Genomic DNA, 72089 nt, shown 5'->3' with positions numbered 1-72089 from the left:
TATAGTTGGGCACTATTCATGGTCTTACTAGCATAGTAGACTGGGTGGAAAATTTTGTTGATGTGTTGCCCCAAAATAACCCCAACCACTACATCACTTGCATCACACATGAGCTCAAACGGGCAATCTCCAATTTAGAAATGTAATAATAGGAGTAGTTATCAACTTGAGATTCAATTGTTCAAAAGCTCTCATACAATAATCATTGAAATGGAACTTGGCATCTTTTTTTGCATAAAGGGTTTACCACTTTAGAAAAGTCTTAGATGAATCTTCGGTAAAATCCCGCATGGCCCAAGAAGCTCCTCACACCTTTTACCGAGGTGGGAGGTGGAAGCTTAGAAATAACTTCAAACTTCACGTTATCCACTTCAATACCATTCTTTGAAATCCTATGGCCAAGGAAAATGCCTTCCTCAACCATGGAATGACATTTCTCCCAATTGAGTACCAACTTTATTTCCTAACATCTTTCCAACACCTTATCCAAATTAGAAAGACAATCATCAAAGGAATCCCCAACTACCAAAAAGTCATCCATGAAGACCTCAAGGTATTCTTCTACCATGTTCGTGAAGATAGCCATCATACACCATTGAAAAGTCACTAGTGCATTGCACAATCCAAAGGGAATCCGCTTGAAAGCAAATATACCGAATGGGCATGTAAAGGAAGTTTTCTCTTGGTCTTCCGGTGCAATAAGAATTGGGTTGCATCCCAAGTAACCATCAAGAAAGCAAGAGAAAGCACGACCGCCAAACCTATCAAGTATTTGATCCATGAAAGGGAGAAGAAAATGTTCCTTCATTGTGACTTTGTTGAGCTTTCAATAATCTATACAAACTCTCCAACCGGTGACCGTTGTCGTAGGTATCAACTCATTCTTATCATTGGTAATAACCGTCATGCTCCCCTTCTTTGAGACACATTGAATTGGAGAAGTCTATGAACTATCGAAAATGGGGTAGACAACCCCGTCATCCAACCATTTGATAATCTCCTTTTTTACCACCTCTTGAATAGGCTCATTGTCTCTTCTTTGATGTTCAATATATGGTTTAGCACCATCCTCTAACTTGATCTTGTGCATGCAAATGTGTGCTTATACACCGAATGTTTGCCAAAGTCCATCCAGTAGTTTTCTTCCTCCTTTATAAGACCGCTAATGTGGAATCTACCTGCACGTTAGTCAAAAAGAGGAAAGCATAACTGGTAAAGTAGATCAAGGGACAAGAAATTCATTCCGAAGATGGGGTGGCAACGGCTTCAACTCCAAGTTAGGTGGTTCTTCAATTGAAGGCTTTATAGGAGGAGTATTTCAATTCTCAATATCCATTGATAACTTTCAGGGTGCATAGTTGTAAGACCCATTCCTTGCAAAGATTTCATACATTCCATGAAGCCATCCATCTCATCATCATCGTCAAAGTTAAGCAAAATGACTTCCAACATATCACCAACATTGATTGTGGCACTAGTATCATCAACAATGACATCAGTCACCAAATCCAAAAAAGAGCACACCTCATTGCTATTTGGTTGACGCCTAGATTTGCATACATGAAATACCACTTGTTCGTCACCAACCCGAAAAGTGAGTTCTCCGGCAACATCACAAAAGGGCCTTACTCGTAGCAAGGAAAGGCCTTCCAAGAATGATAAATTTCATAATCAACCTCAAAATCAAAAATTACAAAGTCTGCCGGGAGAATAAATTTCATCAACTCGGACCAATACATCTTTAATCACACCCAACAATTTTTTTATTGTTCATCGTCCATTTGTAACCTCATAGATGTAGGTCTTGATTTCCCAATCCCCAAAGTTTTGAACACTGAATAGGTCATCAAATTGATACTCGCCCCAAGATCACATAGAGGTTTAGCAAAATCAGCACTTCCAATTGTACAAGGAGTTTTGAAAGCGTCGTGATCCTCCAACTTAGGAGCCGTGGAATGAACAACAACAATAACTTGATGAGTGACCCTGATCGTTTCAAAGTTCATCGACTTCTTCTTGGTCACGAGATCTTTCATAAACTTGGCATAACCGGGCATTTATTCCAAAGTTTCCACCAATGGCACAATAATAGAGAGAACTTTCATCATTTGAATAAATGTCTTGAATTGATTCTCACTATTTTGTTTATAGAGTCTTTAAGGGAAAGGAGGTGGAGGCTTTGGCAAAGGTGCCTTAGCCTTTTGCACCACCGTATCCAACATATCAATGATGTGTTCCCTAGTCGGGTTTACCTCTTCTCGGGTCTCTTCCACATTATCATCAATATTAAATCGAACATCATCATGTACTTGAACATAATTTTGTGGGACTTCCTCCTCTTGGATCATTTGATAATCATCTACAAGTTGCTTTCCATTTGAGGTGGGTGCATTCTCGCCTTTTCCATTTCTTGTGATGACCGCCATGGCATTCCCCATATTATTACCACCCTTTGGGTTCACTACCATATCACTTAGTAATGCACCCTTAGGACGAGTATTAAGAGCTTGAGATATTTGCCCCATTTAAAATTCAAGATTTTGAATTGATGTGGTATGTGTGGCAAGTTGAGCATCCGAATCCACATTCTTTTCCATCATTTGTTTGAACATGTTCTCAATACGACCCATTTTACTGCTTGAAGAACTTGAATCGTAGGAAGGATAGGGAGGTGGGATGCTTTGTTGTTGATACATTGGTGGTCTTTGGAACCCCGAACTCCAATTTGCATGATTGTTATTGGTCCCCCAATTTCCTTGGTTATTACCTCCCCAATTACCTTGGTTGTTGTAGTTATACCAGTACTCTTGATTGTTAGAACCTCAATTGCCTTGGTTGTTTTGTGATCGCCATTGATTTTAATTGGAGCCTTGAAAATTACTCTGTTGCCCTTGATACTTCTTCTTGCTCTTGATAGGAGTCATCTTGATCATAACCACCAATGTCTTGTGCATAAGTCTCCACCTGGGGTTGAAATTGGGGACCTTTAGTCTACTTTTTGTTGGACAAAACACTCACCCTCTCTATGAAATGAACTTTCTTAGGATCTTGAGTTTGATGAAGTTGAGCCTTAGCGAGTTGAGTCATGGTGGTGGTCAACTCGAAAATAGCTTTCACATGGTCTTGCAATTCTTTATGAAGGTGAATCATCTTGGGATCACCTTGGGAAAAATAGGCTCGGAATTGCCAAGCCGAAGAGGTTTTCTCCATCTCATCAAGAATCTCACATGCCTCCGCATAAGGTATTGTCATAAAATTTCCTCCGGCTAATTGATTGACCACACTTTGATTCATGATAATAATACCACGATAGAAAATTTGTTGGATCATATTGTCGGTCATATTACTGTTCGAGCACTCTTTCACCATAGTCTGACACCGCTCCTAATTCTCATGCAAAGGTTCATTGGGATGTTTCTTGAAAACCTATATTTCATTCCGTGGAGTTGCCATATTCCCGGGAGAGAAGAACTTTGAAATAAATTTTGTCGCAAGTTCATCCATGTATGAATAAAATATTTAGGAAAGCATTCTAACCAAACCAAAGCCTTACCCCTTAGTGAGACGGAAAAAAGCATTTACCGCAATATATCTTCGGAAACATTTATTTTTTTTGCTTCCCCAACACGTATCTACAAAACCTGTCAAATGTTTGTAAGCATTTTGATACGGCGCCCTGGTGAAATAACCTCGTTGCTCGAACAAAATGAGCATCGCATTGGTGATTTGAAAGTTACCCGCCTTAATACGAGGAGGAACTATGGCAATTGCATACCCTTCATTGGGCAAAATTCGGTGTTGAGCCGCTTGTGGTTGTATTGGCAGTGGAGGTGAGGGAGGTGGAGGCATATTGTCTTGTTTCCCACGGCCTTTGCGATTTTATTGTGGAACTTGTGACATTTCATCAAGTTGTTCCTCTTCGCCATCTACCTCTTCCAATAGTATGTTTTCAAGTTCGTTGTTCGCCATTTGAAACCTAAAATTACTTCAACAAGTTAGAATCACGAAAGTAAAAAAAACACTCAAGAAACAAATTCAAGTACATAGCTAACATTGTAAACTCCCCGGTAACAATGCAAAATATTGATTTTATCTATACCACCCCAAATAAGGGTATATGAAACGGTCGTTACAATAATAAAATCCACCACAAGTCGGTGTCGAACCACAAGGAGTTTAGATCGGGTGTTAAGGTAAACACTTAAGAGAGCAACTTGAAATAACTAAATTTAACTTCCAAATAAATGTGTGTGTCAATTTTGCTATTTAACTACTTAGGATTGTGGCTAAGCTAGCAAAAAAGTAATAATTGAAATGTTTTTGAAGTTTTATCAAATAGAGAAGATCCTAGGGTTGTAACCTTAACGTGTGGGTAAAGTAAATTTATACTTTCTTGGTAGATCGGGGTTATTATGACTCTCAATACTCAAGTACTCACTCAATACCTCTCGGTTAAGGAGTGATTATGCCCAATTTAGCTCTCTCAAGTCCAAATGGTAGCTATAAGTGCAATTGAATATGAGTCCAGCTTAGATTATTCATATCTCTAGTTCAAATTCGTTAATTAAATTAATTAATAACTCAACTAGTTCAATCTCTTGTTAGTTACGTTTTCCTAGACTAAATTCCTCTTTCTCAAATCTCCAATCAATAATTTGCAACCATCAATTCTAACATTAAAGCATAAACAAGGCTAAATAATACTAACCCAATCATTAGCAAACATATTGTTAATAACCCATAAGATTTACACACTAGGGTTGGATCACAACCCTGGATAAAAATATAGGTACTCATGTTAATAGACATAAAAGATGAAAATAAGAAGAAATTAAAGACATAAAACTAAAATAAAATAAAAGAGTAGATGATTCTCTCCGGTTGTAGCTGAAAGGATGACCTATAATGTCATAAAGTCCTATTTATAGGGCTCCCGAATTCTCTGATAAAAATGCCTTTCAGAGGGTTATGCGGCCGCACTTCAGCTTCTGCAGTCCGCACTTTGCTGGATTAATGTTTGTATGTGCTTTCAGTCGGAGGAGTTCTGCGGTCGCACTTCAGCTGCTGTGACCGCACATTAATTTTTGCGGACCTCATTTGAGAAGGCTTCAAACTTGTTCGATTGCTTATTCTCTGATATTTCAAGCTTGTCAGTGTAAACCTATTTTGCGGACCAAGTGCAACCGCACATTTTAATCTGCAAGCCGCACTTTTGCCAAAATTTCCTAAAGCTCCAGTTCTTCTTCTACGGCCGCATTCCTTCTTTTGCGGATCGCACTTGCTTTTGCAGCTGCAGATTTAATTCTGCGGACCGCACTTTTCTTAGCACTTCTTTTATGATCCAAAATCCAACTAGCCGTGATGGACCTAACCCAATCCGTAGGTTAGCCAATTAACAATAAACCAGTTCAAATGATATTTATTAAGAGAAGAAACGATAATACAACTGAACTATTATACCAAGAATTCCCAAGAACTGGTAGTACAAATCATGAGCTTCTAAGATTAGATTTTTAAGGCTCAATTGAAATAATTACAACATCTGTTAGAAATGTAAATGAACAGAACTCAAGTCTAATGCTACCAAGGAGAAGTGATAGCCATAACCGGAATGCAAGTACATCTTCAGATCCAGCTCCCGCCGTACGCAGCAACATCATCATCCAACATCTGCACACAAGGTGCAGAAGTGTAGCATGAGTACAACCGACCCCATGTACTCAATAAGTAACAAACCTACCCTTAGATTAAAAGTAGTGACGAGCTGGGGCAAGGGTCAGAGTCCAACTGCAATAACCAGCCATTGTTCATAACAATATAATAAAAATGGAACAAGAAGATAACTCCGAGATAAGATGCTGAACTCATTCACAATTACGGAAAATAGGCAGGCTTTTCAAGTATAACAATATATCCTAAATCTTTATCGAAAATACCTAAAACATATGAGTAAGTTTGAAAACTGTGATTTTCCCAAAAATCTTTCAACAATCAATAAGATGTTTCATTTTCAGATAACCTGAGAAAAGTACATCTCTATGCCTACATGTCAATATGCAGGTGAAATAATGAATGTCACCTAAATCGGGTAGCATGAGGAAACACATCTCTATGCCTGTATCTCAAGTACGCATGTCATATATAATGCATCTCAGTTATGAACTCATGTGCTTACACTCTCAGAGAAGTCAATATCTCTATCTCGTATTCTCACTCACCATGCTCGACACTCAGCACACTCAGTCACTCAGTACTGTACAGGGTAGATCAAGCCCAAACATAATGAGTCCAGGGCAGATCCAGCCCAATCCAAATGAACCGTGGCAGATACATCCCTAAATGCAAATAAACCAGGGTTGATCCAACCCAAATGTAAATAATTTCTAGCAACTGCACCCACTGTGGATGTGCAGACTTCGGAGGGGCTGATCTAGCCTAAACGCTATAATAAGCCGAATCTTGGCTTGAATCAATAAAGCCTGCTGCAGCGTGCAACTCGATCCCATCAATATCTCTCACAACAGGCCCTCAGCCTCACTCAGTTCTCAATCTCTCCATTCTCTCGGGCTCACAACTCTCATTCTAAGTAGCCCTAATTAGTGATACAAGATGTGAAAAAATACGATAACAGAGATTGAGATACGTAAAGATGAATATGACTGAGTACATAACTGCAATTAAGCAAACAACTCAATAGCAAAGAATGACCATTGTAGGTTCCAATAATACCAGCATATAGCCTAAACATGATTTCTAGCATAAGTTACCATTCAAGTTCTCTAACACATAAAGTATAGTAAAAATATTCAGATAAGGTAGCTACACAGTGCCATGGAATCGACTAAATCACAATTCACACGGTGCACGCCAACACGCCTGTAACCTGGCATGCACATCACCTCAACATCAATCATATAACACATAATTCGGGGTTTCATACCCTCAGCACCAAGTTTAGAAGTGTTACTTACCTCGAATAAGTCAAATCCAATACCGAGTAAGCCAAATGATGCTCAAATGTCGTCCCCCCCCCCCCCCGGTACCGACCTCTGAACGACTAATGCCAACGGAAACAAACCCAATCAATGAAGGTCGAATCTTTAATCAAAGGCCCAAAATCGACCAAAAAGTCAAACCCGGGCCCGCACCTCGGAACCCGATGAAAATTATAAAATACGATAACTCATTCAATTAAGAGTTTAACCATACTATTTTCACTCAAATCCAACTCCAAATCGATGTTCAAAACTCAAAAATTCACTTTATGAAATTTTAGACAAAATCTCCAAATTTCACTTTGAAATTATTAATCAAATGCCATAAATGAAGATGGATTCATGAAATAAAACTAGAACTAAGTAAATAAAACTTACCCCAATCCATGTGGTGAAAAATTGCCTCCAAAATTGCCTAGATCCGAGCTCCCCAACTCAAAATATGACCAAATGAACAAATCCTCGATATTAAATATTTCTGCACAGCTGTTCTATCTTGTTTCGTGTACCAAACGATCCCAAAACTCACTTTCGATGCTCCAATAGAATACTTGTGAAATTCTAGTCAAGTTAGGATCTTGAATCACTCCGTTTGACCTTATAATGAAGGAGATATGTTGGTTTCATATTTAAATACGAAGTCAATAGCAATTTCGTAATTAAATTGGAAAAAAATCTGGCAACCCAATTCTTAATAAAATGACCATAAATTCCTCATGCGATGCCAAAACTTGATGATTCCAAAATTACGGTACGGATCTAATGTTGCAATCAAAATAAAAATTGGAGCTCATTTGCTTAATATGGTAACATTTATGCTTGAAGAAACGGCGTCGAAACATAAAAAACGAGCGCAACACAACCTAAACCTATCCGAAACTCACCCGAGCCTCTCGAGACCCTGTCCGAATATACCAACAAGTCTCATAACATAACATAGGCTTACTCGAGGCCTCAAATCATCAGTAACAACATCAAAACCACGAATCACACCTCAAATCGAACTTAATGACCTTTGACTCTTTCAACTTTGAAAACTCGTGCCGAACCTTATCAAATCAACTCGAAATAAACTCAAATTTTGCAAACAAGTCCAAAATGACTTAACAATGCTATTCAAATTCCTGGAACCACAATCCGAACCCGATATCATCAAAGTCAACTCCCGATCAAACTTATGAACATTCTAAACCTTCAAATTGCCAACTTTCGCCAATTAGTGCCAAAACCTTCTAGAAATGTCCAAATGCAAATTTGGGCACACACTCAAGTCCCAAAATTACCATCCGGACATAACGGAACCATCAAATCTCCAATCCGAGGTCAAATACAAAAAAGTCAAACTTGGTCAACTCTTCCAACTTAAAGCTTCCTAGTTGAGAATCATTCTTCCAAATCAATTTCGAATAACCTGAAAACCAAAACCAACGATTCACACAAGTCATAATACATCATACGATGCTACTCAAGACTTAAATTAGCTGAACGAAATGTAAATGCTCAAAACGACCGACTGGGTTGTTACAACTTGTCCTTTTTGCTGAACTTAGCTAGAATATCTCCTTTTTGAGTCATTTTTCTTCATTGAGCTTACATTCTTTAGTACACATGCAACTCAACTATTTTCATTAGACTCAGAGTAAAAATGAGTACTTTCGTACTAAAAACTATAGCAAGAAGGTACTAATAAGTGGTTAAAATTTGTACTTATCAATCCTACGCTTAATTTTTTGATTATTGTCATTAATTGAATACTATCTACGAATCTAGGGTTGAACTCAGAAATAAAAATTCTAGATTACAAATAAGATTAAGTAGAGCTATTTCTCGAACATGGACATCGAAAACAGATTTGCGGTTAGGATAGACATTCCTAATCATCTTGTTTAGTTATGAAACAGGAATTATAAATGCATTCTTGTTAAATCTAGCCCCATAGATATACATGCAATAGGTTAGCTTGAATAGACGCGTAAGAATTCGACAGATTCTTGTTAGCAGTATTAACCCTGTCAACCAATAAACTAGATAAATTAATTAGTCAATTTAAGTGAAGAATACAATATGATTGTTATATAGCCCATAATTCTAGATCATTTTCATCAGATTGATAACATAAAAATCAGCTCTTCCTTTGTTTAAAGTTTATTATTTATTTTCTTTTCGTTTTAATTAGTTTAGATTCAAATACTTTTGGGTTAATTTCTTGTTTAGATAATTAGGATCGTTTAATCTAGTTAATAGTTGATAACAAGTTCTCGTGGAAGATACCCTATTTATTACTTTATTACATAAACAACCATTCTTAGGGACGCTATTTAGAGATTAGACAATACTTATTTTATCCTGAAATTGTAATATAAAAATCTTAACTTCAGGGTAATTCGGGACATTTTGTTCTAAAAATTGAATTGAAAAACTGAAATTTAGGAAGCAGTGGCTAATTCCTAAATAGCAGCCCTTTAGAATGACTACCTGTTGTCATTTTTACGTATAATTGCGTGTGCGTTTGACCCCAATAACATGAAATTCATTTATAAAGAGAAGTCGTTAAGGATAACGTGAAGAAAACTAAGGGGTCATTACAGCTTCCATATAATCCTAGCACAAATTAAGCTCCACATTACTAATAATATAATATTTGTTTTGAGCCTATAAAATTATGTATTACTAATACCAGATTTAGTTGTTTTGATAAAGCTTGGTGTTACCAATACCATCATGCATAAGCTTTCCTAGGCCCTTCTCACACACTTATAGGAGGGGCAAGACCCCAAGTTCGAGGTCGAAATTGGGATCCTACGTATATTTAAGATGGACGTGAGTGGAATATTCAGGCTTCGTGATTGAATTCGTCCCACGTGATTTTGTGTAATACAAACTCAAGTGCTCTTACATGCTGCTCTAGAGAGGATATAAATAATTCTGATGAATGTAATATACAAAATCAAATGCTCTTATTAGATGCTTCTCTAAAGAGGCTATAAGCAAATAATTCCCATTATTGTTGTGGTTTTTTTTAGAGGGGGGAGGGGTCGTCATCCCTATGTCTTTGTATCAATGTCTCGTTCCTCAGCTATTTCAGTCCCTATGGTTTTGTCACAATATTTTAAAGCCTTCTTCACTTTTTCCTTGTCTCTTTCGCACTGTCGCTTCCCTCTTTCACTTCCCCACCATTCTTCTATTTTTGTTTTAGGCGTCCTCTCCGTTATGTTTTTACCTTCCACCCTTTCATTTTTTAGTGTTCCTCTTTGTTCATGCTCATTTGATTATTAAGGTTTCTCAATGTGATATAAGTAACAACAATCTTCCTTTGCAAGTAATGATAGCGATTAAATTATTTGTTCTTCTACATTATAGTTTTGACCTAGAATTTGAAGGTGAGAGTTTTCCATTGCCTTTAATTGATATCTAACAATGCTCATAGAATCTGAATAAGGGTTATATATTGGGTAAACTTTACAAATTGTGGGTTAGTTTTATTTGGTTTTGATTGGATTTGGATTGATTCGATTCGATTGATATAATTTCTATCTGTAAATAGATAAATCAATCTTGCGCTAAATTTAATATGATTTCTTTGATGGAATTTCCTCTTAAAATTAGAAGGATACTTGTTTACCCGTAAAACGGTACACTTAAATTTACACGTTGTTTCTAGACAAGTGAATTAATGCAATCCTAATATAATAAAAGAATTGAAGAAATATGCAATACTTAGCCTTGAAATAAAAATGAAATAGCAGAAACAGTAGTTCCAGAAGCAAGGCTTCCTGGCACAACAGTAATGAAATCAAAAAGTAAGCAGGTAAAATTGTATAAAGCTTTAATTTGATTATAGCATAAGTTTTCTAGAAAAATCTCCCTTACAATGATAATAAAGCTCACTATTTATAGCTACACCTAGGGAATAAGATCCTAGGATCAAGCCCCTCTTCAATGCCAATTATGGGGGCCATTGAAGAATTTGTAACGGCAGGCACGAATGCCATATTGTTTTGTAACGGGCAGTGTATTAAGTGCTATAAAATATTCTCCATTAAATGCTACCGGGTAGCAGGCATTTACTGCATATTTATGAACATCATTCTTTCTGGTAGCAAGTGGAACAGTTATTTTGAGTTTTGGCTATCTTTTACCTCCATCTCCACGTGTCACTTTCTTATGCAATGACTTGGCATAGCATATTTTACCCTATACAGATAGTCCCCTGCTTTCCGGTGACATAAGTTTGTGTCACCGCTAAGTTTGTAAAAACATCCTTTTTGGCGGGAATTTCTTTGACCCCTTCTGAAAAACTTCTGACGATTGATTAGACGCACGTCTCTCCATATTTAATGCTCCTAACACGAGTCATCCCGTGAGTTAATATTAATTTAACCGAATATCGAGGCAATTATGGCCACAAATTTAGCCGCCTATACCTTCACTTATATGCATAAACTTCCTTCATTATACTTCATAACACTCCATATTTTCTAAGGCTTTCTTTACACAACTCATCTTCCGACTTTAACCTTTCTATAGCTTCCTTCTTTGAGAAAAAGAAAACCCTTCCTCTGATAAGAAATGGCCTCCTCTTCAAGAAAACCTAGTTCTTCAAAGAACAAAGGCAAAGCTGATGATGCCGCTCCTCCTACGGTGAGTACCATTGTTCCAAAGAGCCTGGTTACCGCTAAGGATTTCGAATAGAAGTTTCCTTCTGCTAACCCTCGCACGTGGGCCACTGGCAGATACCCTTATTCCATCTGTCCTTCCAGTATTTCTGTTGTGAAGGAAGATTTCCACTGTCAAGATTTGGACATTATTGCTCCTAATCTAATAGAGCGAGTAACCCTACCCAAGGAGGGTTTTACATACTTTTACACGTACTTTGGGAGCTTTTTATTTGAGTGGAGAGCTTGACGGAGTTCAGCTTCCGCTACCAGGTGTATTTGGCACAAGTAAGTCCTTCTGTGTGGAGGAAGATTGCTTGTCTTCGGCGTTTATGCCAAGACACAGGAGAGGAGCTATCCTTATCTCATGTGATGAATCTCTATTCCCCCAAAATCTTCCGTGGGGGAATGATAAACTTCAGCAAACGCGTCCACCATGCTCTATTATCTAGTATGGATGATGACAATGACTGTGGGTGGATGGAACGGTTCGTTTCAGTTGCCACCAATGATCTCATTTCGGCAACGGCTACATCCTTTATGGAATCATAGAACCGCACTCGTAAGCTTCTTGTTTAATCTTTCTTTCATTAGAAATTTTTTCATATCCGTATTGATCCTCCTTCCTTCGCCTATTTTGGTAACTCGATGGGTTCCACCTAGGTTTGAAGGCTTGGACTAGTTGGTTTAGAAAATTTTGGACGTCACTACGCCCGAAACGCGCACGTGGAAAAAACTGGCCCTTAAATACGGGTGGAAGGCCAAAAATCATGGTAACTTAGAATCATCTCGTTTATGCTTTTTACGTGAGGAAATTGATTGATCCTTTCTCCCTTTTCACTAAATTCAGGTCTACCCCCGGGCTCGGTTGTCATCCCCGAGAAGGATGTTTTGGCTGATCCTACTGATGCGCGAGGCTACTTCAGGAGGCGCTTATTCAAACAGGTGTCTTCGGGCCTGCTTCGGGTACAATTATTTCTTCACGGAGTCCCCGGCCAAATAACAAGGAACCAAAAAGAAAGCGATCCTCCACGACTGGGGGAAAGAATAAGAGGACAAAGAATGCCACCCTCGGGTCATCTCCGGAAGTCGTGGTGATGAGCCTTCTACCAGGACAAGCCATAGACACCGTGATGATTGATAATGATAGAGAAGCTAGTGATGAGGGAGCTTCTCTACATAGAAGACGATGATCCTTGTCATCTCAACAGAATGATCAACCAGTTAAGTTAGTTACACCAACCGAGGACGATGTCTCGGTGCTTTGGGGGGAGATAGAAATGGTAGGAAATGCCAACTCTTATTGCCCGATCCCTGTTGCTGCATCTAGTACCGTGAGACTGAGTATCGGGCCCCTACCGTCTTCGATTGATGAGCAACCAACAACCATCACTGCATTCCGTAGCTGCTTCTCACCCTTCAACGCCACCAGCTTCATCACCTTCTTTACTCACTCTTCCATCAACAACCGCTGCATCATCTCCACTAGCCGCATATGTTCGAGAAGAGGATCCTCCCCTTCCTAGTGACCAATTAATGGATATTTGGGGTAGAGTTATGCCGCCCCCTCAGAAGATCCGCAAAGGAGGAGGAGTGTTACTCTCTTGGTTTCCACCGGGTGATATGAAGCCTTTGGCTTCATAAAAAGATTGGGAAAAGATACAGGCTCTTTAAGGAGAGCGATTGTTGAATAATGCCATGCACAATGCCGCGGCGGTATATTCTTCATTTCCTTTATCATTTCTTCTATCATTGATTTGGTATTATTTTTGAATTTGCCTTTCCCGTTTCGCAGGCCAATTTCCTTGCTTCCAAGGGCCTTCAGAGGTTGATTTGGGAAAAGAAGGAACTTACCTCCGAACGGGATCAACTTTTGGTCGAGCGGGACCAAATTATTGCTCGCCTTTGAGAACTAGAAATAAAAGCTGCTGAGGCCATTGTGTTGGAGGCTCGTTTGCAGCAAAGCGAGCAAGAAAGACCCTTAGCCAAGAGATCGCCCGGCTGAGGGTTTAGTTTGAGAGGCTAGGGCCAGATGGGCTAAAGTCCACAATGCCATTCAACTGTATCCTATCACGACGATGCCTCCGCTATTGACCAATTTGGAGGCATCCTTGAACTCCAAAGCTGAAGAGCTTACTGGTGATGGCTAGTTGGAGGAGAAGTGTAAGAGGACCATCGAGCATAACAAACTTTTTAGCTCTACTATTTGTGATCTCGATGTTATCCTCTGGTCCGTAACGTCCGCACGGGAGAATCTCTCTGCCAAGGTTGACCAACTTAAAGAAGAACTTCAGCACCGAGCGGCTTCCCTCATTATTGAGAAAACACATTCTATGTATAGCATGAGGAGAAAAACTTTGGAAGAGGCCAAAACGGGTGTCATTGACTTTGATGCCGAAATCTCTAAGGCCCCCCTCAGGAGAGTCTCCCCGAACTTCTGCAGTGGGGATCTAAATCGTTACCCATTACTGCCATTGTATATGTGACAATATGCTCCTGAGGGTCTGAAGTTCCATCATATTCGGCACGTCGGGCATTTTAAACCGCTTTGGGATTAATTCTGGTGTCGCGCTTGGTTTGTACGGAAGTTGAGTGTACTTCTTTGAGTATGGAAATTTTGTCCATGCGGCCATTCACTTCCTTCATAAACTGTAAGAGTTCGCTTTTGAAGGGATCGTTCTCATTGTTGTGACCGGACCCTCCACCCCCCGCCCTATCAATGCCGACCTTGCTGCTCGTGGTGTTGTTTGTCGACCCTCTACGTTGTTTGATTTTTGGGAGAACCGGGAGGAACTGGACCTCGTCCATTCGCGTTATTAGAAGCACACGACAATGCCTGTATTAGTTCTATCATAACCTTATCCTACCGTGTGAGATGGCCTAGAATGGCCTCTTGTTATTCCTGCAGGACCCTTGCCGCTTCAATAACATGCTCCTCTTCAACGTCATCAGGGGTCGCCTCCCAAACATGACGCAGGTACCGTCTGTCATGGAACGGCGTGGCATCACTTTCCTCGTTGCGGGTATCGCTAATTGAATCCTCGCCCTGAGGTTGGTCTTCTTGAACCTCAAGATTGTGTGCGTTGTTAATACCATTATCTGCCATTTTCTATGATTTTTGCTAAGAACAGATAATTAAAACATGTTAGTAAAATAGGGAAGGATCAACTTAATTACACGACTATCTAGGCCCACGATGGGCACCAAATTGTTTGCTTGTAAAACGATACAGTTGAATTTCTACGTAGTTTCTAGACAAGTGAATTAATTCGATCCTGAAATAATAAAAGAATTGAAGAAATATGCAATACTTAGCCTTGAGATGAAGATGAAATAGTAGAAACAGTAGTTCCGGGAGCAAGGCTTCTGGGCACAGCAGTAACAAAATCAAAAAGTAAGCAGGTAAAATTGTATAAAGCTTTGAATAGATTATAGCATAAGTTTGCCAGAAAAATCCCCCTTACAATGATAGTAGAGCTCACTATTTATAGCTACACCTAGGGAATAAGGTACTAGGATCAAGCCCCTCTTCAATGCCAATTATGAGGGCCATTGAAGAATGTGTAACGGCAGGCACTAATGCCATATTGTTATGTAACGGGCAGTGTATTAATTACTGTAAATTATTCTCATTTAAATGCTATCGGGTGGCAGGCATTTATTGAATCTTTATGAACATCATTCTTTCCGTTAACAAATGAAACAGTTATTTTCAATTTTGGCTATCTTCTGCCTCCGGCTCCATGGGTCACTTTCTTATGCAACTACTTAGCATTGCATATTTTACCCTATACAAATAGTCTCCCTACTTTCCGATGACATAAGTTTGTGTCACCGGTAAGTTGGTAGAAACATCCTTTTTGGCAGGAATTTCTTTGACTCCTTCTGAAAAACTTCTGACGGTTGATTAGACGCATGTCTCTCCGCATTAATGCTCCGAACACGCGTTATCCCGTGATTTAACATAATTTTTACTGAATATCGAGGCAATTATGGCCACGAATTTAGCCTCCTATACCTTCACTTATACGTATCAACATCCTTCATTATACTTCATAACATTCCAAATTTTCTAAGGATTTCTGTACTCAACTCATCTTCTGACTTTACCCTTTCTTTAGCTACCTTCTTTGAGAAAAAGAAACCCTTTCTCTGATAAAATATGGCCTCCTCTTCAAGAAAACCTAGTTCTTCAAAGAACAAAGGCAAAGCTGATGGCGCTGCTCCTCCTACGGTGAGTACCATTGTTCTAAAGATCCTAGTTACCGCTAAGGATTTCAAAGAGAAGTTTCCTTCTGCTAACCCTCGCACGTTGGCCGTTGGTAGATAACCTTCTTTCATCTGTCCTTACAGTATTTCTATTGTGAAGAAAGATTGCCGTTGTCAAGATTTGGACATTATTTCGCCTGATCTAACAGAGCGAGTAACCCTACCCAAGGCGGGTTTTATATACTTTTACACGTTTCCCTTTACTTTGGGAGCGTTTTCTTTGAGTGTAGAGCTTGACTTAGTTATTGCGGAGTTCTACTTCTGCTACCAGGTGTGTTTGGCACAAGTAAGTCCTTCTGTGTGGATGACGATTGCTTGTCTTCGGCGTTTATGCCAAGAGACGGGAGAAGAGCTATCCTTATCTCATGTGATGAATCTCTATTCCCCCAAAATCTTCCACGGGGGAATGATAAACTTCAGCAAATGCGGCTACCATGCTTTATTATCTATCATGGATGATGACAACGACCCTGGGTGGATGGAACAGATTGTTGCAGTTGCCACCAATGATATCATTCCGGCAATGACTTCATCCTTCCCGGAATCATGGAACTGCACTCGTAAGCTTCTTGTTTAATATATCTTTCATTAGAAATTTTTTCATATCTATATTGATCCTCCTTCCTTCTCATGCTTCAGCAACTCGATAGGTTCCACCTAGGGTTGAAAGCTTGGACCAATGGATTCAGAAAATTTTGGATGCCACTACGCTCGAAACCCATACATGGAAACAACTGACCCTTAAATACGGGTGGAAGGCCAAAAATCATGGTAACTTAGACTCATCTCATTTCTGTTTTTTACGTGAGGAAATTAATTGATCCTTTCTCCCTTTTACTAAATTTTGGTCTACCCCCGGGATCGGTTGTCTTCCCCGAGGAGGATGTTTTGGCTGATCGTACTAATGCGGCGAGGCTGCTTCAGGAGGTGCTTACTCAAATAGGTGTCTCCACGGTTGCTTCAGGTACAAGTATTTCTTCACGGAGTCCCGGGTCAAAGAATAAGCAACTAAAAATAAAGCGTTCCTCCGCGGCCAGGGGAAAGAATAAAAGCGCAAAGAATGCCGCCCCTAAGTCATCTCCGGAAGTCGTGGTGACGAGCCCTCCACCGTGGCCAGCCATAGACACTGTGATGATTGACGATGATGGAGAAGCTAGTTATGAGGGAGTTTCTCTACATAGAAGCCGGCGATCCTTATCATCTCAACAGAATGCTCAACCGATTGAGTTAGTTACACCAACCGAGGACGATGTGTCGGTGTTTTGGGGGGAGTTCGAAATGGTAGAAAATACCAACTCTCATTGCTCGATCCCTGTCGCTGCCTCCGGCACCGTGAGGCTAAGTACCGGGCCCCTACCGTCTTCGGTTGATGAGCAACCAACAAGTAGAAATGCATTTGTCGCATCTGCTTCTTACCCTTCATTACCATCAGCTTCATCACCTTCTTCACCCACTCTTCCATCAGCAACCGCTGCATCATCTCCTTCGTCCGCATCTGTTCGAGAAGAGGATGCTTCCATTCCCCAGTCCCCAATTTATGGAAATTTAGGGCAGAGTTATGCCGCCCCCTTAGAAGATTCACAAAGGAGGATGAACGTTACTCTCTCGGTTTCCACCGGGTGTAATTTTTTGTCCCGGTCGGTGGAACACTATCTGAAGCCTTTGGCTTCAGAAAAAGATTTGGAAGAGATACTAGCTCTCTCGGTAGAGTGCTTGTTGAATTATTCCATGCACAATGCCGCAACGGTATGTTCTTCATTTCCTTTGTCATTTCTTCTATCTTTGATTTAGTATTATTTTTGAATTTTCCTTTCTTGTTTTGCAAGCCAATTTCCTTGCTTCCAAGGGCCTTTAGAGGTGGATTCGGGAAAAGGAGGAACTTACCTCTGAACGGGATCAACTTCTGGACGAGCTGGACCAAATTGTTGCTCGCCTTTTAGAACTAGAAACAAAAGATATTGAGGCCGTTGTGTTGGAGGCTTGTTTGCAGCAAAGCGAGCAAGAAGTGGAGACCCTTAGCCAAGAGATCATCCCACTGAAGGTTCAGTTTGAAGAGGCTAGGGCCAGATGGGCTAAAGTCCATAATGCCATTCTTGCTGCATCCGATCGCGAGGCTGCCTCCGCTGAAAGATTGACCAATTTGGAGGCAGCCTTGAACTCCAAAGCTGAAGAACTTGCTGCTAATGGCCAGTTGGAGGAGAAGTGTAAGAGGACCATCGAGCATAACAGACTTTTCAGCTCTATTGTTCATGATCTCGATGTGAGCCTCAGGTCCATGAGGTCCGCAAGGGAGAATCTTTCTGTCGAGGTTGATCAACTTAAAGAAGAACTTCGGCGTCGAGCGGCTTCCTTCATTGTTGAGAAAACACATTCTCTGTATAGCATGAGGAGAAAAAACTTTGGAAAAGGCCAAAGCGGGTGTCATTGACTTTGATGGCGAAATCTCTAAGGCCTTGAGTTGGAGTTAGCTTCAAAAAGAGGTCTTCCGGCCAAGCCTGATGCTACCGATTCTTCTTATTTCGGTTCTGAGTTCTCGGGAACTGAAGAGGAACCGGAAGGTGATGATGCTGAGGGCCAAAATGAGGAAGGCCAGGATATCGAACCGGCGACAGATTTACCCACTTCTTCTGGGGGCGCGGACGCTTCTCTTCCTCCGGGTTCCGGAGATGCAATAGTTTATCTTTTCCTTTATTTTCACAAATTTTGTACATGTACCGTTTTGGCACATTTATTCTGAATAAAAACATCTTTTTCTCAAGTATTGCATGAGTCTTTCTGCGTTCTTTCATTTGAACATTTATGCAAGTTTTAATCTTTGCATTCTTTTTTGCTTAAGTTTTACTGTTTGCGTATGATTTTGTAAGGCCTTGGGTGTATTTTTTCCCGAAGGAAATTTGTATTCCGGGCATAAGTTCTTCCGAAATCAACGTGAGGGTTTTCATAATTATTTGTGCAAGTGTTTTTTGCGTCTTTTTTTGCAAGGCTTCGGGTGTATTTTCCCCCGAAAGCATTTGGATTCCGGGCATAATTTCTTCTGAAGTCAACCATTTAACGTGAGGGTTTTCATAAGAGGGGGCCCTCTTATATTTACGGTGCTCTTGAAGAGGACATCTCATGTTCATTACGGCACTAGCATTTAAAGTACTTGTTTAACTTTCAAATGGCAAAATCAATTCATCGTTCAGACAAGAAACAAGGTAGAAATAAAATGATCTTACTTTATTCCTTCCATTTTCAAAAAGTACATAAGCATTCGTTATGCTAAAAGGAATTTCCATTTCTTGTAGCTAACATGTACAACTTGTTTCTACGGGGATGGCCGCGTAGTCCCCGGTCCCGATGATACAACTATATTTTTGGTTTTCGTTTTCCAGTCAGCGTGGCAGTCATTGTTGTCGTATCCTCATATCATTTCCCCTAGTGTTCGAATACGAAGGAAGCGAATTGGAACACAGGAAGTTTTGCATCTTCGAGGATTCCACTAATGAATTGCCAGATAATCCTCAGTTCCATAACAATCTTCAGTTTCCCGTAGAAATTTATGCTATCGAGCCAAAGACTATCTAACAATCATTTAATGGTTTGCACTTATGAACGGTCGGGTAACCTTTGTTCAATAGCAAACTTAACTTCCCAGTAGGAATTTTGCTATCGAGCGAAAGATTAACTAACCGTCCATGTGGTTCTTCGCTTATATGCCTTGTTATTAGAAGGTCTTATTGTTGCTGTCAAAACTCTTCTTCATAGTATGCTTTCCGTTGCTGCCTCGTTAAAGCCCTTGCCAGAAAATCCCAATTTGGACAAAAACTGAACGAAGGGAAAAAGAGTGCAGCACATACTTTCAGTACATATGACATTCATCAGCAATAATTTCTCTTGAGGTGTGTTACATTCTAGTTGTTTGGCAACTTTTCTCCATTCTGATTCTCCAACTGGTACGAACTTTTCCTGGTGAACAGGTAAAACCCAGTAGGGACCTTCCCAGGTTGGACCTAGCTTCCCTTCATTGAGTTCCCGGGTGTTTTGAGTTACTTTCCTTAGAACCAAGTCTCCTACTTTGAAATAACGGAGGTTGGATCTTCGATTCTAATATCTTTCCATTCTCTGCTTTTGGGCTGCCATTCTTATATGCGCTAAGTCCCTGCGCTCATCGAGTAGCTCCAAGTTGATTAACATTGCTTCGTTGTTTGTCTCTTCATTTGCTTGGAAATATCTTAAGGTAGGATCTCCTACTTCCACCGGGATTAAGGCTTATGCTCCGTACACGAGAGAAAAGGAGTTTTTCTTGTGCTTGATTTGGCCATTGTTCAATACACCCATAACACTCCAGGCATTTCCTCAGGCGTTTGCCTTTGGCCGCTTCCAACCTCTTCTTGAGATTTTGTATGAACACTTTGTTCGTTGATTCCGCTTGACCATTTGTGCTCGGATGGTAGGGTGAAGATGTGATTCTTTTAATATTCAAGTCTTCAAGAAACTTTGTGATCTTTGCGCCTATAAATTGTGGCTCGTTATAGTAGGCTATCTCTTTTGGTATTCCAAATCTGCAAATTATGTTCTCCCATAAGAAATTCACCACCTCTCGTTCGCCGATCTTCTGATAGGGACCTGCTTCAACCCACTTAGAAAAATAATCAGTTAAAATTAAAAGAAATCTTACCTTACCAGGGGCTGGTTGCAGTGGTCTGACAATATCCATTCCCCACTTCATGAGCGGCCATGGAGATAGAACTGAGTATAATAGTTCTGTTGACTGATGTACCAGTGGTGCGTAGCGTTGACACTTATCGCATTTTTGCACGAAAGCTTTGGCGTCTTGCTTCATTCGGGGCCAATAATATCCTGCCCTTATCAGTTTTAGTACTAAGGAGTATGCGCCCGAATGATTTCCACATATCCCTTCGTGGACTTCCCGCATAACATAGTTAGCTTCGGAGGCTTCTAAGTATCGGGCCAGCGGGCCTTTAAAGGATTTCCTATACAGTTGGCCTCTTTGAAACTATACCGCACCGCTTTGGCGTGCAACGCCCGAGATGCCTTGGAGTCTTCGGGCAACCTCTTTCATTCGATATAATAAATGATCTCATTTCTCCAGTCCCCGACCAAATTAGTCGTATTTACCTCATAGCAGCTATCTGCGTCAGAACCGAGTGCATGAGCTATACTACCATCACGGAATCTGATCCCTTCATTTTTATTAATGAACCGGGGTTGGCTAGTGCATCCGTTTTTGTATTTTCTTCCCTTGGGATATGCGTAATCGACCACTCCCGAAATCGAGCAAGCAAAGCCTGAACCTTCACAAGCATATCGTCGATATAAACTTCCATGGTTTTCCCTATCTGTTTTTCAAACATCTTGTTTACGAGCCGTTGATAAGTGGCTCCGGCGTTCTTTAGGCCGAAGGGCATCACATTATAGCAATATGTGCCGAAATTCATTATGAGCAAAGATTTTTCCTGATCCTCCGTGTTCATCTTAATTTGGTTGTACCCGGAATAAGCATCAAGGAAATTCATTAACTCATGCCCAGCCGTTGCATCAATCATTTGATCGATGTTTGGCAGTGGGAACGAGTCCTTTGGGCACACCTTATTTAAGTCCTTATAGTCTACGCACATACAAAATTTATTGTTCGTCTTAGGAACTACAACTACACTAGCTAGCCAGTCTGGATACTTTACCTCTCAGATCAAACCGATATCAAGTAGGCGAGTTACCTCTTCTTTGACGAATTTATTACTGGCCTCCGCAATAGGGCATTTCTTTTGTCGTATCGGAGGGATGCTAGGATCCAAGCTTAACTTGTGAACGGCCACTTCTTTTGGGATACAAGTCATATCCGTGTGCGACCATGCAAAACAATCGGCATTATACTTAAGAAATTTGATAAATCCAGAGCTGAGCTCGGGGTGCAGTCCTATCCCCAACTGGAATTTCCTCTCCAAGAACTTTTGGAACAATGTAACTTGCTCGAGCTCTTCCGCTGTGGACATCGTTGCATTTGTCTCTTCTAGTACCTGGAAATATCTTGGCACCTGATAAGATTCCGACCCTTCTTCCCCTGGTTAACTTCATTTGATTCGGGAGCAGACGCCGGTTCTTGTAATTGCTATGCCGCGCATTTCTTCCCTTTGCTACTGGAGACCGAAATCGCATTCATCTCCCTTGTCGTTGGTTGGTCGCCTTTTATCTGTTTGATCCTTTTGGGAGTTGGGAATTTCAGCAACTAATGATTTGTTGATGATACGACTCTCATCAAATGCAACCACGGTCTTCCCAGAATAATGTTATAACCCATATCACCGTCCACAACCTCGAAAAGGGTTGTCTTCATCACCCCCTCGGCATTTATGGGCAGCAGGATCTCTCCTCGGGTCGTTACGCTTGCGAGGTTGAACCCGGCGAGGAGTTTTGTGGTCGGAATGATGCTTCCGGTAAGTTTGACTTGCTCCAGTACCCTCCATTGTATGATATTGGCCGAACTCCCTGGGTCCACCAGAACACGTTTAATTTTAAAATCTAATACATTTAAGCAAATTACCAATGTGTCGTCGTGTGGTTGCAACAGTCCGTCTGCATCCTCCTCCGTGAAAGTGATGTCGTCTTCAGCGACTTCTCAGGGTTTCTTGTTGTGGGTTACTGATACCTTTGTCTTTTTTGCTACCGAGGAGGTAACCCTGTTAATCTCGTTCCCCCAGAAAATCATGTTGATCATTTGGCGCGGGGGATCTTCCCCTGTTTTCGAGGGCTCCGCGTTATCACGATTGCAAACATAATCGTTCTTGGCCCGGTCACTTAAGAATTCCCTGAGATGGCCATTTTTTCCACCTCTTCATGCAGATGACGGCAGTCCCCAGTCCGGTGGCCATTCGTCTCGTGGTATTCGCACCACAAATTAGGGTCTCTCTGGCTGGGATCGGACCTCATCGACTTTGGGAACCGTGCTTCTTTAATGTTCCTCATAGTCGATACCAACTCTACCACACTAATGTTGAAGTTTTATTCTGATAGCCTGGTATAGGAAGGATCCCGAGAACCTGACGTTTCTTTGTCCTGCAATGATCTGTTGTTCTGACCGCGATCAATTCTTCTGTCGGTAACGAACCTGTCTACTGACCCGAAACCTCTGCCGCGTCCTTCGGCTTACTTGTAAGGCAAAAACCGGCCCCTCGAAGACCGTCTATCTGTGTCGAAATCATCTTTTGATTTTTCTTTATTCTTCTCCCGACCTTTTGCCGACGCCGGGTAGCCAATCTGATCATCTTCGATTCTTATCTTGGACTCGTATCGGTTGTGAACATCCACCCAAGTTGTCGCTTGGAACTCGAGCAAGCTTTCCTTCAATTTCCGGAAGCATCAGAACTTCTCGGATTCAGACCCTTGGTGAATGCTTTAGCCGCCCATTCATCTGGAACAACGGAGAGCAACATTCTTTCCTTTTGGAACCGAGTGACGAATTCCTGCAACAACTCTCACTCTCCTTTTAGAATTATGAATATGTCGGTCTTTTGGGCCTGCACCTTTCTTGTTCCGGCATGGGCCTTAATAAAAGAATCCACGAGCATCTCAAAGGAATCTATAGAATGTTCGGGCAACAGCGAATACCACGTCAAGGCACCCTCGTGAGAGTCTCCCCAAATTTCTTCAGCAAAACAGATTCGATCTCGTGTGGGGCTGAATCATTCCCCCTGGCCACCGTTGTATATGTGACAATATGCTCCTGAGGGTCTGAAGTCCCATCATATTTCGGCACATTGGGCATTTTAAATCGCTTTGGGATTAATTCTGGTGCCGCGATTGGTTTGTACAGAAACTAAGTGTACTTCTTTGAGTCCGACTCGTTCAGCACCGGTGGTGGACTCGGAATTTAGTCCATGCGGGCGTTCGCTTCCCTCATAAACCGTAAGAGTTCGCTTTTGAAGGGATGTTCTCGCTGTTGTGATCGGACCCGCTCCCCCGGCCCCATCGCAGCCAACCTCGCCCCTCGGGATTTTGTTGTCGACCCTCTGCGTTGTTTGATTTGTGGGAGCACCGGGAGGATATGAACCTCGTCCATTCGCGTTAATGGAAGCACCCGACAACGCCTGCTTTAGTTCTGTCATAACCTTATCCTGCCATGTGAGATGGCCTAGAATGGCCTCTTGTTGTTCCTGCAGGACCCTAACCGCTTCAACAACATGCTCCTCTTCAGCGTCATCAGGGTTCGCCTCTCGAACATGACGCGGGTACCGTCTGCCGTGGATCGGCGTGACAACACTTTCCTCGTTGCAAGTATCGCTGATTGAATCCTCACGCTGAGGCCGGTCTCCTCGAACCTCAATATTGTGTGCGTTGTTAATACCATTATCTGCCATTTTCTGTGATTTTTGCTAAGAACGGATAATAAAAACATGTTAGTAAAATAGGTAAGGATCAACTTAATTACACGACAGTCTAGGCCCCACGGTTGGCGCCAAACTGTTTACCCGTAAACGGTACGGTTGAATTTATACGTGGTTTCTAGACAAGTGAATTAATTCGATCGTGAAATAATAAAAGAATTGAAGAAATATGCAGTAGTTAGCCTTGAGATGAAGATGAAATAGCAGAAATAGTAGTTCCAGGAGCAAGGCTTCCGGGCACAACAGTAACAAAATCAAAAAGTAAGCAGGTAAAATTGTATAAAGCTTTGAGTAGATTATAGCATAAGTTTGCCAAAAAAATCCCCCTTACAATGATAATATAGCTCACTATTTATAGCTACACCTAGGGAATAAGGTACTAGGATCAAGCCCCTCTTCAATGCCAATTATGAAGGTCATTGAAGAATGTGTAACGGCAGGCACGAATGCCATATCTTTTGTAACGGACAATGTATTAAGTGTTGTAGAATATTCTCCATTATATGCTACCGGGTGGCAGGCATTTATTGCATCTTTATGAGCATCATTCTTTCCGGTAACAAACGGAATAGTTATTTTCGGTTTTGGCTATCTTCTGCCTCCGGCTCCACGTGTCACTTTCTTATGCAATTACTTAGCATAGCATATTTTACCCTATACAATACTATATTCACACAAAAAAATCAATCATGAGGGGAATTAACATTTTCTATTGATAACAAAAGAGTAAACATTATGAAGAAAGAAGAATAGAGCAATGGAATTGGGAAAAGAAGGAAAAAGGAAAAGAAAGAACGGTAGCGATCCTCATAGTTTATGACCAAAGGACCTTTAGCGGTCGTTTGTCTGGTGAAGAAGTATACTGGAGTTATTATGTTAAGATTATAATATGGGGATAGATAATGACAGGATTATTTGTAGAATATATTTTTGTTGGTAGATATTTGATTTATTTAACTAAAATTAAAATATAGGAGATATAATATAACATGTGTTTGATTTTACACTAGCTAAATTGAGAAATTCTTATATTTTCGATTATAACCTTTACTTTTTTAAAAGGAGTATACGAGAAGAGCTTTAGAGATAGTAATTCCAAAATGTTTATTCCACTTTGAGTTGTGGTATAAATAACATCACAATTGTGGTATAATATAATTTCAGAATTATCTCAAAATAAAAGTTCAATTAAACGGGAGTAAAATATTTAATATTTTATTCTTAAATTATTTCACCTTATCCCACAACCAAATCCCAAAACCATTGCGCGATCACACTAATTTCGAATTTTCTGTTTTTGAAAGCTAATACCAGTCCACATATAGGGTGTGGTTGGTACGAGGAAAATATTTTTTGAAAAATATTTTTCATTTTTTACTGTTTGGTTGTACAAAATAGTTTGAAAAATATTTTTCTAGATATCGCATTTTTCTAAAATTGGAGGAAAATGACTTCCCTATAAAAAGTTAGGAAAACATTTTCCAAAAACTCCACCTACCCTCACATCTAACCTCAACCCATGCCCCCTTCTCTCCCCTACCCCACCTCTCCCACCCCCTCTCCAAAAAGGCTTTTATTCAGATTTCAGTATTTTTCTCCGTCACCACTCACCCTGCTACCCGCCACCCCACCCCGGCCGTGCAAAAAAATTACTATTATTTTTTTACTTTTTTTTTTTTGTATTTTCAAATTTTTATTTTTTCGTTTTTCTACATTACCCGCCCCGCCAACCCAAACCCCCCCCCCTCCCGAAAAAAAAAAGTTTTTTTTAAAATATATTTTCAGTTCTAGTTTTTTCATTTTTCAGTTTTCATGTCCGAAATTTTATAAATTCCAAAGTTATGAGTTCTGAGGTTTATGTGTTTGGAAATTTACGGGTTTAGAAATTATAAAGTTTACATGTTCGATGCTAGTGGGCAATGCAGAGAAGCTAAAAAGCACTATCCAACAATCTACAAAGGAATACTTGCAGTCAACAATAACATCAACAAGTTCGAGCTTCAGCTTTTTGCACTGATAAAAGAAGTCATCCTTCCCAGGGATTATTGAGTTTGAAATAAAGCAAAAATTTAAGACTCACTTATCTGTTTCCTAAATCACTTATAGACTCCATACCAAGAGGTTCCTCAACAACAAGTCTTTTTTTCCTTCTATAGATCCAAAAGGGTTCAAAGCTTTTCCTTCTCGCAAAAACCATTTGAGGACCTTAGCAATATCCAATAATTTGTTAATAGTCCCTTTTATTAATTCTCCTGGCAGGAAAAAATCATGGTAGCCATAGGTGAAGAGAAGACCTAAACAAACAACATAGTACATCTCTCCCATAACAACCCCATTGCTAGAAGATGATCAATGGTTATAGATAAAAGCAACAATATAGTACATTCACAATTGTTTCCAAACAACGTAGTACATTCATAATTGTTTTCAATTTCCCAGTAAGTATCATGGTTATAGGAGAAAAAAAAAGAATGCAAGGACAAGAAAAGGTACATAAGCATACCATTATAGAGAAGTCGTGCCGGAAATTTTGCAAGATTTCACACATGTACTGGTATTCACCAGCATGTAATGGGCAGAGTCGACTGTTTACTCATGATGTTCTAATAAAATCACAACTGAAAGAAAAACTTGATCCAGGACAAATCTGCATAAAGCAAAATAATATCTTCGGGAAAAGGGAAAAGACCCAAATACAACAACGACGACAACATGCCCAGTATATTCCCACATGTGGGATCTGGGGAGGGTAATGTGTACGCAGACCTTACCCGTATCTTATGCAGGTAGAGAGACTGTTTCCAAGAGACCCTCGGCTCAGGCAAGCTTGGGAAATATAAAATGCTTGCTGGTAGAGACCCAAATACACTCTAATGAAAAATAAAATGCTACAAACAGCAAGAGACATTAGTTAATGATATTGTTTCTTCAAATAATTAAGCATAACGTTTTGCTTCACAGGAAATTTGGATAAATACGGCAAGCTATAAGAAAGCAAGATAACTCAGTCTCACAAAATATAATTTGGTTAGCTGATAGGTACCTCAGCCTGGAGAGAAGCGCTAGCAGCAAGAATACAAAATCAGTTCTGAAGGTGACATGAAACAGATTGAGACTTCTGATGTAATCTATAGAATCATATTGCGACTGTTATAAATCAAACAAACATTTAATCTGTGTACAAGATAATCATATGACCACGTGTATGTTTTTGCTACCATTCAAAGTGCTACGGCCACCCCTATCTATGTTTTGTAGCTACTCTGATTTTTCCCTGTAAAAGTTGGTTTCCCTTCATGAAACTTAGAAATCAATTGATAAACTACTCAAGAAAGCTAAGGTAAGAGGAGATGTGGACTTTCCAAACAAAGAACACCACTGAGGAAGCTTCTTAAGTACTGTTTCAGTTGGGGAAGTAATTCTATCAACATCTGTCCTCAGTTTTAGCAAGGGTTGCTCAGTGTTGCTATCCTTCTTCTGAGACTTACGAGTATGATTGTTGGCCCAGAAAAGCATCAGACTGAATTTCCTTGGTGCCTTCTTCCCTCCTGAAAACTGAATTATGTGCCATCCGTCTGCATTGCTCTTGTCGCCAATTGGGACCAACTCCTCCGGACCGCCTGCACCGACATCAATCCCACAAAATTGGGGAAGAAAAGATCAGAAGAACAGTGGAAAGAACAAGAACAAAATCCATTCTTAGCACAGGTTTTAATAATACAACTATGATCTATCATTACGTGCACCTATCTCAACTATAGAAAGAGCACAACCATTAATTACTACCGAGTCATTACTAGGAAGCTTTATAGATTAGGTCAGAATTCTCTCCACTAATTGTCCTAGTTCCTTATCTTTTTCTCTCCATTTTACTTATAAACAAGTCAAAAATAGCATTGCAGACAAACACTCTGCTTACTAGTATCCAAATGGCAGTTGGAGGCTTGGAGCTTTACTACCAAATGATAAAGAAACAACATAAGATTTACAAAGGTTAATATATGTAGGAAGACAATCAATCTATTAGGTTTTTTTTTTCTTTTGGTTTTTACTGTTTATGGAGTATCCTATGTATAATACATGAGGCCTAGAGAACAACCTGATGCTGTTAAGCCCCTTTGAACCACACGAAATATGGGAGAGTGTCAAAGCATGCTCGGGAGATAAGGCACCTGGCCCTGATGGCTTTTCTATGGCCTTCTTCATTCAGTATTGGGAGATTATAGGAGCTGATGTTATTGCTGCTGTCCAGAACTTCTTGGAACAAGGTCTTTTTGAGAAGAGCTTCAATGCTACTCTTGTGGCATTAATTCCTAAAAGGGTAGGTGCTAAAGAGTAAAAGGTTTTCAGACCCATCAGCCTGATAGGCAGTGTCTATAAAATCATCTCAAAACTCTTAGCAGATAGACTTAAAAAGGTGGTTCACAAACGGGTGGATGGCCAACAGATGGCTTTCATTAAAGGAAGACATTTAATGAAAGCCAGATAATGGATGCAGCATTAATAGCTAATGAGTCTGTTGACACTAGACTGAAAAGCAAATTCCAGGGATATTATGTAAATTGGATATTGAGAAAGCTTATGATCACTTGAATTGGAACTTCTTGCTGGGAATCCTAGCTCAAATGGGTTTCGACAACAGATGGATCAGTTGGATCAAGTACTGTATCAGCACAGTGAAATTCTCAGGAATCATAAATGGCTCTCCAACTGATTTCTTTTCTTCCCAGAGATGCTTGAGACAGAGAGATCCTTTATCCCCCTTCCTCTTCATCTTAGCAATGGAAGATCTAAATAATATGTTGAAGACTGCAGAAATGCATGAATAGATCAGAGGCTCCAGGGTGAATGCAATATGGAGATCTCTCATCTGCAATATGCAAATGACACCCTGAATTTTTGTGATGCTGACAAGGATCAACTAACTATGTTTAGGGTGATCTTTATACTGTTTGAAGCCACTTCTGGTCTGAACATTAACTGGAATAAAATTGATATCTTTCCGGTCAATGAGGTGACAGACATTCATAATCTAGCTGGAGTTTTGGGTGGAAGGATAGGAGAGCTACCCACAATATACCTGGGGATGCCTCCGGGGGCAAAGAACAAATCAAACGGGCTATGGAATTAGAGAAATGTGAGAAGAAATTGATCAACAGGAAGAGTCAATATCTATCACCGGGAGGGAGACCAACTTTGATCAATAGTGTGTTGGATGCCTTACCCACCTACATGATGTCCTTATTTCCAGAGCTTGCAAATGTGCTAAAAAGACTTGATGTGCTTAGAAGAAACTTCAGTGGGAAGGTAAGAGTGAAAGAAAGAAGTATCATCTAACCAGTTTCATTTGGTTAGATGGAAGAGTTTGACAGTTAGCAAAAAGGAAGGGGGTCTAGGAATTAGAAACTTGAAGGTGTAGAACCAAAGCTTGATGATGAAGTGGTTTGTGGAGGTTTGCTTCAGATGAGAACTCACTACGGAAAGAGGTCATCAAACCAAAATATAGGATGGGAGGTAATTGGACATCAAAGCCTGTAAGCACTCCCTATGGGGGCAGTGTGTGGAGATCTATTAAGAAATTACTGGCCAGCTTTCAGAAGAAAGTCTAGTTGCAAAGCAGGTAATGGCATGAAGATTTCTTTTTGGGAGGATAACTGGTTAACTCAGGAACCTTTAAAGAAACTATTCCCAGATATATATAACTTATGTCAACAACAAGAGACTGGCTGGGGTATGGTCAGAACAAGGGTGGAACCTCAACTTCAGAGAGTTATTAAATGACTGGGAGATGATCAGATTTTCAGAATTGTACAATGTTTTGGCACAATTCAGAGGCATTGTTGCAGCTGAGGATAACATGGTGTGGAAGGGAGATAGTAAAGGTATCTTCTCAGTTAAGTCAGCTTATAAGGAATACAACCTATCAAACAATCAGGTTGGGTGCTGGCCATGGAAGATGATTTGGAAAGCTAAAATACCCCATAAGGTGGCATGTTTCACTTGGCTTTTGGCTAAAGAAGCAGTCTTGACTTATGACAATCTGGTAAAGAGAGGCTATCAACTGTGCTCTAGACGTTACTTACGTGGAGAAGACGCAGAGACAATAAACCATCTGTTTTTCCACTTGTTAGTTTCATTGTGTAAATAGTAGTAGATAACCCTAATCCCTTATGTATTAGGAGTAGGACATGTATTGTGTATATATAGGGCTCAGTGTATCATTGTCTTAATTAATCAATAATATTTTCTCCCGTGCTTTCTCACATGGTATCAGAGCATCAGTGAGAAATTGTCGCTGTGCATCATTCCAGCGGCCTCCGGGAAGAAAGACCTCGTTACCGTGCAATTTTCCGGCGACTAAAGAGGCTGTCCGTAACAAACATCACTTTTCGTCAGTGTTGTGCAAAAACCAACACCACCACGAAGTAGATCGGCCTCCGGCGACCAATCCATTAAAATATCTCCGTCAGAAGACCCCCCACGCGCAGCCACGCGCCGCCGGAAGAAATTTTCCGGCGAAGCTCCGATCCCACGCGCCGGCGCGTGGCCCCTTTTCCGGCCACTTTTTCGCGAAACTTCTTCAGGACAGATTTCTCTACTCACAATTCCGAGCCTACCCATCTAGTTCAAATCAAATTCCGACCACTTTGAGTTTTTTCCGGCGAGCTACAGTGATTTTTCCGGCGTGAACAGTGATCCCAGTAATTTTCTGCTTTTTTCGGCACGATATTATAATGGAATTCGTACCTGAAGCCTTTAACGCACAATCGGTTGGATTAAATGCAATGAATCCAACTCAGATGGTTTCTTTACCGGATTATATTGAGTTCCTTCAGTACAAAGCACGTAAACACACATCTTCAGGACTAACCTCCGTTGTTCCAACAAATAGTAGCATGACCGGTGTCTCCCAATCTACACCTTCTGAGTCTTGGGTCATTGATTCAGGTGCATCTGATCATATTTCTGGTAACAAATCTCTTTTCACTAGTATCTCATATTCTGAATCTCTTCCAACAGTCACAATGGCCAATGGGTCTCAAGCCATGGCAACTGCAATAGGTCAAGCAAGTCCACTTCCTTCCTTACCTTTAGACTCAGTTCTTTATGTTCCTGGTAGTCCTTTTAATCTCATAGCCGTTAGTCGCTTAGCCAAATCACTTAAATCTGTTGTTCTATTTCTTGATGACCTTGTTTTTATACAGGAACGCAGTACAGGGCGGATCATTGGTACCGGACGTGAATCAGATGGACTTTATTACCTTATCCTTGCAAAATCACATGGACTCGCATCTTGTCTTCCTCCAATAACTTCTCTCGTTACTGATTCACCAGATTTATTACATAAACGGTTAGGACATCCCAGTTTGTCAAAACTTCAGAAAATGGTACCTGGCTTATCTCACTTGTCCACTCTAGAGTGTGAGTCGTGTCAGCTCGGTAAGCATACCCGCTCCCATTTCCCCCGACGTCTTGACAATCGAGCAGAGTCACCTTTTACTTTAGTCCATTCAGATGTTTGGGGTCCTAGTCGGGTTAGCTCTACCTTAGGATTCCGCTACTTTGTCAGTTTCATTGATGATTATTCCAGGTGCACTTGTATATTTTTGATGAAAAACCGATCTGAGTTGTTTTCTATTTCCAGACCTTCCATGCTGAAATTCAAAATCAATTTGGGGTTTCTATCCGTACATTTCGAAGTGATAATGCCCTAGAGTATTTGTCTTCCCCGTTTCAGCAATTTATGAACTCCCATGGGATTATTCATCAAACATCTTGTCCGTACACATCCCAACAAAATGGGGTAGCTAAAAGAAAGAATAGACATCTTATTGAAACTGCTCGTACCCTACTCATACAATTTCATGTTCCGCTGCGTTTTTGGGGGGATGCAGTTCTTACATCTTGTTATCTTATTAATCGTATGCCATCTACAGCTGTCCAAAATCAAGTTCCATTCTCTGTCCTGTTTCCCCACTTACCTTTGTTCTCTCTTCCACCCCGTGTCTTTGGGAGTACGTGTTTTGTTCATGACCTTACTCCGGGAAAAGATAAGTTAGCTCCTCGTGCTCTTAAGTGCATATTTCTGGGTTACTCGAGAACGCAAAAGGGATATCGATGTTATTCTCCTGACCTTCATCAGGTCCAGTTAATCACTTAGATATTTCTGAGGTGCTACCTGTTCCTTCTTTTGGGGATTCAGTCCCTATCTCCCATTCATCTTCCTCCATAGCTCCACCGCCTACAGTTCCAGTTCCAGTGCCACCACCTATAGCTCCAGTATCACCACCGAGTCCAGTGCCACCACCTAGTCCAGTTCCACCACCGAGTCCAGTGCCACCACCTAGTCCAGTTCCACCAACTCTAGCTCCAGTGCCACCACCTAGTCGAGTTCAACCTTCTACAGCTCCACCACTCCTGACCTATCATCGTCTTCCGCCCCCAGCATCAGGCCCAGCTGATTCACGTCCTGCACCTGACCCTGCTAATACTGCGGACTTGTCTCCTCTTAATCAACCGATTGCACTACAAAAAGGTATACGGTCCACAGTTAATCCTAATCCTCATTATATCGGTTTAAGTTACCATCGTCTCTCATCATCCCATTGTGCATTTGTGTCATCTTTGTCCTCTGTTTCCATTCCTAAGTCTACAGGTGAAGCACTGTCTCATCCCGGATGGCGACAGGCTATGATTGACGAGATGTCTGCTTTACATACGAGTGGTACTTGGGAGCTTGTTCCTCTTCCTTCAGGTAAATCGACTGTTGGTTGTCGTTGGGTGTATGCAGTCAAAGTTGGTCCAGATGGCCAGGTTGATCGACTTAAGGCTCGTCTTGTTGCCAAAGGATATACTCAGATATTTGGACTTGATTACAGTGATACTTTCTCTCCCGTGGCTAAAATTGCATCAGTCCGCCTTTTTCTATCCATGGCTGCTGTTCGCCATTGGCCTCTCTATAAGTTGGACATTAAGAATGCTTTTCTTCACGGTGACCTTGAGGATGAGGTTTATATGGAGCAACCACTTGGTTTTGTTGCTCAGGGGGAGTCTAGTGGCCTTGTATGTCGGTTCCGCCGATCCCTCTATGGTCTAAAGCAGTCTCCTCGAGCTTGGTTTGGTAAGTTCAGCACAGTTATTCAGTGACTCGTAGTGAAGCTGATCACTCTGTATTTTATCGACATTCTGCTTCAAATCTCTGTATTTATCTGGTCGTTTATGTTGACGATATTATTATTACCGACAATGATCAGGATGGTATTAGTAAGTTGAAGCAACATCTCTTTCAGACTAAGGATCTGGGCAGGTTAAAGTATTTTCTGGGTATTGAGGTCGCTCAGTCTAGCTCGGGTATTATGATCTTACAACGGAAGTATGCCTTAGATATTCTTGAGGAAACAGGAATGACAGGTTGTAGACCTGTTGACACTCCGATGGATCCGAATTCTAAACTTCTGCCAGGACAGGGGGAGCCTCTTAGCAATCCTACAAGATATAGGCGGTTGGTTGGTAAATTAAATTACCTCACAGTGACTAGACCTGACATTTCCTTTCCTGTGAGTGTTGTGAGTCAGTTTATGGATTCTCCATGTGATAGTCATTGGGATGTTGTTGTTCGCATTCTTCGGTATATAAAATCAGCTCCAGGCAAAGGCTTATTGTTTGAAGATCGAGGCCATGAGCAGATCGTTGGATACTCAGATGCTGATTGGGCAGGATCACCTTCTGATAGACGTTCTACGTCTGGATATTGTGTCTTAGTAGGAGGGAATTTGGTGTCTTGGAAGAGCAAGAAACAGAATGTGGTTGCTCGGTCTAGTGCAGAAGCAGAATATCGAGCAATGGCTATGGCCACGTGTGAGCTAATTTGGATCAAACAGTTGCTCAAGGAGCTAAAATTTGGTGAGATTAGTCAGATGGGACTTGTGTGTGATAATCAAGCTGCTTTTCATATTGCGTCAAATCCAGTGTTCCATGAGAGAACAAAACACATCGAGATTGACTGTCACTTTGTTAGAGAAAAGATACTCTCAGGAGATATTGCTACAAAATTTGTAAAGTCAAATGATCAGCTTGCTGATATTTTCACCAAGTCCCTCACTGGTCCTCGTATTAGTTATATATGTAACAAGCTCGGTACATATGATTTATATGCACCAGCTTGAGGGGGAGTGTTAGTTTCATTGTGTAAATAGTAGTAGATAACCCTAATCCCATATGTATTAGGAGTAGGACATGTATTGTGTATATATAGGGCTCAGTGTATCATTGTCTTAATTAATCAATAATATTTTCTCCCGTGCTTTCTCACAACACTGCAATTGGACTGACCATCTTTGGAAAATTTTCATCAACCTACGAGGAATCAGATGGGTGATGCCCGGAAGAATAGTTGATGTTTTAAAAAGTTGGAGCAGGGATGGCAACCTATCCGGTCAGAAGAAGGGATGGAAGATTATCCCAGCATGCATTTGGTGGACAGTTTGGCTAGAGAGAAATCAAAGATGTTTTGAAGACTTACACAGTTCCATTCAGAAAATGAAGATGAACTGTCTAGTCCTGTTCTATTTGTGGTGTAAAGAAGTAAGCATAGAAGAAACAGACTCTATTTTTGATGTCCTAGATTTTTTGTAAGATGACACACATCTAGGATTTTATTTTTTCTCTCTTTTGTAACTCTGGAGACTCACAACTTGTGTAGTTCTCCCTTTATATATAAAATAAAATTGTTACCATTATAAAATAAATAAATAAAAGGATAATGCATCTGTTCTTGGCTATGATTATTATGCAGGTGTAACAATACACTTTGTGTACTCTTACTAATGATCAGTTTCATTCAACAATTTGAGGCCTAGGATTCTTGTGGAGCTTTAGGAGGCTCTTCTCAGTTCGTCACCTGGTTGTGCTCCAAGGTGTTTGGTAATCTATATGGTTAGCTTAGCTAACAGAGTATTTTAGCATAAAGGTTTATCACCTTCCTCTATGTCTCTAAATAAGTTCAAAACAGAAAAGGTTGTTCTTAATGATTACCTAGGCTTCCCAATTTCTCTTGCGACATATATGCCGAGATTTGACCTATTGAGCATATTTTGACTTGTTCAATACAAAGTGAAACAGTGATGGCCTATCTTGATCATAATCTTCCTTTTTGGGGCTAAATTGAACAGTGGCCAAATACATATGCAGCCCCTCAAACTTGCTTGATTTTTCCATTTAGACACCTAAACCAAGCTATCTTCCTATTGAACACGTAAACTCAAGTATTAATGTGCCTAGTAGACACACACTGCTGACATGGCAGTGTGCGTGCATGGCAGTGTACGTGTATCTCACACCAAAATAGAGCGTGAAGGACCAACAATATAATTTTTAATTTTATTTCTCTTTTCCTTCATCTCTCCCATTGACAGCAATTTACACCACCAAAATCTCTGCCAGCCTGCCTTCATTACCAGATGCAAAAAGGAAACAACACATCAGAAAGTAAATATTCTGATTTAATAGTATGAATAACCAAATTTCTACATCAACTTTTCTCTCTAACTCTCTCAATGTTAACTCCGAACGCATTTGCTATGGCAGTGTGCGTGTATCTCACACCAAAACAGAGCGTGAAGGACCAACAATATAATTTTTAATTCTATTTCCCTTTTCCTTCATCTTTTCCATCGACAGTAATTTACACCACCGAAATCTCTGCCAGCCTGCCTTCATTACCAGATGTAAAAAGGAAATAGCACATCAGAAAGTAAATCTTCTGATTTAATAGTATGAATAACCAAATTTCTTTTTCTCTCTAACTCTCTCAATGTTAACTCCGAACGCATTTGCTATACCACTGACGAAATCTCCAGCAACTTTACTTTCATTACAAAAAAGAGCATTACTTTGGCATTTGTTTTGCTTATATCTACGATGAATTTTTCCTTTTGGAGTTCTAGGAAAAAATCTTTTACTTTCAACGCGAAAATCTCGGGCAATGTTGCTTACTGCTGCAATTTTAACTGAAAAAAATAGTGTTTTCAAAGTGTCGATTGTGGTTTGAATGAATTCCTCATCGTCAATGGCAGCAGCTACTAATTAATAGAGAGGTTTCTTCTTCCTCGACCTCCGTGGCGGATAACAATAGTGTTGAAAACTGGAATACATCAGATAGTCGAGGATGAGAGAGATCACCAGCAAGGATTTTCGGTGGTCGGAGGTGGTTTCAGGCGAGATGGATGGCGGCAACGGCAAGAAATAAATTAAGGAGCGAGACATTCTGGAAAAATATTGAAGAAGGAGCTCTTTTTTAAAAATACATGTGTCATATGTTGATTGGCCTTTTTTTGCCATGTCAGACGTTTGAGACTCGCGCATTTTGTTGCTTTAAGAGGTTGTCCATTAAGTGCCCAATATGCAGATTTCAACGAACATTAACTGTTTAATAGGAACTACTCTTAGTTTAAGTGTTTAAATGAAAAACCTGGGCAAGTTTAAGGGGCCGCATATGTATTTGGCCTTGAATAAATAAAGGACCAAGAACAGAAAGAGAGAACTATGACCACTATAAAAGAGAGAGAAGTATTTTCCACTATCCGGTACTAGTACTGAAACTTGGTTGTAGCGACTTGCATCAATTGTAGACGTGATTCAACCAAGTTTATAAAGTTGTTGCATCTCTAATTATAGACATGATTGACACCAAGGTCACAAAATCTCTCTCTACACCCCCCCCCCCCCAACATCTGCACCCTCTTTAGAACAGCATTTTACTGTCTTTTTCTCAACTTATTTTGCTAACTTGTCCCCTCATCTAGACCTGCACCAGAATGTAGTCTAGAGAGCATGAGAGGCATTGAGCTATAACTACAAAAAAAAAATTCTTATTCTCATCTTACTAAACCGTTTCTAGTGAGCATTGTTTTAAGAGAGTGAACTTTTGCGTATCTGACGGGGTAAGAACCAAGGACATGAAGTATGTGGGCTAGATAAATTAAGTGTAATACCTCTTCTGTTCTGCCAGACATTATATTACATTTAGTTAGTATGAGGAACAATTTTAACTACAGGAGAAACTAAGAACAAATGATGGAATCTTCCTTAGTATGATGCACAACTTGAGCCAAACGAACTCCTCTAAATTGTTTTCTACTAAGTCAAGAAGGCTACATGAGAAATATTTAACTCTCAATTCTGAGTGGAGACATCAAAAATTGGAAATAATTTGGAAAAAGCACAAAGTAGGACACCACAAAGTGAGACCAGCCTACAATTATAGAATTACCAGAACCCCTGGATCCTTTGTTTAGCATGATATGATACTGGCCAGGCCTCAACTAGAATGAGAGTATAACAGACAACAACAACTACTACTACTACTGCTATGCCTCAACCCAAAACAAGTTGGGTCGATTATATTAATCCTCACTTCTTCATTGAGCTTAATTCATATCATCATCTTACCAAATAAGATAAAAGTAAAAAATAAGCTAAATTTATATAAATAATAAATAATAGTAATAATAATAAAAATAAAAAAGTTTTATAAAAAGTCTAAACACATCTCAACTAGCAGATATCACCTATACGGATCTTTTTCTTCCATTGTACCCTATCGTTAGCGAAGCCTGCATCGATTCCAAGGATTTGTAGGTCATTCAATACAACTTCCTACTATATGATTTTAGGTCTACCTCGTCCTTTTTTAACACCTTCATTCACTAGAGTTTCACACATATGGACCGGTGCATCTGTAGATCCACGCAGGACATGACTAAACCATTTTAAGCAACCTTCTTTCATTTTATCCTCAATACGTACTACTTGCACCTAGAGGTAAATTATGGTTATTTCTAATATTACCTAATCTTGTATGACCACACATTCATCAAGGCATCCGCATCTCTGCAACACCCATCTTGTGGATATGTTACTTTAGCAGCCCAACATTCACTGCCATTTAGCATTGTTGGTCTTATAACTGTTCTATACGACTTTCCTTTCATTTTGGTAGGGATCCTTCTATCACATAACACCCTGGAAGCGCTTCTTCATTTCAACCATCCGGTTGTAATCCTATGAGTAACTTTTTCATCTATCACTGCATTTTCTTGAAACAATGAGCCAAGATATCTTAATTGACTCTATTGCAACACAATCCCATCTAGTCTCACCTCAAATTTGCTCTTCTCATAATGACTAAACTTGTCATGCATGTATTCAGTCTTATTTCTACTTATCCTAAAACCCTTGCTATCTAAGGTGTTTCGCCATAACTCAAGCTTTGTTGACCATCTTATTAATTTTATGTAACTTCTGTAATAATCTAATCATCTATCTATAAGAATATAAAGAAGAACAATAATTAAAAAGGTCTAGGTGGCCTTGTTAGGTCAAGGTGCAAAAGCCTGATGGAGGCCCACGCTATCTCAAGCATCTGTAAAACTCACTTAGAGCCCGTTCGTCCAAGCTGCAAAAAAATGCTTATTTTGAAAAGTGCTTTTTTTTTGCAAAATAGCAGTTTGTGTTTGGCAAATTCATTTGAATAGTGCTTTTTGCAAGTTCATTGTGTTTGGCCAATCTTTTAAGAAAGCACTTTTAAGTATCAAATTACGAAAAAGGACAAAAAAGGTTCAATTTGCGATTAGTATTATATAGAAAAGAAAAATAAGTTTAAACATTTATTATAAAAGAATTCAATTAAAATATAAAAGGTAAAGTAAAAATATGAATTTAAAATTCCAATCAATATAAAATATAGATATTCCAAAGCAATAACATTGAGTGTTTGGTATTAGTTATTGTTTACATGATAATTTAACAATGTCAAATACATCATTCAATATAAATTTAAAATCTACTCTTAGGAATAGGAGAAAGAGAATAAAAATATGATTAAATTAAAAAAGAGAAGAAATGTATGGTAGAAATAAAAAATAAAAAAAGGAAAAGAAAAATGTTAAATTAATGAGGGATAATTTGAAAAATATTAATTTATTATAAGGTTATTTTTGTCTTGAATAAATTAAATATTTGCTTCTGGTTCTGCTTCTTGGAAGAAACTAGAATTTGTAGCTTCTCCCAAAAAGCAGAAAAATTGCTTCTGCTGCTGCTCAAAAGCACTTTTTCATTTTGTCCAAACACCTTAATAACAACAACAACAACAACAACAACCTAGTGAAATCCCACAAGTGGGGTCTGGGGAGGGTAGTGTGTACGCAAACCTTACCCCTACTCCGGAGGAGTAGAGAGGCCGTTTCCGATAGACCCTCGGCACAATAAGATGAAACGAGACAATGTAGCAGAGGCCAAACACCTTAAGTTTTCCTAAAAGTACTTTTTTTTACCTCCCAAAAGCTTGGCCAAACAGGCTCTTAGCCCAGTTAAAAAGAAGAAAAAAAAGGCGGCTCAGAGGTGCATTATCTCTCCAAATAGACTAAGCTACAAGAACAGTCATAAACAATGAACAGCAAACCATGCAGAAAGCATGATCAAGAACAGAAGTCAAGGAAAGAAGTCTCTTCTGTATTAGCCTTGTTGAATAGGAAGGTGTAGCTCTATGGAAAAAGTACTTTTCACAGTGTAACTGAATCTTTTTGCGTTTCAAATTCTATGGACAAATGAGACAGCTCATGTAGGGTGGATTTTAATAGAGGGCAATCTTACCTCTTAAAATCCCAAAATATGACATCTAGTGAAACTTAACTAATTTATCTGTCCAAGGAGATAAGGTTAAGGTAATGACAACCTTCACAAGTATTTGTAAGTACCTTTCAACTGGAAATCCTCGATCTCATCAGTGTTGATGCCCAGAGTCCAGCGGGTGGATACTTTAGTGTCAATGGATACATGAGTAACTCTATTGTCACCCTTGGTATCATTCTCAACATGAATCAGAGGAATATCTAGCTCATGCCAGCCAATATTAGCATTCTTGTCGCTCCAACAACCATATTTTACCGAAAATGTTACAAAATCAAGAGGCTCATCAGTACCACAAACAAATCCTTCTCCAATCTGTTCAACCTCCTTTATTAGATTTCCTGGAGTGGTTGAAAACAAGGAGATGCGAGAAACTGGTTCTTGCTTTTTGTCATTAGCTCCTCTCATATCTACAACATGCACAACCTGGAAAAAGTGGTTCAAATATTCATCAGATTTTCTATGCTACCTCTGTGCAAATTCCATTATCATATACTTCCTCCGGTCCACAATAAGTGACAAATTTGCCTTGGGCACACCCATTAAGGAAATACTAAAATCTAGACAAACATAGTTAGTGTGACTAAACTACCCTTAATTAAATGTTGCAGCATAATTTAATGTGAGGAGTAAAAGACTTTTTAGGGATACGTACATAAGGGTAATTTTGGAAAAACAAATTGAATTTTTTCTTGATTATATAAATGGACACTTGTTTTGGACCAAAAATAAAAAGGCAAATTGGTCACTTATTGTGGACCGGAGGGAGTACTAAGTAGTATTTTGAGGAGAGTTGGACCATAAAGTAGAGATAATATTAACTTTCTGCAAGCTACATTTGCTAAGGATATAAGTAGGTCCTATGCAAAACTTTTGAAGTAACATATGCCTCACATTTTCACATGGCGGAGTTTGACTATACACAGAGTTTATTATATTAACATGATTTGTACTATAATTTGTAACTGTAGAAGAAAATATTAAACCAGTAGGAAGTTAGTGTCATAAGGAAGATATGATGGGATCAATAGATATGATGACCAAACAATTCAATTAATCATCATTAGACATTGTTGTTTCATTAATGAAGTATCAAAAACAATTGAGGCGTCTCACTGCCGTTCCCACTATTTCTTGATGAAGATAAATATTTTATTGATATAATGGGAACCATCTTATAAGGAGATTGGTGGAGCAATATAAGAAGAGGAAGAGGGACTTCCATATGGTGTTCATTGATCTGGAAAAAGCGTACGACAAAGTCCCAAGGAAAGTTCTATGGAGGTGCCGGGAGGCTAAAGGTGTTCCTGTGGCGTACACTAGGGCGATTAAGGATATGTGTAATGGTTCTAAGACCCGAATTAGGACAGTGGGAGGAGACTCAGGACACTTCCCAGTCATGATGGGATGGACAGACCAGGGATCAGCTCTTAGCCCGTTCTAATTCGCTTTGGCAATAGATATATTGACATGTCACATTAAGGGAGAGGTGCCATGGTGCATGTTATTTGCATATTACATTGTGCTAATTGACGAGACACGATGCGGAGTAAACGTAAGGCTAGAGGTCTGGAGACAGACCCTGGAGTCCAAAAGCTTCAAGTTGAGCAGGACTAAAACCGAATACATGGAGTGTAAGTTCAGTGGCGTAACTCAGGAAGCTGAGGTGGAAGTGAGACTTGATACACAAGTCATCCCCAATAAAGGAAGTTTTAAGTACCTAAGGTCATTAATCCAAAGTAACAGAGAGATTGACGAGGATGTCACACAGTCTGTTAGAGCAAGGTAGATGAAATGGAGGCTTGCTTCTGGTGTCTTGTGTGATAAGAATGTCTCCCGGATTATAGATAAGTTCTACAGAATGGTGGTTAAACCGACAATGTTGTATGGGGCAGTGTTGGACAGCCAAGAAATCTCATGTCCAGAAAATGAAAGTAGCGGAAATGAGGCTGTTGAAGTGGATATATGGGCACACTAGGAGGGATAGAGTCAGGAACGAAGATATTCGGGAAAATGTGGGGTGGGCCCCATGGAGGATAAGATGCGAGAAGTGAGGCTGAGATGGATCGGCCATGTGATGAGGAGATGCACTAACGCCTTAGTGAAGCTGTGTGAGAGGTTAAATATGGTGGGTCTAAGGAGAGGTAAAGGGAGGGCGAAGAAGTACTGGGGAGAGATGATTAGGCACGACATGGCGCTTCTTCAGCTTACTGAGGACAAGACCCTTGATAGGAAATTGCGGAGGTCGAGAATTAGGATAGAAGGTTAGTAGGTAGTAATTGAGCCTTCTTCCTGTCCTTATCAGTCGTTCTAGTATTACTCTTGTTTTGTCTTATTCTTGGATGTCTATCACTATCACATGTTGCTTCTGCTTTGTTTTGTTACTATTTTGCTGTTATTGTTGTTTTTCCATGACTCTTTCGTTACTATATCTCTCTGTTGCCTTAATGCTCGACTATGTTGGCCTGAGCTGCAGACAGCCTCTCTACCTGCACAAGGTAGGGGTAAGGTTGTGTATACTTTACCCTCCCTAAACCCCACTTGTGTGATTACACTGAGTTTGTTGTTGTTGTATTTATATGATGGGAACAAACCCTGCATACAAAGTGTATACAAAAAGTAGAGTCTATACAAAGGCATTCAATCATCAAAACTGATAGGATATCAGAAGTGTTCAACAGTTCTTTCAACTTATGGATAAAGCAAGGTAGAGATTCGCGCTTTAAATGTGTTTAAGATATTACTCCTACCCGTTCAATTAAAACCGATGGATAAGAATGAGAACAGTATGATTACATCAAGATTTGTTAAGTTGAAGTTTGCATGGAAGATGTTCATCAACTTACATTTACAGCTCTGGCAGTATCTTCAGTAAATGGTGGAACAACACCTAGTCGAACCATTGTGAGCGAGATGCCAAACAGAAAACAGGTCACTGTAATAAGTGGCACCTTTGCACCTGAAACTCAAAATGAGATTGTGATTTAAAGTTGTGCTTCACACAAAATAATAGCTACACCTACAGGTATTTCTATGAGATTTTACTTGCACTCACTGCAAAGTTAAGTAATTAACTTTAGATGAGATTCTTTGTCACTCGTGTGGTCTTCTTGCATCTGTTTCGATGGAGGAGGGGAAGGGCGGATGAGTAGATGGATCCTGTAATAGGAACCTGGCAATTATTTGTCTGGATTATGAAGGTATCTACTTTTTGGACACAGCTAAAGGCTAACATGCCACTCTGCAATTTTAAATACTTACCTCCGTTTCAATTTATATGACACTTTCCTTATTAGTCCGTTCCAAAAAGAATGACACATTACTATAGAATTTTTTACTAAAATCATCCCTATAGTTTCACCTCAACTTTCACATCCTTATAATATTCCACTAAACAGGAATCATCCCTTAAGTTTCCACAACTTAACCAAAAACATCCCTCTGTTAAATTTTTCATTCACTTCTAACACAATTTTGCTTCTCACGTAACCCATCCTCTTTCTCCTGCTTTCTCACAAAATCTTCTCCTTCCTTCTTTAAAACACAGACACGTGACTTCTATGGTAAGCTTGAGAAATGGGTTTGTAATGGTTGTACGAGTTTTTAGGTGAAGCCTCTTCCTTTCATTGGAAAAACAGAGATTGTTCTATTACCTTGCCCCATTTCCTGCACATTATATGGACTAATTGCCTCACAGTTTAGAAACCTACAAGACAAACTTGATACAGATGAGACACTGAAAAATTTAAAGAGATTTTCTTTGATTTTAAATACGATTTTCTGAGATTCGTGACAGTCATTCTTGCTGGAATATCTGTTGTTTTTCTCTTTATTTTGTGTTTTCAATCAAAGCATTTAAAAGGAAAAATAGATGATGTTTCTACAATCTAGAATATCATATGAAACAGATATCTGTCAAATTAGCCAAATCACACAGAGAAAAATATATGAAAAAATCATCCGACGTCACAGAAAGAGCTACAAGATCCAAACTCCAACTATGGAAACCAGTTCTGAACAAGGATTCAAGATTCAAACTTGAATACAAAAATAAAGATTACCAAAAGAAAATGCAAAAAGAAAAAGAAAAAAAAATAGCTAACCCAATAAACACGAAGAAAGGATATGCTGAATATGAAAGATTAAAGAGCAGAAGAAGATGTGGGTAAGAGAGGTTGAGGGTTAGGTTTTACAAAGACCACTTTTTTCTTTTGACGATAAAATTGTAGACTCTCCTTCTGTAAAATAAAATAATAGTTCAATAAAGGAAGGTCACATGAGAAGTAAAATTCCATTAGAAGTGGATGGAAAATTTAACAGAGAGATGTTTTTGGTTAAGTTTGGAAAACTTAGATTGACTCCTGTTAAGTGGAATATGATAAAGGATATAGTGAAAGTTGAGGTGAAACTATAAGGATGATTTTGGTCAAAACAATTTAACTTTAAACTTTCTCTTTTATCTATTTTACCCTTAATGAGAAACTTGTATAACCACGAAAATGATATGGCCCCACAAAGCTTTTACCCTTTATATTTAAAGGCCACAAGTTTCAAAAGTCTTTTTTTCCTCAAACTCCATGCGGAGTTAGCATGTGTCATATAAATTGAAACGGAGAGAGTACATGTTAAGTTTTTCCTTAGTAGTGAATCAAAGAAACATATACAACTGAGGCATCAGATAGTGTAACCTTGACCTTGATGAAACAACATCAATCCAATAGGGGCCAGATCTAAAGACTATGAGGATCAAGAATGAAATGATAATTTTGTGGTAATAATTTTCAAGGGGCCAGATCATGTTATGATGTACTTTATGGTAAAGAAAGATGAAGAAGAAGAAGCTGATTTCTGGCAGTGATTTTTGGGTTTTTTTTGGCAAATTCAAATCCAGGGGAAGAAAGGATTTGCAATGACAAAATGTGATGGAGTGGAAGATGTAAAGATGTTACTCCCTCCATTCCAATTTATGTGTCACATTTTTCTTATTAATCCGTTCCAAAAAGAACGATACATTTCTATGTTTGAAACAATTCAACCTTAACTTTTCCATTTTATCCTTAATAAAAAACTTTTATAGCCACACAAATGTTATGGAATGTTTAAGACCACAAATTTCAAATGTCTTATAACCGCACAAATATTATGGGAATGTTTAAGACAATAAGTTTCAAATGTCTTCATTTTTTTCTTAAACTCCATGCCAAGTCAAACTACGTCACAAATTGAAACGAAGGGTATATATGTTATCCATGTTCGCATTTGAAGAAAACACCCGGTCGAGGCATTAAATATATGTGCTTTGCCAAGTAGAGTTGTTTCGCTGGGAAAAGTCCAAGTAGGGGATTGGCTTTACAAATCCTTACAAGTTGTGTCATTTGTATATTAAGCCAAAAAGATAAATTTGACCCCTTTTTGAGAGCCCATCAGCGGCACATGTTATGCTAACCCGATCTAACACCTATCATCATAGAAGTACTTTAAATAACAGCCTTATAGATGGGTACAAAAAATAAGAACCATTAATTAGGGGATAAAATGACTAGGCAGCCCATAGTCTAAGCACAACTTCGCAAAATAACTCATCACTATCATCTGCAATAAAAAATGAAATTGCATTACAACATACCTGAAATATGAATATATGACAAAAGATATACCAGCGTCAAACACGCTATGGCAGCAATAAGTACTGCAATTATTACATTGCCCAGCCACTCAGGGTTGCTGCCAGGATTCCTGCAAAATGTGAAACATTAAGAATGCGAGACTTTGATTATTCTCCCGTCTCCACATATATAAAGATCAAAAATATAGTCAGACTTCTCTATAGCAGCATCCTTATATAACAGCACTTCTCTATAAAAGCCAAATTATTTTGGAACCAAATCTTCTCATATTATATTATAATATATGTTTTCTATAACAGCAATTCTCTATAACATCCAAAAATATCTGGAACAAACAAGGGTGTTATAGAGATGTTTGACTGTACAACAAATCAGACAAGTTGTTAACAACGATAACGAAGCATATCTTTTACCTAGTCAGGAAATACACAGGAGAAACTATGACCACAAGTTCACTAGTTCCGAAGCAATAAATGAAGACATGATCCCCTTACATGGGACTCTCCTATGTTTAATATTTGTGCACATACCAGTGTAATATATCTGAGAGATAAGACTTTCAACGAGAGAAATTGCCGACTCCGTAAAACATGAATTTTAGGATGAGAAAAACTGTAAAGAGAATAATTGAACTAAGAAAGTGGCATAGGTTATATAGGTTATCATGAGATTATTCAACTTTTCCAAATGAAAATTTTCTTAATAAAAAGGGGGTTTCTATTTTAATGCACTAATGCAGAATACATCTGAGGTATATTGTTTTATTTTAAGAACTTAGCAGAAGTTTAGGCTACTGGTGCTGCTTCTGAATTTTCTCAGTGAACCGTCAAGGTACTTGTCCAAAAATAAATATAAAACATAAAAATACAGTTAAATAATCACCGAGTTAATGTCCGTTTTACTGAAAGAAAACCAAACTAATCTACGGAACAAGGATTTACATACTAGAGGTAAACTTTCAAGTTCAACAGGCATGTCAAGGAAGTAATTCAGATACTGAACAAGAACTCAATTTGGTGACTACAAACAAGTATAATCTGAGATACGATCTAAGAAGAAAAAAAAATATTGAGTGCTTCGCTGCTGTAGTATAATAAATGTCCAAGCTTAGGACCATCTGTATTTACCCTGATTCAATGCATTAGGACACCTCTTGCTCAACTGACACTTTTCCGTCAACACATAATTTTTCTAGGTCCTCCGAATTAATAGCCAGAAGCTATGCTTCAGGTTCAGTGTTGAAGGACAAGAACTTACATGAGCTTTTCCCACAAATGCTTTTGTTGTATGATTTTGATATTTCACATTTTACGCTCATGTAGGTTGACAATTCATGAATGTGGTTCAATTTTATTTCATCGTGTTCCTAACTCTTGGTTTACCCCATGTTAGGCCCCATATTATACTGTCCATGCTCCAAATGTCCAGTCCCGGGCACGGGGAGAGGGGGAGTGTTCGAGTCTCACATCATTGTGGGATTGGTTTGTTTGCTTTCTTATATGGTCTTCGGCAATCCTCACCTCATGAGCTAGCTTTTAAGATCGAGTTAGGCCCAAATCCATTTCTTAACAACAATAATATTAAAAAGGAATACAAAGAAGAGCCAAGTTAATGGAAGATGATACATTATGAGATTTAGTTATAAGTATCTGAGCTATTCAGATATGAGTTATAAAGTATACTTTTCAAGTTGCTTAAAGTAAGTATAGTTAAGAACTTCTTTTTGATATACACACACACACATATTTTGTTGAACATGTTTTTCTAAAGTTAGCATGTCTTGATCCAGCCTCGGATTGGGTAACTACTCACTAATCGGTCGGTTCACATCTCGTTGTTTTTTTTAGATGCAGGTTAAAATATTGAGTCGTAGAGCTAGAGATAGTGATGTCCAAAGTTGTTCGTGGGTGACATTTGTGTTGTCAAGAGATGCTACGTCATGCCTACGTTGAGTTTCACTATGTAGTAGATACATTATTGTTAGTTGATGACTATTAGTTACTGAGTACATGCATATAACTTGCTTATATGTTATGCAATGATTGGGTGATGTTGTGCTACTGAGGTTAGTTGATCAAAGGTTCGCCTCAGGAGGCAAGCTCAAAAGTTGCCGGTCATGACCCCTAATTTGGGTCGTGATATCAAGATATTAAGGAACTGAAAAATCTGTTAACACAAAATGAGGGCTTACTTAGTAATAAGCATCTTGGAGCTTTACCTTTCAAGTCGAACTGCACTGCCAATTAATGTGGCAACCAAATGAATAATTATGCCAGAAGAAAGCAAAAAAGGCACGGATAACCCAATCAGCAAGGTGACCGTTTTGAGTGGTTTTGGCAGCCGTGCAGGTGATAAAGTTGCTTCAAGCAATCCATCTAGATTTTCAGAACATTCATCAGTTGACAGCGCAAACTACTGATACAAGGAATTTCAAGGTATTTACTAGGTCAATTTGTTAGAACTAGTATCCACGCTACAAGAATCTGCCCAAAATATATGGTCAACAAAATCTAGATTACTGGGTGCATGGTGAATTATGGGTTCTCATGTCCATATCATAAATGCCAAACCAAGGAATGAAATAAATGTGGACTCACATGCAAATGCAGGAGAGGCTAGCCAAACAAGAGCCAAATAAGAAGATCCTATCTTGTAAAAGTTTCCCATAATCAAAAGAACAAGCCACTGCATTAAACCAGCTTTAAAGAGCCATCTCTCAGCATCTAACTTTGCCAGATCATCTTGCACAACAAAAGGCAGGTTCACGTTTCTTCTCGAAAATGTTTTTGTCAGATACTTCACCAGAATGAGATAACCCACATGTTGACCAGTGAATGCCCCGAGCACAGCAGGTGCACCGAACAAACCAACTACTAGCCATGGACTTGAAACAAAGGGAATGGGCGAAGATGATACGAGGGGAAGAACAAAGGCAACAAGTAAGGAGAAACCGATAGCACATATCCACATGAGAATGAGACTCAAGGATGATAAGGCCAATGATACCATGGCAGAATATCCACCCATGAATAATGATGTTGTCCATATTAAAATTGACTGCAATATCACTGAATTGTAGAGCATCCTGGCAAAACGCTGACGGAACACAACCATGTATGCTCCCTGAAATATCAGTTACAAGCATTAGAAAGCTGTCGTGCAAAAATGATGCAATATAAACTCTAAATAGGAAGTTATCAGTATTTATCATAAAGCACTGACTGAGGCTCGATTGTAAGTTTCCTGTTTTTATCAAATAATAAATAAATAAATAACTTTGCCCTCATCAGTTCAGTGAATCTTCTGTCAATAGATTCACAGTCTATAGATGTCTGATGCTCACTGATCCTAATCGACACGGATTCTGACTCCAAGGTGGATTAGAGACCAGAAATTATTCGGGAAATCTCAGACAAATATCAATGGTATGGAACTATATGTCCTTTCTGATGAGAAAATAAATTCATTAATCAAAGGAAAAGATAAAGCTACACAGAAAAACAGAAAAAACAGCTAAGCAAAAAGTGGTTTTTAAGCTAAAGCTGCCACTGGGAATAACATTTTATCTTATTCTACATATCAAGAAAGGATTTTAGTATATCCTGCCAATAAGCTAGAGGCGTATGCCAAGGGTTGAAGTACTTTAGCACAGCACTCAAGTGAAATGCACCACAAACATGCGCTATTGTTTGCATTTTCATTACTAGGAAAATTGCTCTAATCCGCATCCAATCAAGAACAAGACAAAGGCATCCTCTATCATGGAGTAGAAATCATATCAAAGCTTTCCTTATTAAGAGTTATTTTTCTTTCTGGGAAGGAGAAAAGAAAATGGATAATGGAACCAATATTAGGAAAAACAGGCTTGTTTAGGACCAAGGTGTAGTTGTTGTATTTGCTGTAAAGGGCTTCTCTCTATCTCAAAACCATGGGCCCGCGATCTACACCCTTGTTTCTCAAATTATAAGCTAAATATCTGCTTTTACAGTTTCCAATACCTTTAGTCACAACATGATGTATGGATAAAACAAGGGATGAAATCTAATTACAGTTGAACTCTATTCACAATAAAACAATTAACATCAAATTAAATAATCACAATTGAATTTTACGTTCTTATAAAGAGCAAGGATGGATTTGGCTCCAAAAATGTTACTCCCTTCGTTTCAATTTATGTGAACCGATTTGACTGAGCATGGAGTTGAAGAAAAAGTGAACTTTTGAACTTGTGGTGTAAAATGAAGCACATATATTTTGTGTGGCTATAAATTATTGCATAAAGGTAAATTGTTTCTAAATATGGAAAAGAGTCATTCTTTTGGGCACAGACTAAAAAGGAAATATGTTCATATAAATTTAAACTGAGGGAGTATTATTTTCGTCAACATTTTCATTATAAAAGTTCCAATTTTCTTCCTTCAGGATAAGAGAAAAACAAATATAAAGGAAAAGAAGAGCATTTTTTTAAATTAAGGGTGCGGCCTAGTGGTCAATAAAGTGAGATGGTGTTAAGTAGTTAGTCATGTATAAGTGTCCCACATCGGGAAGTAGATAGATATTATTATGTAATCACTGTATATAAATAGGGTTGTACAACACTTTAATTAAGTAATTTAATAATAAGATTTTCTCCCGTGCTTTCTCACATGGTATTAGAGCAATCGTGAGAGATTTATCGCTGTGCATAAATTCCAGCGACTCCAGGAAGAAAAATCAGTTAACCGAAGGTCTTTTTCCGGCAAGCACAGGTCTGCCGTAAGTAAAAAGCCACTTTTCGTCAGTGTTGTGCAAAAACCAACACCACCACGAAGTAGATCGGCCTCCGGCGACCAACCCATAAAAAATTCTCCGTCAGAAGACACCCCACGCGCTGCCACGCTCCGTCGGAAGAAATTTTCCGGCGAAGTTCCGACGCCCACGCGCCGGCGCGTGAGACTGTTTCCGGCCAGATTTTGGGAAAACTTCTTCAAGATAGTGACTTCTCCTCGCAAATCCGAGCCTACCCATCCAATTTAAATCAAATTCCGACCACTTTTATATTTTTCCGGCGTGAACAGTAATTTCAGAAAATTTCTGCTTTTTCCGGTGCAACATAATAATGGCATTCGTATCTGAAGCCTTTAACTCACAGTCCGTTGGATCCAATGCATTGAATCCAATCCAGATGGTTTCTTTACTGGATTATATTGAGATCCTTCGGTACAAAACATGTAACCAGACATCTTCATAAATAGCTTCCGTTGTTAAAACAGATAGTAGTGTGACTTGTGTCTCCCAATCTTTAACTTCTGAGTCTTGGGTCATTGATTCAGGTGCATCTGATCGTATTTCTGGTAACAAATCTCTTTTCACTAGTATTTCGTATTCTCAATCTCTTCCAAGGGTCACAATGGCCAATGGGAATCAAACCATGGCAACTGCAATAGGTCAAGCAAGCCCACTTCCTTCCTTACCTTTAGATTCAGTTCTTTATGTTCCCAATAGTCCTTTTAATCTCATAGCCGTTAGTCGCTTAGCCAAATCACTTAAATGCGTTGTTTTATTTCTTGATGACCTTATTTTTATATAGAAACGCAGTACGGGGCAGATCATTGGTATCGGGTGTGAATCAGATGGACTTTATTACCTTATCCTTGCAAAAACTTGTCTTCCTTCAATAACTTGTCTAGTTACCGATTCACTAGATCTATTACATAAACGATGGGACATCCCAGTTTGTCAAAACTTCAGAAAATGGTACCTGGTTTATCTCACTTGTCCACTCTAGAGTGTGAGTCATGTCAGCTTGGTAAGCATACCCGCTCCCATTTCCCTCGACGCCTTGATAATCGAGCAGAGTCACCTTTCACTTTAGTCTATTCAGATGTTTGGGGTCCTAGTCAGGTCAGTTCTACCTTGGTATTCCGCTACTTTGTCAGTTTCATTGATGATTATTCGAGGTGCACTTGGATATTTTTGATGAAAAATCGGTCCGAGTTGTTTTCTATTTTCCGGACCTTCCACGCTGAAATTCAAAATCAATTTGGGGTTTCTATCCGCATATTTCGTAGTGATAATGCCCTAGAGTATTTGTCTTCCCCATTTCAGCAGTTTATGAACTCTCATGGGATTATTCATCAAACATCTTGTCCGTAGACATCTCAACAAAATGGGGTAGCTGAAAGAAAGAATAGAGATCTTATTGAAACTGCTCATACCCTACTCATACAATCTCATGTTCCGTTGCGTTTTTTTGGGGATGCAGTTCTTACATCTTGCTATCTTATTAATCGTATGCCATCTTCAGCTATCTTGAATCAAGTTCCATTCTCTGTCCTGTTTCCCCGGTTACCTTTGTTCTCTCTTCCACCCCGTGTCTTTGGAAGCACGTGTTTTGTTCATAGCCTTACTCCAGGAAAAGATAAGTTAGCTCATCGTGCTCTTAAGTGTGTATTTCTGGGTTACTCGAGAACACAAAAGGGGTATCGATGCTATTCTCCTGACCTCCCGCGGTACCTTATGTCCGCTGATGTTACCTTCTTTGAAACCCAATCATACTTTACAGGTCCAGGTAATCACTTAGATATTTCTGAGGTGCTACCAGTTTCATCTTTTGGAGATTCAATCACTATCTCCCATTCATCTTCCTCTACAACTCCAACTCCACCACCTACAGCTCCAGTTGCAGCTCCACTACCTACAGCTCCAATTGCAGCTCCACCACCTATAGCTCCACTTCCACCACCTAGTCCAGTTCAACCTTCTGCAGCTCCACCACTCTTGACTTATCATCGTCGTCCACGTCCAGTATCAAGCCTAGGTGATTCACGTCCTGCATCAGATTTTGCACCTATTGTGGACTTGTCTCCTCTTATTCAACCAATTGCACTTCGCAAAGGTGTACGATCCACACTTAATCCTAATCCCCATTATGTCGGTTTAAGTTATCATCGTCTGTCATCAGCTCATTATGCTTTTATATCATCTTTGTCCACTGTTTCTATTCCTAAGTCTACAGGTGAGGCACTATCTCATCCAGGATGGCGACAGGCTATGATTGAAGAGATGTCTGCTTTACATGCGAGTGGCACTTGGGAGCTTGTTCCTCTTCCTTCAGGTAAGTCTACTGTTGGTTGTCGTTGGGTTTATGCGGTCAAAGTCGGCCCGGATGGCCAGGTTGATCAGCTTAAGACTCGTGTTGTTGCAAAAGGATACACTCAGATTTTTAGGCTTGATTATAGTGACACTTCCTCTCCCGTGGTTAAAGTAGCATCCGTTCGTCTCTTTTTGTCCATGGTTGTTGTACGTCATTGGCTTCTTTATCAGTTAGACATTAAGAATGCTTTTCTCCACGTGATATCTAGGAAGAAGTTTATATGGAGCAACCACCTGGTTTTGTTGCTCAGGGGAGTCTAGTGGTCTTGTATGTCGATTGCGCAGGTCACTATATGGTTTGAAACAGTCCCCTCGAGCTTGGTCGGCATGACTCGTAGTAAAGCTGATCACTCTGTATTTTATCAGCATTCTGCTCCTAATCTGTGTATTTATCTGGTGGTTTATGTTAATAATATTGTTATTACTGGCAATTATCAGGATGGTATTACTAATCTGAAGCAGCATCTCTTTCAGCACTTCCAGACTAAGGATCTGAGCAGATGGAAGTATTTTCTAGGTATTGAGGCCGTTCAGTCTAGCTCAGGTATTGTTATTTCACAGCAGAAATATGCCTTAGACATTCTTGAGGAGACTAGAATGATGGGCTGCAGACCTATTGACACTCCTATGGATTCGAATACTAAGCTTCTGCCTGGACAGGAGGGGCCTCTTAGAGATCCTACGAGATATAAGAGATTAGTTGGCAAATTGAATTACCTCACAGTGACTAGACCTGACATTTCTTTTCCGATGAGTGTTGTAAGTCAGTTTATGGATTCTCCCTGTGGTAGTCACTAGGATGCAGTTGTTCTCATTCTTTGGTATATAAAGTCAGCCCCATGCAAAGGGTTACTATTCGAGGATCGAGGCCACGAGCAGATTGTTGGGTACACAGATGCTGATTGGGCAAGATCACCTTCTGATAGACGTTCTACGTCTGGATATTGTGTTCTAGTAGGAGGTAATTTGGTCTCTTGGAAGAGCAAGAAACATAATGTAGTTGCTCGGTCTAGCGCCGAAGCTGAATATCGGGCCATGGATGTGTCAACGTGTGAGCTAGTTTGGGTCAAGCAGTTGCTCAAGGAGTTGAAGTTAGGAGAAATCAGCAAGATGGAACTGTGTGTGATAATCAAGCTGCTCTTCATATTATGTCAAATCCGGTGTTCCATGAGAGGACTAAACACATTGAGATCGACCGTCACTTTGTCAGAGAAAAGATACCCTCAGGAGATATTGTTACAAAGTTTGTGAAGTCGAATGATCGGCTAGCAGATATTTTCACTAAGTCTCTTACTGGTTCTCGTATTAGTTACATCTGTAACAAGCTCGGTACATATGATTTATATGCACTGGCTTGAGGGTGAGTGTTAAGTAGTTAGTCATGTATAAGTGTCCCACATTGGGAAGTAGATAGATATGATTATGTAATCACTGTATATAAATAGGGTTGTACAACACTTTAATTAAGTAATTTAATAATGATATTTTCTCCCGTGCTTTCTCACAATGATAACCATGATGGTCACTGGAGATAAGGGATAGAAGGAAAAACATTGACCGGGCAAGTGACATAAGGCCACCCATCCATAGGCACTGTTATTAAACGCCATCGTTTCATAGGTGAAGCCATGTGCTTCGTAGAAGTGTGCGCTTCAAACAATGAGGCGGATTTATTATGGTATACTCGTTGAAAATATTTTACACATTATTCTTAACATTTCTCGACTTTCAACATTCTACATGCTACATTTCGTTGTCTAAAATCTCACAATAATCTTATCAATTTTCAATACAAGCTCCGACATCTTCATTCATCAGAAAAATCATTTCGTATGGCGGTTGTATATCATAATATAGTATAAAAAGGTCCATGAGGAAAAGCCTAGCCCTATCTTAACCTTATGATCCTAGTCAACTCGTCTCTGTCTTGACGCCAATAACCAGTGACCCTTTTGTTAACCTCATGTAGAATATCTATCTTGTGTAGTCGGGTAGATTAACTTCCAAATTGCTGTTAAATCATCATCCTATATGGTACATTATCTTACTGCTCTTGTAAGCTGCTAAATGTGATGTTTCTGCCGGAAGAGATGTCAAAGTAATTCGCAATCCAAGTCAAAATTAATATTCTATATCCTTGTTGCCTATGCACTTTATCAAACAACAACTAATACTATTACACCTCAATCCAAAACTAATTGGGATTGTATATATGAATCCTTAATTCCTCATTATCCGTCTCCCTCTGTTTCCGTTTCATCTAATATTCAATAATTTAGAAATACTGCCACATCCAAGTGACGATATGATGGAACCCCTTGCCCTTTTTTATCACATTTAGGTTCAATTGTAAAATGCGCTCGGGTGAAAACGTCCATTGTATTCAACATTGTGAAAATTATCATAAATTGACCTAGGTGATTACCAAAAAGAAAGCAAATAATGTCTCCAGAACTATCAATCAAGCCAAAAGGCTTTCTAAGTAGTTATCAAATGATCACAGAAGTCAAATCCTCATCTGACTGCTTATTATAGGATCTAAGGTACCCATCTTCTTTTTTTCTATTTTATTTCATCAATAATACTATAATTCATCCTGCAGTAGACACCAAATTGCGAGGTAAGAAAAATTTATCAAACAATTAACAACCTCAAAATCAAAAGGTTAAACAATAAAATTGCAGTTAGTAAACATACCAAAATGTCAAAATAAATAGCAGTATCCTGGCCAGACTTTCCACGGGAATCTGTCGCCTTGCCTTTGGGAAGATGAGCAGAAGTTGCAACCTTAAGCAGAAAAGCAAGCATATTTTCTCCAAGATGTTGAAGGGAACCAGGCTTCAAAAGCTTTAATTTGTCATTCTGCACGCACAAAGTACCATTTTTGTAAAATAAAATAACAGACTCTCCACTTGTTTTTAAAAGCAAATAAGCTCAAACAAGTGACAAGTCTCCTGGGGTTTTAAGCGAGAAGAAATGCACACTTCTTTGAACTAAAGCGCACAATTTATAAAAATTACCTAACAACGGGAACATAGCTTATAACATAAAAACTAATTACATATTTCGATTTCCAATGTGCAACCATGAAATATTAATCCCATAACTCAATTAGATATCATTCAACCCCATCAAAAGAAAATATCAAAGATTCAATATTCAATTGCTTAGCCATTTATATATAACTTCTTTAGTAACGATATTGATAATCAGCTTGAACTGACACATCCCGAGAGGAATTATAATATTCAATTAGCAAAAGGCCCTACCCTATCCTCCTTTTCCTCTTTCTTCCATCCATTAAATCAAAATCAAAGAAGGGACGGCTTCTTGCTCGTATTGCTTTGCCCCCTACTATGGGAAGTGCATTCTTCTTTGTAGTTGCTTTGTTCACCCATACAAGACAAGGACCCATCGTTTTGCATCACCTCATCACTTTAAGTGACGGATCAATTGCTTTTAATAACACTGGACACTCCTGATATTGTTTTTATCACCATAAATAAAAAAAGAGGTCCAGAAATTCATTTCCAGTATGCAAATTAGAAAAGTAGTTCATAATGAGGTTCACAGTCTCATCAGCAGCTTCCTTTTATAGATTTGGTAAAGATAATACTAGAAGATCTAATCAGATTTCTTTCTGAATGCTTCATACAGTATGATAAAACAAGTACTTTCATACATTATGATGCTTGAAACACTTAGTGCTCCTATGTCCGGAGAAAGTCACGGGGATAACTGTGTGTATCAGTCATAGAATGAGTTAATATGTTCTGTTGACATGTCACGAAACATGGGCCCCTCAACTACAACAGATCATTGCACAATTACTGATGCAACAAAATTACAGAAGCTTCGCTTTTAAGGTCTCAGACTTGTTCAAAAATGTCAAATTCCAAGTCAGACAACAAATTGTTCATAAATTATGGAAAAGTTTGATGACTAGCATACTATCTGACTTAAAAGCGTTGCAAACTTTCCTTTCTAAGCACACTATTAGCAGTGATACCATTGATTGCCAGTAAGGTAGTATACTAGTTTATCCTGCACTAGTCATTGGGTGGCATAGTGAATACCTTCGTGTGGTATACGGCAGTATTATCAGCATATGCAAAGTCCAGACCAGAAAGACCAGCAATCTCTTGGTACACTTGGAAATCTGTAGCAGATTTTATTGCCCCGGATTTAAATACGTCCTGCAGCACTAAAGACAGTGAAATGTAAGTTCAGAACCTCAACCTGGAGGAGTTACTAACATGAATGGTCAACAAAGATTTCAGAAAATATATTTCTCTTTGGATAATGCAAACTGACCTGTGCAACTATTTGGCCAGATGGATATTTTGCTGCCAAGGCAAAATTTTCAATTGCCCATGGCTGAGGACCAGCCTGTTAATTAAAGAGTAATAAGAGCTAAAAATAAGTATTAAAGATAAGAAATGGAACTTATATGTCGATCAATTGATGAAAAACATTTTTGAAAAGAGCAAGAGCCTAAAAGACCTCCCTTTGTCCTAAATAAGTTCAGTCATGTTCCTCGAAAAATAGAGAAATCTATACATGCAACTCTGATCAAAATTAGCTAGTCACCAAAATTTTGGAGAAAAAGAAAAGAAAAGCAGCAGCTTCCTTTATCTCATACACATCCATACACCAACTGTTCAGTAATCAAATGAAACATAGGGATTAAAAAGGAATGTAATAGGATAGATACAAACCTGAAATATTCCTGACTTCCCTCCAACACCCATGGCCTCCAAGTCAATAGCCATTGTTACAGTATCACTCCAAGGGTGCTACGTCAATGAAATAAATACACAAGTTAACAAAATTCATAATTTGACTTTAAATCACAAAGTTTAGCAGCTAATTTCTGCTGCTGATACTTACATCGCTTGTGAGTGCTGAAAATACCTATTCAGTTAAAAGCACTATTTGCTGTAAGAGATGCATAAAGAAACTGTAAGTAGCATAGACATGGACACCATTCTTCCAACTTATACTTTTGGAGAATCCACGTTGTGCCCCAAAGAAAAGAAGAAAAAAAATATCAAACTGGTGTGTCAAGTATCGCGACATGAGTGTCTCAAATGAAAATAAAAAAGGCATTGGAAACTAGACTTTGTATGGGGCAGATATCCATTATGTCAATCGCTGTCATTGCTGGATTCAAGTGCGCTTGAATACAACCTGAAATTTAATCTATTTTTGCATCCTAGAATATGCCCGTTAATAGGAAGGAGCAAAAGAAACACCATAGATGTAATAAACACACACAGTATGGACCAAGTTGTTCCCAAAAGCATGAACTGACCAAGATTGTATAACATGAAGACTAATATAAGTCCTGTTCTTGAAATTATGGTTGTGAGAAATAGCACAGGAAAATGGCATACGATTAATAACATAACAATATGTGAGAACTGCATCCCCCAAAACGCAACGGAACATGAGATTGTATGAGTAGGGTACGAGCAGTTTCAATGAGATGTGTATGGACAAGATATTTGATGAGTGGTCCCATGAGAGTTCATAGGCTGCTGATACGGGGAAGACAAATACTCTGGAGCATTATCTCTACAAAATGTGCGGATAGAAACCCCAAATTGATTTTGGATTTCAGCATAGAAGGTTTGGAAAATAGAAAACACTCAGATCGATTTTTCATCAAGAATATCCAAGTGCACCGGGAATAATCATCAATGAAACTGACAAACTAACAGAATTCCAAGGTAGAACTGACCCGACTAGGCCTCCAATAAACTCAAAGGTGACTCTGCTCGATTATCAGGACGCCGAAGGAAATGGGAGCGAGTATGCTTACCGAGCTGACATGACTCACACTCTAGAGTGGACAAGTGAGACAAACCGGTATAATTTTCTGAAGTTCTGGTAATCTGGGATGTCTCAACCTTTTATGTAATAAATTTGGTGAATGAGTAACATGACAAGCTATTGAACGAGGACAAGATGTGAGTCCATGTGATTTAGCAAAGTAAGGTAATAAAGTCCATTTGATTCACGTGTGGTACCAATAATCTGTTCTGTACTGCATTCCTATATAAAAACAATGTCATCAAGAAATAAAACAAAGGAGTTAAGTGATTTGGCTAAACGACTAATGGATATGAGATTAAAGGTAAGGAAGAAAGTGGACTAGCTTGACCTATTCCAGTTGCCATGGTTTGGTACCCATTGGCCATTGTGACTATTAAAAGTCATTGAGAGTAAGAAATAGTAGTGAAAAGAGATTTGTTACTAGAAATATGATCAGATGCACCTGAATCAATGATCCAAGAGTCGAAAGAAGAGATTGGGAGATACAAGTCACGCTATTACCTGTTTGAACAACAGAAGTTATCTCAGAAGATGTCTGTTTACGTGCTTTATACGGAAGAAACACAATCTAATCCGGTAGAGAAACCATCCAACTATTCAAAGTATTCGTTGCCATTTGTTGCAATCAAAATTCAAATAACCTCCCGTCATTACAGCAACTTTATTGGGAAATTTGCCGAAAACAAACAATGGGTGAACAATGCTAGTACAAATCTAGATAAATGTGGCAACAGTAAAGACACGCCAAAAACACTCTATATGATGCCGGAAAATATTGTTCAAGTGGCTGAAGATGAGAGTTAGCTGAAAAGATTAACTGGACCTCGCTGGGACCCTAGTTTGATGGTCGCAATATATAAAAAAAAATATGAGTGACTTTGGACTGGCTGAACTACCCCTATGAACCAGAAAGACAAGTCTGAATCTGGAAAACTCCGGAAACAGTTGCCACACTCTGAAAAAGGTTCGCTGGAATCTGGAAAAAATCATTGGAATATAGTGGAATCTGGATGGATAGGCTTGAAATGAATAGGCGTTCACCGCAGAAGAAAACTGCTCGTTGGAGAATCTGCCGGAGTGAGTCTTCACGCGCCGGCGCGTGGCTAGATCTCGCCAAAACATACCTCCTTCTAGTCGGCGCGTGCGAGCGCGTGGGAGGTCCGATGACACCGATTTTTGTTGGGTTCTGGCCGCACGAGGAATCCGATCCTATTGGTGGTACTGGTGAAGTACCCCTAAGAAACAGCGAAACCTCGGAACAATGTACCCACGGTTAAATTGCTCGGCAGTGAGGTCTTTCTTCCTGAATGTCACTGGAATGATGTATAGCAATAATTTTCACACTAAAATCTCTGATACCATGTGAGAAATAGCATAGGAAAATATATTGTTGATATATATTCTTTTACTATAATACAAGGAGCTATCTGTATCTACACTCTACAAATACATGCTACTCCAATTCTAATGTGGGACTAAGGCCTCATTTGTTTGCACTTAATGGAGGTCTGAATCTTAATTATTCAGATCTCACACATTAAGTGCGTTTGTTTTTTAAGTCTGAATCTGAATCATTCAGATCTTGATCATTAAGTATGTTTGTTTTTTAAGTTTCACAACCACTTAATGGGTGTGAATAGGTCTGAATGATTAAGATCTATAACAGAGACTTAATTTCATAAAGATATTACTATACACATTCACAATTAATTACCGCCATTGCCCACCATTATCAACTACCACCATGCACCACCCACCACCTCCATACTCAACCACCACCACCGACCACCACCATCCTCAAGTATAATCGTCACCGCCATCATTATTGACTACCACCACTTGTCACCTCACCATTAATGACTACCACCATTCACCACCCCCACAGTTATCAACTACCACCGCCACCGCCACCATCATCCCCAACCACAACCATCCGCCCATGTACCTCAACTACCACCACCATTATTAACCATGATAGCCCGTACCCACCATTATGAACTACCACCACTTTCCTCGACCACCACCACCATCCACCATTAACAACTATCACCACCTACCATTCTCAAACATAATCTCCACTACTAATCACTACTAGCTACTACCTCGAACCACCAATACCAACCAAAACCACTACCAACCACCACCTCTAGTCGGCATTCACAAATACCAGCACCTACCATTCTTAACCATAATCTCCGCTATCAATCACTACTAGCTACTATCTCGAACCACCACTATCAACCAAAACCACTACCAACCACCACCTCTAGTCGGTATCGACAAATACCACTGTTAGTCATCACCACCATCAACTACCATATATTTATTTATTTACAAAAATATTTTGTTGATAAAATATTAAGTAAATTAGTATTTTTAATTTTATATTTATTAATTTTTAGATAAAGATAAATTTTATTCATTCAGATGTTGAAAAAACAGTCTTAATCATTTAGTATTCAGATATTAATACACATCTTAACATTCAGATTTGGACATCTTAATTTTAATACACATTTTAATATTCAGATGTGCATTCCAATTTAGACGTCTTAATCTTAAAAAGCAAATGAAGCCTAGGCATACTAATATATACATAAACTATCTAACAATGGTGTCTTTTGGTAATATCTGAACTCCTAAAGCTATGGGTGGAAAATTTAGCTTTTAGACCCTTCTAAGTCAAACAATCAATTACACCCGTCACAAATTAGTTGGGCCGACTACATGAATCCTATACATCCACCTCGTACAAATTATGCACGGAGGTTGATGGTGCTTTTTCCACTTATCATGCCTTTCTTGAAGCATTGTCTAAGTTATGCACATTACTATTCATGAAAAACCTTATTTATGAAAACAAATATTAATGGAAAACTTTGATTTCTTGTTTGTTTACTGATTCCATGGAAATAATGCTCAAAAATCATAATATTAGCACTCACTGAAGACATTTACTCCAGTTTTATAAACTGATAAGACAAATAGAATTTCGTTTCTTTTTTTATGCATATATTTAGGAATAATGATAGTCTTAAAGGGAGATAACCTGAGTTATAAAGCTGTGAGCACCATTTAAGCCCTCCTCTTCTCCTGTATTAAACAAAAAAATTACAGCACTTTTGAACCCATGAGCCCATTGAGACACTCCTCGAGCAAGCTCCAACATAACAGCTACACATGAGCTACAGTCTCCAGCGCCTTCACTAAAGGAAAATTCAACCAATATGATTGGCCAATATTAGCAAGCACCAGTTTAACTTTGCATGCAGGAGAAGGAAATACTTGAATTATTGGATTAAAGTAAAGGTAGTTTAATCTGTCGATAACAGTTTAAGATAAAACAGATAACAGAAAAGAAAAAAGGGGGTTCTTTATCATGTTCTTGACATTATAGAAAAAGCAACAAAAAACCTGAAAAAGAATTAATTGAACCAGTTCGCAAACATTTAATAGATCAAACAGAAAAGGGATATACAATTGTTGCAGATAAAGGATTTTGAACCAACATGCCACATGCTATCCTCTGAAAAATACTACAAGAAAATGTCGAAGACAGCCAAACCACAAATGGTACGCGCATAGAGTCAACTCTCCTGCTGATTATAAGAGGAGAGAAAAATACTTTTCTTGATTATAAGAGTCAATACAAAGTAGGTTTTTATGTAGGAGCCGTTAATTTATTCATGAGGAAGGGGGTCTTTTGGTTTAAAGACAAGTTATGCAAGGATTATTCATCATACGGGGATTACAATACAGGAAGGAATTAGTTAATGCAATGATTGCGACACGAAAATTAGTAATGCACGGATTGGCAGTGTAAGGATTAGTAATTCAAGGATTGGCAATGCAGGGATTAAATAATACAGCGATTGTAATGTAGGGGTTATTTCTTTTTGGATGTCTGGTTTGCTATGAATACGCCATGTATAATTTAATGTGTTTACAGACAAAAAGGTTTTGGAGGAACTTGCAAGATTGGGAGGTTGGAGAATTCTAAAGGCTGGTTGAATTACTTCACATACAAGGAAATACACAGGCTAGCCATGATGTATAGAGGGGGGCGAGGAATAATGGAGTTCTTCTATTAAGTCCTATTATGAGAAGCTTTTGATTAGAACGGAGTCAGCTTTTCCACAACTTGGTATGGATCCGTGAGGTATTAAGAAAGATCTAATTTTTACTTGGCTAGTTGAAAGGTGTTGATTGGCTGAAAATTTTGAGAAAGAAAAAGATTACTTGTGGTAGTTGGTGCTTCATCTGTAAATATTCGGGAGAAGACGTGAATCATCTACTTTTACATTTCCGGATAGCGTCTCATTTGTGGTATGAAATACTGGGATGTCGGGTACTATTTAAAGTAAATATTGTTTCGTTGGACCTATCGAAGAAGAAAGAGATGACGCGGGGCGGGATATTGCTCTCCTAGCACTTACGTGGACAGTTTCGAGAGAGAAATAAAAGAGCTTTTGATGGTGTAGAGGAGGATTTTATACAATTGAGGAATAGCCTCTTATCCCTTATTTCTTTTTGGTGCATCCACGAGAGACCTGTATGTATATAAGATAGGGCAATATTCATAGACAACTATCATTTCATAAGGAGTTTCTATCTTTGTATACTTCTTGTATAGGTACATATTTTGCCCTTCTTTTAATGAAGTTTTATAACTTTATAAAAAAAAATAATGTGTTAGCTGTTTACACAAAATAAAAGTTTGTTTTGGAGGGAAAGAAGATATAAATTTGTGTGACCTCATTCCAATAGTTTAATCCATGGATCACTAATACCCACATTCTTGTTTCATATTCTACCCTGCATAAAATAACACATAACACATAAATTCCTGCATAACTTAGACAGGTATTTTTAATGTGAATCAGGAAAAAGAACGTACCAAACAGTGTTTTCTTTTAATAAAGCCCAAACGGTGTATATCTTATACCAAATTTTATGGGGGTAAGAAAATGTCAACCCATAAATATATAACGAATGCAGGTGATAACTCCTAACGAGTTCTACCAAACAGCACCTAAGTACCTTATTTGCAAGAATCTTAAACCCTAATCAATATACAATATCATAGAATATTTACAGGATTTTGTAGATGAATTTAGAAATGCTCTTGACATACAGAGGCGGATCCAGGATTTATATCCTATGGGTTCAACTTTTAAGATTTTTAGCATTGAACCCATTATATTTTTTAAATTATGGGTTCATATCCACTATTTTTGCAATTTTAAAGAACTTTCACATATAAATTTTTACTCCGCGTCGAAAGTTATGGGTTCAGTTGAACCCGTTACTTGTTCACTACATCCGCCTCTGTTGACATACCCCTTCAAACTAGAAAATATAGGTCATAAGCTCCAACCTTGCCACAAAGATGTTTAACTTTTGGACCACGGAATGGTTTGTTGGACATACTTGCCCAACTTGCCATGTACACTAATAACCTCGTGGAAATGAGTCCAGACTTTAGTTTCACACAAAAAAGGTAACAATCAATTCACTATGCATGGTACCAGGTTGGACGTAATATGTACTGAAGCCTAATTGTAACAAATTAATTTCGTCCCGGTCATCCATTTGAATATTAGCTCAAGTAACTATTTCGACCATATAAGCTCATATGTTGCCAAGGCATAGTCCGATACTCAGTTTATTACTTGACCTTGCAACCACATCTTGCTTCTTACTTTTTGCGCGATCAAGTCTCCACTGATCAAAACACAATATCCAGATGGACCATTTGTCAAAGGACGATCCGACCCACTAACCAAGATTCCCTACAACTCGCACCAATAGCAGCTTAAGCAGTCAAAGATTGATTGAAAGCCAAGCCAAGTCAACGCGTCCCCTCCTGCCAAATGGCCTATCTACTTGTGTTCATGACTTGGACGATGTACAGTTTGGTTTCTAGTTTTTTACCACTACACCAGTGACCACCACAGCAATCTCATAGAAGTTGGATAAAATACTGATAGTGAAAGAAATATATAGACATGTCATAGTAGTAGCTTAATTTCCTGACTAATCTCTTTGAATAGTTTGCATCTGCTGAGAACTCCCTGTCCTAGAAGTATTTATAATACCAAATCAAGAGTCAAAATTCAATCTATAAATTTCTTGAGTTCTCTGCAAACTTGCCGACAACAAATAAAATACGACAGACAGACTAATCATTTAAAATAATAGAATATTAAGTTTTTTTTATGATGGCGGTGTCCTGGCCAGCTTGTGTGCACCTCAATTATTTCACCGGGTATTTGCTAACTCCCACCAGCACAGAAACCGAGTAACTCTGTCCATCAAGGCTTAGGCGGATATGACGAAATCTTATTTTTTGTCAAAACTAAGATCTCATGGTTCTTCTCCCATTTCATTGACCACTAAGCCACACCCTTTGGTTCAAGTAATAGAATATTAAGTATGGGACATGGAACACAATTCACTCCACGAGTTCAATTTATTATTAGAGATTTATTAAGTTAAGAAATTAATGATAGAATTGCTTACTATATATCATAGGAACTGTAAGGACACTTTGACCTTTATACAATACTTGCACAATATCCAAAATCTCAACATATCTACCATTTATTGCCACTACCCAAGATGGTATACCATGTGTTAGGATTGAAGCACACTAGGTTTCCAAATAATAAAAGAAAATTAATGAAGAATGAAGATTAGAGAAAAAAGGATAAGTTGCCCCCAAGAACAAAGAGAGGACAAGTTACCTCACAAAGTTGAAAGAAAGTTTTTATCCAAGAGAGCTTGAGCTCTCAATCTCGTTGAAAGGATAGACAACGGAAGATGATGAAAGAGAAGAAAGAAAGATCCTACACTTCTTGCAATGAAAGAACACTAATATTTCACTGTAAAAGAGGGTGTTTAAGTACATCTTCAACAGTCTTAACATCCTCGTGGGAGTCAATTAGTGTAACATCTAATCTCTGACTTGGACTTCAAATCATAAATCTTAATCCTTTCTCAACTTGCCTCCTTCTCAGCTTGCTTTTTTCTGCTCAACTAAGTAATATCTTTGTGTAGCGGGTATTTGGCAAGCCAAATCGAACAAATAGCGTGACAAGAATCCCAAACAAACATCGTCAACCAGAAATTCTTGCAAAAGGCGTATATAAAACAAACAAGTGTCATCACTATTCTTACACATAATGCATCAGTTTGAGGTTAAGGAACATAGCAATTGTGATTCCATAAATTAAGCCTAAATTTGTAACCATCTCTGAGTATCCGTATAACTGGCTGAGGTCATTCTCAAAGAAGCCTAAGAGATGTTCCAGTAAACACATCTACAAGTCAACTTCTGGAAGAGAAAATTTACATTTCAAGAAAATAATTAACATTCCGAAGTCACCGTGCATTTCTAAAACTGTATTTGAGGAACTGTTGTGATAGTCAGTTCAGGAGAAGACCAGTTTTACCACCTAAAGAGTGTATCTTGACTCTTGAGCTCCAGGTGGACTTTTGAAAGCCGACATTCCAAATCTAGTTTAGAGCATCTCTTGATATATAGTCCATGTAGGTCCGGACAACAAAAGAAACACAGATGACAGGAAAGTGCTCTATAGTGCGATATGGTGTCTTGTCGGAGAACTGTTATAAGATTTCCAAAGGACCAGAAGACCATTTCTACAGAATCAGCAGTCTAATTTAGTTTTTCTTTTCTTTGTTTCCTCAAGGCTTTGTGCTTCTGCTTATGTGGGAATATCTACTTCTTGGGGGAACTTACATCAATACACTTGTACATGTATGCACAGCATATACCTTTGGCATTCTTATCGGAACTTATGCCAATACTTGTTGGCAGCACATACCTTTTGCTTTCTTATTCTGCTTTGAACAAATCAGAACTTTTTTTAAAAAATTTTGGGAGGCTGGGGGAGGCTATAAAGTTGAAACATTACGAGGTACGGAACTTAAAGCCTTTAGAATGAGAAGTGCAAGTGAGCAATTATTGAATTTAGTCATTTAATCAGACTGAAATAAGAAAGAATAGACTTAAAAGTAACAATATTCTGGATGCTTGAACCACATTTGGTACATATATTAGTGTGAATTGCAATTATTTCACAAGCAAATAGGTAAACACACACACACACACACACACACACACATATATATATATATATATATATATGCAAGAAAATACAATGTCTGAAATTCAATGAAAAGGATGTAGGAGAAACATACGCGGAAAACACAGTATCAATGTGGGAAGACACTAGAATAGCATTTTCTGCTGCTTCAGAAGCATATTTCGGTGAGATCCTTAGTACAACGTGATTCAGATCTGAATAAACAAGAGTTTTCCCCTTGAAAAGTCCACCGACCATAAGATTAGCGCCAGATTTAGCATGAAAAAGATCTAATTCTACGTCAACTTCCCAATGAGCTTTTTCTTTAATAGTTTCTGTGGCTTGCAAGACGTACTGCATCAGAAAGAAGAGACAAAGAGCATAGAAATTAGCAACTTCTAAAACTTGAGATTTCACTCTCAACCATCAAAATGAATTTAAAACCCTCTATGTGTGTCTGAGCACAAGCATTGGTGATGATCAATTGTAACACTTGTTAGGGTTTTGCTTTATGCTACTAGCTTTCACAGAATAAATTTTTTTTGTTACCTAGGAATTATGTATTTCAAAGAGAACCCTCAATCACTTGTAGTCATGCTAAATATGCAGTTATAATGCAGTTACACCTATGCCTAACAGTCCAAAGAAATAAATGTTTTGGAACCACCTTCTCCTGTTCTTTGTCTATAAGAAACCAAGTGTAAATGGCCCTTCCTTTTCTTCTATAACAATTAACACCAAAGAAGAAAGGCCTTCAACTATAGATTTTAGGGCCTCAAAACTATTTCTTTTCATTTCTCTACTTAAACTAAATATAAGAACTAGTTACACCTGAACTTGTTTGGGACTGAGGCATAGTTGTTGTTATTGTTGTATAAGAACTAGTTGGACATAGGATTTCCCTTTTAGAGAATAAATAACAAAAAGTAACAACTTTCAGAAAATGAAACTAATCAGGGCAGTCCGGTGCACAAAGCATTCCGCATTCACATAGAGTCCGGGGAGGCGCCCCACTCCAGGGTGTGATGTAGACAGCCTACTCTAATGTGCATTAATGGATGCTTCCACGGCTCGAACCCGTGACCTGTCTTACGGAGACAACTTTAAAATTGCTCCAAGGCTCCCCTTCAAAATGAAACTAATCCAACTGATTAACTCAAAAACTGGTATACCTGCAAGGCATGATCCAATGCATCTGAGCCAACAGGATGTGGACCCAACTGAGTCAATGCTTTAACATGTTTGATGGCTTCATGCTCGGAGAAACCCCTCTTACCAACTTCTTCAGCACCAAGAGGCTTAGGAAGATTGAGAAACTGATGTTGATACACAGACCAAGTTCCATATGCCACTAGCACAAACAATGCCAAAATCACATACTTTGATCTCTTAGCTACCAGAACCACAGTGTCCTCGGAATTGCTTGTCTCAGTTCTGCTGGATGGCTTAGATTGTGCAGAACCTTTAGACCTCTGCCTCATTTTCTTCTAATAATACAAAATGATCCGATTAAGCATACACCTTATAAATAGGAATCATCCAAAGAAGATGATTTTTATACTTATTAGATTATAACAATATCACCAGCAAAATTTATTGAAAAAGATGAAGATTTAGATATAAAATACTGTTAAATAAACAAAAATCCTTAATAATAGATTGTAACACTACTAATGTTTTCCTTTGATCATCACGAATTACCACAATCACAACCAAAAAAAAAAGTCTCGGTGAATTTTGGGTTATTTAAATGCATTATAACAACATTATCCATACAAAATTCATGAAAAGAGTCAAACATAAGACAGGAAATCGATACATCAAAAGACTAAAGACATAATAAAAAACAATAACAGAATATACTAATGTGTTAAGAAGTAAGAAAGAAAAAGATAACCTTTGTGTGATTGGTGGTGGCTATAATTGAGCAACCTTCGAGTGGAAATTGTAGTTGCAGATCAATACAAGAGTAGCGCAGGATGGAGTTTAGTTTTTGGGTATTTGGAAAAACTAAATTTTTTGGAACGCTGTGGTTTAGTCGTTTAGACAATCCCTCAATGTGTAAATAGTAGGGAGATTAACGCTTATGCCCATGAGGCCCAAAAATATTGTCACCTTCCTTATTAGAAACTTATTTACTCTCATAGAGATTTTAAATTTAATTATATTTAATATATAATTTATCAATTATATACAAAATACTAATATATTAGAGTCTAGTCTTCTCTATTTTCTCTCCCCCTCTTTTTCAAGCTTAAAACTCCATCATCGTTTTGCTAGTAGTTGCCGATCTAGTTTGTTATATGATTATTGGTACGATACTACTTACAGTAACAATAACAACATACCTAATGTATTCTCATAGTATGAAATCTGGGGAGGATAGTGTATACGCAGACCTTACACCTACCTTATGGAGGCAGAAAGATTGTTTCTGATAATAAAGAAGATAACAACTTGTACTATAGATTATGTTCGTCGGGTGTACAAACGACATACAAATTATATGTAATAAATATAATTGTATACAAGTTATATATAAATTATATGTAAATTGTAGCTTTTTGTGCAAAAATATTATGTATAAGTTGTATGTAAATTGTAGATTTTGACAGTCTTTTGTACAATAAAAAATTATATTCAAGTTGCATATAAATTGTAGCTTTTGACGAATTTGTGTAAACAAACTTTAGTTAATTTATGTAAATAGAAAAACCTAGCTACAACTGGATAAATAAATTTAAAATTATATATATATATATATATATATATATATATATATATATATATGAAAAAATCACATTGTATACCTATTTATGGAAAAATATTTGTAAAGTACCTAGAAAGTATGTACTTAGAATACCATTAAGTATATAATTTACATTTTATATGTTATAATAATATATCACAATAATACAGTAGTATACTTTAATTGCATATTGTAATTTAAGTGAGGTTGTATCAATGATGGAATAATTAAAATTTTAGTAATTTTTTTTGAATTCGTCGCTTTTTGTAACATTGTTATACCTCTTTGAATTAAATTTTAGTTTCTTTACCCTCAAGTCTTGAAGCTATGTTCTTCAACAGTTGAATAATCAAAATATGTAATTTTCCACACGTTAACGTCAACATAACTAAATATAGTTGGCAAAATACATAAGTTGGCACCCGAACAATGGACCAAATCCATGTTACACATTTTTTGTGGACAAAAATAATATTACACACTCAACCTTTCAAAAGTGTATCAAATACACATCACTTTTTTCTTGACCACTTAACCTAAATATGGGTAATGTCACGCACCAATAAGGTCGTGACACGTGTCATTAACATAAATAAGTAAAACAAAAAATATAAAATTATACATATACCCTCATCTTCTCCAACCCCATCTCTTCCACCTCCATCTCCTCCTCCGTGGACCACCCGAAAAACTAGAACACACAATTCAACCAAAAAATTAGGAGCCCAAGTGATTTAATCCGAGAAAGAAATAAAAACATCAAAAGCCAATAAGCCATGGCTCACACCACCGTATCATCACCACAACAAGGCCATTGTTAAAAAAAAAATGCAACAATGGCAAAGGTAGATCGAAAATTATAACTGCTTGGGTACCATATCTATTGAAGCTTATCTACATCAACAAAGACATAACGGACTATTTTCATTTATAGCCCTCTTCCAAAATTTTGTTTGTCATTTCCATGGCTACCATCGCCACAACTGCTTGGGTACCAAAATTTTGTCTGTCATTTCCATTGAAAAATTGGTGATGATGACAAAATTTTATTAAATGTGAATGAAATCAAAAGGAGGTTGGAGACGGAAATAGATTGGAAGCTTGAGATTAATGCAAAATATGTATATTTTAAGAGGAAATAAGAAATAATGATTTGAGAAAGAAAAAGAAACAGAAGGGATTTGGTTGGGGGGTGTTGGCTGGCGGAAGAGAGAAAGAGGAAGGGTAGGGAAGATGAGAAAATTGACACCTGGCATTAAATAAATAACTAGATAGTATTTTGATTAGTAGACGCGCTTGTATCGTGGTGTTTTACACCTGAGTCCTGGTCAAAAGCGGTGTGTATTAGATACACTTTTGAAAGGTTGAGTGTGTAATATTATTTTTGTCCACAGAAAGTGTGTAACAGGGATTTGGTCCATTGTTCGGGTGCCAACTTATGTATTTTGGTTTCAATATTTTGCATTATTTGCGTTCATAATTGAGTCGTGACATTACTAACGAATCCTAATTATACAATAGCTTTATATTATACCACCAAAATTGTCACGGTCCAAAATTCACCTAATCGTGATGACACATAACCCGACACGTTAGGTAAGCCAAACAACAATCAACACAACTCTAATGAAATAATAACAATTCAATAACTGAAATTTTTATACAATAATTCAAGGATTGGTAGTACAAGTCATGAGCCACTAAGACTTAGATCTATAAAGATGGTATTACATAATTACAACATCTGTTTGGAGTGTGCATAACATAATTCAAATCTAAGACTAACAAGGACAAGTGGTAGCTATATCCGAAAGGCAGGTATATCTTTAGTGCCAGCTCTCGTCATCCACAGTATCTCACCTTCAAGATCTGCACACAAGGTGCAGAAGTGTAGTATGAGTACAACCGACCCCATGTACTTAGCAATTATCATAACTAACCTCGACGAGGTAATAGAAGCAAGAAGTATAAATGATGCTTGCTAATCACCTGTACAGTTCATAACTCCAACAAGTATAGAACAATAATATGATCAAATCATGAATCACAGCTAAAGCCAACTTAGTGCACACAATAACTTAACGAACTCTGCTCAATCAACAATCCAGCATATAAAGATTATATAGAAATAAAGCAGATAAACAACCAAGGAAGTTGCTAGCAAGGATGAAATGCAATAACCAAGTCAAACAATCTATTGCAGTGTGCAACTGTTCCAATAGAAATTATTATGGCTCTAAGGCCCACACCAGAATTTCGGTAAACGAACCAAACTAATAACCAGCTCTCCTAGAGCCTGCATCAACCAGAAACCCATCGGTTTCTCACAATCCGCGTATACACCATCAAGAAGAAATATGAGAGGGTGATCCTAAGGGGATAGATTCATATCCGCATGTAGCACAGACAACTCGCATGCTATCATAGTAAGTCTGGCGTGGTCGCGGGCTCAATATCATAATTCGCCCCGTGTGGTCACAGGCTCAATATTACGAATTTGCCCAGCGTGGTCACAGGCTCAATATCACAATCCGCCTGACGTGGTCACGGGCTCCATATCACAATTCGTCCAGCGTGATCATAGGCTCAATATCATAATCGACCCGGTGTGATCACAGGCTCAATATCACAATCCGTCTGGTG

General features: G+C 38.6%; 1 protein-coding gene across 1 annotated transcript; it reads right to left on the bottom strand.

The window, feature by feature from the left end:
• Positions 1-27268: 27268 nt before the first annotated feature.
• On the bottom strand, positions 27269-68788 carry LOC109240140 (endoplasmic reticulum metallopeptidase 1). Its single transcript, XM_019406764.1, has 14 exons — positions 68595-68788; positions 67870-68184; positions 66813-67051; positions 61639-61795; positions 57470-57547; positions 57066-57140; positions 56828-56947; positions 55449-55613; positions 48215-48740; positions 47836-47992; positions 45617-45726; positions 42837-42949; positions 40059-40416; positions 27269-27923 (listed from the first exon to the last, which is right to left on the bottom strand). The coding sequence occupies exons 2-14, from the start codon at positions 68176-68178 to the stop codon at positions 27607-27609; spliced, it is 2724 nt and encodes a 907-aa protein (XP_019262309.1). The 5' UTR covers positions 68179-68184; positions 68595-68788; the 3' UTR covers positions 27269-27606.
• Between the last annotated feature and the right edge of the window lie 3301 nt (positions 68789-72089).

The sequence above is a fragment of the Nicotiana attenuata genome, unplaced genomic scaffold (assembly GCF_001879085.1).
Source record: "Nicotiana attenuata strain UT unplaced genomic scaffold, NIATTr2, whole genome shotgun sequence".
Classification (NCBI taxonomy): domain Eukaryota; kingdom Viridiplantae; phylum Streptophyta; class Magnoliopsida; order Solanales; family Solanaceae; genus Nicotiana; species Nicotiana attenuata.
Note: the sequence above shows the minus strand (reverse complement) of the source record. Positions and strands in the feature narration are given on the sequence as shown.

Coding starts and splice junctions, on each gene's coding strand:
- LOC109240140 (XM_019406764.1), bottom strand. CDS start 68,178: ATGAGGCAGAGGTCTAAAGGTTCTGCACAATCTAAGCCATCCAGCAGA. Junction 57,548..61,638: donor CTCACAGCTTTATAACTCAG/GTTATCTCCCTT, acceptor TCATTGACGTAG/CACCCTTGGAGTGATACTGT. Junction 42,950..45,616: donor GTCATATATTCATATTTCAG/GTATGTTGTAAT, acceptor TTTGAGTTTCAG/GTGCAAAGGTGCCACTTATT.